This window comes from Aquarana catesbeiana, linkage group LG03 (assembly GCF_042186555.1).
Source record: "Aquarana catesbeiana isolate 2022-GZ linkage group LG03, ASM4218655v1, whole genome shotgun sequence".
Taxonomy (NCBI): domain Eukaryota; kingdom Metazoa; phylum Chordata; class Amphibia; order Anura; family Ranidae; genus Aquarana; species Aquarana catesbeiana.
This window is the reverse complement of record NC_133326.1, coordinates 573742346-573814434: the sequence shown is the minus strand read 5'-3', so window position 1 is coordinate 573814434 and position 72089 is coordinate 573742346. Positions and strand designations below refer to the sequence as shown.

Here is a 72089-nt window from a genome sequence, read left to right as displayed (position 1 = left end):
AGGACGGCAGATCCCTACACTTGAAACAAACACACCGCCACCTACCCCGATGCAGCCACTGTGTACAGTTTCTCTGATATGGTATCCAAGCAAAATGGCAGCTGCACACCAAGTAAAAATTATGCAATCAACTTTAATGTTCAGATCTCGGAAAAACTCCAATTTGTGACGTGTTTCAATCCAAAGAGCCTAATCATACATCCATCGTTGTACAGAGAGAATTCCTTGTTTATGAGTGCTGTTCCTTGACAACCTGGAATGGATCAGTATCCTTCAGAAACATTTAATGGTATGTGTTGTACATGCCTCGTTCTGCTTCAGACATTGCTGGCCAGCTAGATGCTTTTAGGATTTCCCTGACTGGATATTTCCACAAGATAATGGCTGCTGCAAATTAAAAAGGGACTATAAATATTATAGATCATAAACAACTACATACTAGAAAGGTGCTATCCCTAATGGCTCACTTGGATATAAGTTTGCTTCTAGAACCTTTTGCTAAGAATGATTACCATGCAAGCTTAGTTGACAGAAAAGTAATTACTACACATCTGTGCAGATTCCTTTTCTGTTCAGGTCGGAAAGTGATACAAATCGTTATCTGTCATCAGCACAAATAGAATGACTGCCATGTAAATGGTTTACCGCATGTTTTGTAAGATTTCGATGTGCATTTGATCTGCACATTTTATCTGAAGTGAGCAAGTGCTGTGTTGCTTAAACTTATCACTGCACACTTTAGCAGATTCCAGAGTGAACTGCTAGCAAGCAGCTAAAAAACGGCTAAAAAATACCTCCTAGTCTTGTGACCCAGGCACCCCTATCAGACAGCATAGCCAGGCCCTAGGCTTCTCTCCTGGACTTCCAGGTTGGGCCTAAAACAACTTCCCATTTACATGTGATATATATCTATAGATATACAGTATCTCACAAAACTGAGTACACCCCTTACATTTTTGTAAATATTTTATTATATCTTTTCATATGACAACACTGAAGAAATGACACTTTGCTACAATGTAAAGTAGTGAGTGTACAGCTACATTTGCTGTCCCCTCAAAATAATGCAACACACAGCCATTAATGTCTAAACCGCTGGAAACAAAAATGAGTACACCCCTAAGTGAAAATGTCCAAATTGGGCCCAATTATCCATTTTCCCTCCCTGGGGTCATGTGACTCGTTATTGTTACAAGGTCTCAGGTGTAAATGGAGAGCAAGTGTGTTAGATTTGGTGTTATCGTTCTCAATCTCTCATACTGGTCACTGGAAGTTCAACATGGCTCCTCATGGCAAAGAACTCTCTGAGGATCTGAAAAAAAGAATTGTTGCCCTACATAAAGATGGCCTAGGCAATAAGAAGATTGCCAAGACCCTGAAACTTAGCTGCAGCATAGTGGCCAAGACCATATTGCGGTTTAACAGGACAGGTTCCACTCAGAACAGGCCTCGCCATGGACGACCAAAGAAGTTGAGTGCACGTGCTCAGCGTCATATCCAGAGGTTGTCTTTGGGGAAAAGATGTATGAGTGCTGCCAGCATTAATGCAGAGGTTGAAGGGGTGGGGGTCAGCCTGTCAGTGCTCAGACCATACACCACACACTGTATCAAATTGGTGTGCATGGCTGTCATCCCACAAGGAAGCCTCTTCTAAAGATGATACACAAGAAAGCCCACAAACAGTTTTCTGAAGACAAGCAGACTAAGGACATGGATTACTGGAACCATGTCCTGTGGTCTGATGAGACCAAGATAAGCTTATTTGGTTCAGATGGTGTCAAGCATGTGTGGCGTCAACCAGGTGAGGAGTACAAAGACAAGTGTGTCTTGCCTACAGTCAAGCATGGTGGTGGGAGTGTCATGGTCTGGGGCTGCATGAGTGCTGCCGTAACTGGGGAGCTACAGTTCATTGAGGGAACCATGAATGCCAACATGTACTGTGACATACTGAAGCAGAGCATGATTCTCTCCCTTTGGAGACTGGGCTGCAGGGCAGTATTCCAACATGATAACGACCCCAAACACACCTCCAAGACGAACACTGCCTTGCTAAAGAAGCTGAGGGTAAAGGTGATGGACTGGCCAAGCATGTCTCCAGACCTAAACCCTATTGAGCATCTGTGGGGCATCCTTAAACCAGTGGCAACCTATGAAGCTCTGGTGAACTCCATGCCCAAGAGGGTTAAGGCAGTGCTGGAAAATAATGGTGGCCACACAAAATATTCACACTTTGGACCCTATTTGGACATTTTCATTTAGGGGTGTACTCACTTTTGTTGCCAGCAGTTTAGCCATTAATGGCTGTGTGTTGAGTTTTTGAGGGGATAGCAAATTTACACTGTTATACAAGCTGTACACTCACTACTTTACATTGAAGCAATGTGTCATTTCTTCAGTGTTGTCACATGAAAAGATATAATAAAATATTTACAAAAATGTGAGGGGTGTAATCACTTTTGTGAGATACTGTATATGTATACAGGACCGGTCCCAGGCGGGTGCACGGGGTGCAGTGCACCCAGGCGCCACAGAGGTGGGGGGGCTGAAGCGCCAGAGTGCTCCCCTCCCTCCTCCTCCTCCCCTCCGTGTCCAGAAGTAGCTCTGTCCGCAGCAGCTCACCGCCGCCGCTGTGCTTTACATTGCTAGAGCCTGTCCCCCCTCCCTCCTCCTCCTGTCAGAGGAGAGCAGCCGCCGGAGATCGGAGCGGCTGGTCTCTGTGTTAACAGAGACCAGCCGCGCAGTGACTTCGCTGGGGGGAGGGGGGGCGGCCCGTGCCTGCAGCCTGACACAGGTTCTCTCTCTCCTCCGCTGTCTCTCACTCCCGAGTCCCGCCTAAGCTGCTGCCTGCAGCCTGTCTCGATCTTTTCTTCACCCGGGCAGCGCGGCTGCACACTGTCCTCTCTAGCTGCTGCCCGGGTGTTAATGTGTCTATCTGTACTGATAGAGGGAGGTTTGTCCCTGGGGCGGTCTGTACTAATGGGGGGGTTGTCCTGGGGGGGCGGTCTGTACTAATGGGGGGTTGTCCTGGGGGGGGCGGTCTGTACTAATGGGGGGTTGTCCTGGGGGGCGGTCTGTACTAATGGGGGGTTGTCCTGGGGGGCTGTACTAATGGGGGGGTTGTCCTTGGGGGTCTGTACTAATGGGGGGGTTGTCCTTGGGGGTCTGTACTAATGGGGGGGTTGTCCTGGGGGGTCTGTACTAATGGGGGGGGTTGTCCTGGGGGTCTGTACTAATGGGGGGGGTTGTCCTGGGGGTCTGTACTAATGGGGGGGGTTGTCCTGGGGGTCTGTACTAATGGGGGGGTTGTCCTGGGGGTCTGTACTAATGGGGGGGTTGTCCTGGGGGTCTGTACTAATGGGGGGGTTGTCCTGGGGGGTCTGTACTAATGGGGGGGTTGTCCTGGGGGGTCTGTACTAATGGGGGGGTTGTCCTGGGGGTCTGTACTAATGGGGGGGTTGTCCTGGGGGGTCTGTACTAATGGAGGGGGAGTTGTCTTGGGGGGGTCTGTACTAATGGAGGGGGAGTTGTCTTGGGGGGGTCTGTACTAATGGAGGGGGGATTTGTCCTGGGGGGTCTGTACTAATGGAGGGGGGATTTGTCCTGGGGGGTCTGTACTAATGGAGGGGGGGGTTGTCCTGGGGGGTCTGTACTAATGGAGGGGGGTTGTTCTGGGGGGTCTGTACTAATGGAGGGGGGGTGTTTGTCCGGGGGGTCTGTACTAATGGAGGGGGGGGTCCTGGGGGGGGTCTGTACTAATGGAGGGGGGTTTGTCCTGGTGGGGGGTCTGTACTAATGAAGGGGGGATTTGTCCTGTGGGGGTCTGTACTAGTGGAGGGGGGGTTCTCCTGGGGGGTCTGTACTAATGGAGGGGGGGTTTGTCCTGGGGGGGTCTGTACTAATGGAGGGGGGGTTTGTCCTGGGGGGGTCTGTACTAATGGAGGGGGGTTTGTCCTGGGGGGTCTGTACTAATGAAGGGGTGATTTGTCCTGTGGGGGTCTGTACTAGTGGAGGGGGGTTCTCCTAGGGGGTCTGTACTAATGGAGGGGGTTTGTCCTGGGGGTCTGTACTAATGGAGGGGGGTTGTCCTGGGGGGGTCTGTACTAATGAAGGGGGGCTTTGTCCTGGGGGGGATCTGTACTAATGGAGGGGGGGTTGTCCTGGTGGGGGTCTACTAATGGAGGGGGGTGGTTTGTCCTGGGGGGGTCTATACTGATGAAGGGGGGTCTGTACTGAGAGAGGGGTTTATACTTAGTGGGGGTCTATACTTAGTGGAGGGAGGTCTGTACTGAGGGGCGACTAAAGTTGGTGGAAGGAGGGTGACACCATGTTATACCGCACCTGGCGACACCAACCCTAGTGACGTCACTGCAGCTGCAGGCTCTTCTTTCGCCCCTTCCCCTCCCTCTCCCTCTCCTCCGCACGTGCACTGCTATACTAGTGAGCGGCGCTGGCCAGCACAGCCTCCCACTATGTTTCTTCCCCCGCCTTCATATCAGCCAGGGAAAAATAGAATAGAAAAAGGAGAAGAGGATTGTGGGACATGTAGTCCCGAGGACTGGCAGCCCCACTGTAACACGGAAACTGCAGTCCACACAGCAGGCTCAGCTGAATGGGAGAGAGAGAGATACAGGAGCCTGGGAAAGCTTTCAGGGAAGTGCACCCAGGACTCCAGAGGGAGAGGGCAGTGCTCAGGGAACACCATCAGAGAGGAAACCCCGCTGCCCTGTGCCACCAGAGGGAAAGCCACACAGCCTGGTGCCATCCCTGGCGGAGAAAGGAATGGAGAATACAGATCTGGGTGCTACCCAGCGGAGTCACCATGGGCAATTCAGAGTGAGCTTACTCCTGATCAGAGGAACCATCGCTGGGTCAGGTGAGAGGGCCAATCGGCCATTATCTACTAATGTCCATAGGAACTGCAGTCTCTGACCATCTCCTGTATTATATCTGCAGTCTCTGATCATCTCCTGTACTATGTCTGCAGTCTCTGACCATCTCCTGTATTATATCTGCAGTCTCTGATCATCTCCTGTATCATGTCTGCAGTCTCTGACCATCTCCTGTATCATGTCTGCAGTCTCTGATCATCTCCTGTACTATGTCTGCAGTCTCTGATCATCTCCTGTACTATGTCTGCAGTCTCTGATCATCTCCTGTACTATGTCTGCAGTCTCTGACCATGTCCTGTATTATATCTGCAGTCTCTGACCTTCTCTTGTACCATGTCTGCAGTCTCTGACCTTCTCTTGTATCATATCTGCAGTCTCTGATCATCTCTTGTACCATGTCTGCAGTCTCTGACCACCTCCTGTACTATGTCTGCAGTCTCTGACTGTCTCTTGTATCATGTCTACAGTCTCTGACCATGTCCTCTACTATGTCTGCAGTCTCTGATCATCGGAAATAAAAGGTGGTATAGGGCGCACAGGACTAGCGTAGTCCAAATGATGTCTCTATTAAGGATCGTCAGTCCAAAAATGAACGGGAGAAGTGTAGGTAGGAAGGGATGAAAGGATGGTGATCTTCAGCAAAAAGGGCTGCAACTTTAAAAGACTTGAAGCAGGGTCTAAAATGACATAAAAACAAACAAAGGCGCCTCTAAGTGCAGAAGATAAACAATTTTAATACCCCAACTGGGTTAAAAACACTTACAAAATAGAAGTAAAAAACAGGCACATCGTGGGTAAGGCTGCATTGGAAGAGGTCACGATCAGAGGAAGCCTTCAGGAGGATGGATGTAGTCACTGTCAGCAGCGATGTAAAACACAGGGAACAGCTGTGAAGCCGGCGTCGTCAGCGTGTGAGGGCTGCGAACCCGGAAGTGATGTCATCCGCTGGGTGGCTCTGTGACCAGCCTGAACCGCAAACGAAAGGCCAGAGAGGGGATGTGATGTCATCAGTGAGGGACGCGTTTCAGAACCGTCATTCGTTCCTTTCTCAACCTCGGATTGCACTGATGGCTGGGGAGGATATATACAAGCACACTGGCAGTGGATTGGCCGGGGGGCGGGGACAACTAGATTAAATAAGCACACTGGCAGTGGATTGGCCGGGGGGCGGGGACAACAAGGTTAAATAACAATAGGTCTAGTAAATACATGTGAATATAGACACACACCTGCAATAACATGCTGAGAAACAAAAGAACAACAATGGAAGAAAATAAAATCAAGGATGGTGATGTTGAAGATTAAAAACGATCTGTATAACAATCCAAGTGCCCAATGTGTGGGTCTGACAGATCATAGGAAATGTTGCACATAATAAATTGTCCGCAAATGGGTAACAAGAAAAGAGGGGGGGGGGAGAAAAGGGAAAAAGGGGGACCATGCATAACATTAGTCATATTAAAATAAAAATGTATAAAAATATATATAAATACCATAGATTCGAATGAAGGAAAGTATGTGAAAATAAAAAATCTATGTAAAAAATATATATATAAAAAAATATATATATATAAATTGGTAATAATAAACCATCTTATTATTATTAAAAGTGGGGGAGGAGGGGAAAAGATTGGATAAGTGTGGTAAAAAGATGTATTATCAAGGTATGGCATTAACTTCGGTAAAAAATGTATAGTCAAAGTATGGCACTAACTTCGAAGTCTTCATTTAACCCTCCAGGGGCTAAGACATTTAATAAAAATATCCAATACATTTCTCTATGGCATAGTCGTCGGTAGCGTTCAGCTGGGGGGAGATCTTTTGACATTGCCTCAATAACCCATACTCTGAGGCCGCTGGTGGACTTATCATGGACGTGTAGATAATGTTTGGGGACACTGTGATTATCTAGTCACAGTGTCTCTGATCATCTCCTGTACCATGTCTGCAGTCTCTGATCATCTCCTGTACCATGTCTACAGTCTCTGATCATCTCCTGTATTATGTCTACAGTCTCTGATCATCTCCTGTACCATGTCTGCAGTCTCTGATCATCTCCTGTACCATGTCTGCAGTCTCTGATCATCTCCTGTACTATGTCTGCAGTCTCTTATCATCTCCTGTACCATGTCTACAGTCTCTGATCATTTCCTGTACCATGTCTGCAGTCTCTTATCATCTCCTGTACCATGTCTACAGTCTCTGATCATTTCCTGTACCATGTCTGCAGTCTCTGATCATCTCCTGTACCATGTCTGCAATCTCTGATCATCTCCTGTACCATGTCTGCAGTCTCTGATCATCTCCTGTACCATGTCTGCAGTCTCTGATCATCTCCTGTACTATGTCTACAGTCTCTGATCATCTCCTGTACCATGTCTGCAGTCTCTGATCATCTCCTGTACCATGTCTGCAGTCTCTGATCATCTCCTGTACCATGTCTGCAGTCTCTGATCATCTCCTGTACCATGTCTGCAGTCTCTGACCAACTCCTGTACCATGTCTGCAGTCTCTGACCATCTCCTGTACTATGTCTGCAGTCTCTGACTGTCTCTTGTATCATGTCTGCAGTCTCTGATCATCTCCTGTACTATGTCTACAGTCTCTGATCATCTCCTGTACTATGTCTACAGTCTCTGATCATCTCCTGTACCATGTCTGCAGTCTCTGATCATCTCCTGTACCATGTCTGCAGTCTCTGATCATCTCCTGTATCATGTCTGCAGTCTCTGACCAACTCCTGTACCATGTCTGCAGTCTCTGACCATCTCCTGTACCATGTGTGCAGTCTCTGACTGTCTCTTGTATCATGTCTACAGTCTCTGACTGTCTCTTGTATCATGTCTGCAGTCTCTGATCATCTCCTGTACTATGTCTGCAGTCTCTGACCATCTCTTGTATCATGTCTGCAATCTCTGACCAGCTTCTGTACCATGTCTGCAGTCTCTGATCATCTCCTGTACTATGTCTGCGGTCTCTGATCACCTCCTGTACCATGTCTGCAGTCTCCGATCATCTCCTGTACCATGTCTGCAGTCTCTGATCATCTCCTGTACCATGTCTGCAGTCTCTGATCATCTCCTGTACCATGTCTGCAGTCTCTGGCCAACTCCTGTACCATGTCTGCAGTCTCTGACCATCTCCTGTACTATGTCTGCAGTCTCTGATCATCTCCTGTACTATGTCTGCAGTCTCTGATCATCTCCTGTACTATGTCTACAGTCTCTGATCATCTCCTGTACCATGTCTGCAGTCTCTGATCATCTCCTGTACCATGTCTGCAGTCTCTGATCATCTCCTGTACTATGTCTGCAGTCTCTGACCATCTCCTGCACTATGTCTGCAGTCTCTGACCAACTCCTGTACCATGTCTGCAGTCTCTGACTGTCTCTTGTATCATGTCTACAGTCTCTGACTGTCTCTTGTATCATGTCTGCAGTCTCTGATCATCTCCTGTACTATGTCTGCAGTCTCTGACCATCTCTTGTATCATGTCTGCAATCTCTGACCAGCTTCTGTACCATGTCTGCAGTGTCTGACTGTCTCTTGTATCATGTCTGCAGTCTCTGACCATCTATTCTATCTTGTCTGTAGTCTCCGACCATCTCCTGTATTATGTTTGCAGTTTCTGACCATCTCTTGTATCATGTCTGCAGTCTCTGATCATCTCCTGTACTATGTCTGCAGTCTCTGACCATCTCCTGTACTATGTCTGCAGTCTCTGATCACCTCCTGTACCATGTCTGCAGTCTCCGATCATCTCCTGTACCATGTCTGCAGTCTCTGATCATCTCCTGTACCATGTCTGCAGTCTCTGATCATCTCCTGTACCATGTCTGCAGTCTCTGGCCAACTCCTGTACCATGTCTGCAGTCTCTGACCATCTCCTGTACTATGTCTGCAGTCTCTGATCATCTCCTGTACTATGTCTGCAGTCTCTGATCATCTCCTGTACTATGTCTACAGTCTCTGATCATCTCCTGTACCATGTCTGCAGTCTCTGATCATCTCCTGTACCATGTCTGCAGTCTCTGATCATCTCCTGTACTATGTCTGCAGTCTCTGACCATCTCCTGCACTATGTCTGCAGTCTCTGACCAACTCCTGTACCATGTCTGCAGTCTCTGACTGTCTCTTGTATCATGTCTACAGTCTCTGACTGTCTCTTGTATCATGTCTGCAGTCTCTGATCATCTCCTGTACTATGTCTGCAGTCTCTGACCATCTCTTGTATCATGTCTGCAATCTCTGACCAGCTTCTGTACCATGTCTGCAGTGTCTGACTGTCTCTTGTATCATGTCTGCAGTCTCTGACCATCTATTCTATCTTGTCTGTAGTCTCCGACCATCTCCTGTACTATGTCTGCAGTCTCTGACCATCTCCTGCACTATGTCTGCAGTCTCTGACCAACTCCTGTACCATGTCTGCAGTCTCTGACTGTCTCTTGTATCATGTCTACAGTCTCTGACTGTCTCTTGTATCATGTCTGCAGTCTCTGATCATCTCCTGTACTATGTCTGCAGTCTCTGACCATCTCTTGTATCATGTCTGCAATCTCTGACCAGCTTCTGTACCATGTCTGCAGTGTCTGACTGTCTCTTGTATCATGTCTGCAGTCTCTGACCATCTATTCTATCTTGTCTGTAGTCTCCGACCATCTCCTGTATTATGTTTGCAGTTTCTGACCATCTCTTGTATCATGTCTGCAGTCTCTGATCATCTCCTGTACTATGTCTGCAGTCTCTGACCATCTCCTGTACTATGTCTGCAGCCTCTGATCATCTCCTGTACCATGTCTGCAGTCTCTGACTGTCTCTTGTATCATGTCTACAGTCTCTGATCATCTCCTGTACTATGTCTGCAGTCTCCGACCATCTCCTGTACTATGTCTGCAGTCTCTGACCATCTCCTGTACTATGTCTGCAGTCTCTGATCATCTCCTGTACTATGTCTGCAGTCTCTGATCATCTCCTGTACCATGTCTGCAGTCTCTGATCATCTCCTGTACCATGTCTGCAGTCTCTGACCAACTCCTGTACCATGTCTACAGTCTCTGTCCAGCTCTTGTATCATGTCTGCAGTCTCTGACCGTATCCTGTATTATGTCTGGGGACTCTTTCTAACAGAAGCCCTCTCTGTGTGGATCAGAGAGACTCCCCTCCAGGTCTCATTAGTGTTCTCTCTTCCTGTATTTTCTTTATTGTTAAGAGATCATGGGAGGATTTCAGGGTAACAAAGACTTCTTAGGGGAGCAGCTCTGTGTTTGAGTCGTTGCCATAGAATCATTTGTAAAGGGGTGGAGTTGGTAAGATGACCACACCCACATGGGGCGCCAGAAATATTTCTGCACCCAGGCGCCGGTGACCCTAGGATCGGCCCTGTATGTATATATAGTTTCAGTTTTGTATACTGTTTACTGTTGCACTTGATGGTGTTGGTATTTTGGCACTGAATTGTGAGTCTTTATCTGAGGAAGATATACACAAGAGGGGAATAAACTTGTTACTTTTTATAAGACCTAGATCTCTCTCCAGACTACACTGCAAATAAACTAGTCTGATGCAGGATCTGTTGACGCCTGTGATCGGACTGGTAAAATAATAGTAGGACACTGATGAACATGTGAGTATGTTTTCCACAGGAGACTGACAGCACTGTGCAAAGCAATTGTGATTGGCTCACAGTACCGCCCTTCCCTCTCTCAGTCCGATCGCTGTTGTATGGAGGATGATATCAAAACAGGTTAATGTACTTATTCTATGTGAAAATACATTAAAGTGATTGTAAACCCTCACATATACCCAGTGAAGTGACTGGCCTCAGGTGATGCACAGAGATGAAACAAATCCCCCTACATACGTTGTACCTGTTTATCTACGGCCGTTTTTCCCCTACATCCATTCAAAGTGCATTTACACAGGATCACTAAGCTCTGAAAAACAGGGGAGGGAGAGCTGAAGTTATATTAGTGAGGAGAGCTCTAAGAGCTGATTGGAGGGAAGGGACACCCCCCCTTCACACAGCACACAGCAACAGAGCTGAGGCTGTCAATCATAGGCTGTGCCCTCCCCTGTCACCATTTTTCTCTTCGTCAGGAAAACTTGTCATTTCATATTTCATGTCCAGGGTCTACAACCACTTTCATGTTTTTTAATTCATACAGAAATTAAATTGCTTTGAGTTTTTATATCTGCCCGGACATCTGAATCAAGTAAAACATTTTTTGTTAATTGCTATAATCTAATTGGGAATTTATTTATATGGAAAATATAAAGTTTTATATAGATTAGAACAGCAGTTGTGGCAGAAAAGTCATTGTTCACTTTTCTGGAATATAACAGACCCAGGCAGACCAGGAAAGTAGTGACAATGTAATGTCGAGACGAGTGGTGCTGACAAGGACAGATCTTATGTAGCACTACCCACGTAGGAGTCGCTAGTGTCACGGTTCCCCACTGCTGCACAGCCAGTCACACAGCATTTTCTTCATGCACCCCAACGCAGGAATCATTCCTTGGCTTGTTTTAGATGTTTTATCGTTGATAACTTGTATGGGGTAGGAATATATGGAATGCCCAACTTGAAAAATGTCCAGAGCTATGAACAAAAGGGACAATTCCCCCCTATTTACAAAACGTCCACTTTTCCTTCCTTCTGCACAAACTTTGTTCTCTCAGCAAAGCACCTGCTGCTCACTCTTGGGGGGAACTAACAGTTTTGTGTTAGCTCAGCAAAGGCCTATTACAGGCAGGAACTCTCAGTCCCTTGACAAAGTAGTGCAGTGAGCAAACATCATGACATTCCTTCTGCTTTCCTTGTGGCCATTGATCCCAGCTCCACTAGCTTGCAGAAATTGCTAGCCCACCTGGCTGCCACCAGTCCTCCTGACTGACTTGCTGCTTCAGTCCTGCCCAACTGGCACACTTCCATGGAGATTCCCCCAGGGCAAGGATGAAGACTAAATCCACTGCTGTCTTTAGAGAGCACTGTTACAGCCTATTAGAGCTGACAGTCTCTCCCCTTGAGTTGTCCCTGCTCAGTGCTGATCTCTACTCACTGTCTGTCTTTTGCTCTGTCCCGCTGCCTCTCCTAAAGGTTCTCCTTCAGTTGCCTCCTGTGGTAGGATCCTTCTAGGCCAGCTATTTCGAGCCTCCAGCCCGAGGTATCACCCCTCCCTGGCAGGGCGTTCCCTCAAGGGCCACCAACAGCCTTTTCTCAGAACTCCATCTTCCACCCGACTCCCCTGCTGGAATGGCCCATGTCTATTTATGGGGTTGTCTTTGCCCCCTGCCAGCCCACATCTGGGGATTGGCTGAGGCTCCATAAATATTTATGGCAGCTCCTCCAAACCCCCGCCCTCTAGTTCTAGAAGGTTCTCCAACCTTCCAGACACCAAGGGGAGGCACCAGAGAGCTGCCATGATGAGTCATCCAGCCCTGGGCCTCTAGTAACCCTGACCCAATTCAGTTACTCAGGTTATTCCTGGCCAGAATATGCTTTTTCCTATTCTACCACTAGTAGCACACACTAGAGGGTGCTACACTTAGAACAGCAACAGATCATGGGAGTGACAATTAGGGATTATATCAATTACCCTATTGTCACTTCACTTTTGCAGTGAAATTACTAATTTCTCCTTCTAAAATTCAAAGAAATTAGCCTTCACCGTTTAACATTTCAAGGTAAAAAAAAGAAACACAAACATGTTACTCTTTAAAGCTAGAAGTGGTTGGTGTTCCTAGCTATGACCCCTGGCACTATATGAAACCATGTGATCATGTCAGGGCTGACATGATGATCACCTAGCTTTGTTGGTAAGTAAAAAGTTAGGGTTAGCAATAGAGTTAGTGCTAGGGTTATGGTTATGGGTTAGGGCAGCGGCGCTTCCCTAATGTGTGTCCAGTGCACATGATCTCCTAGGGTCATGGGGCGCAATGTGCACTCTTGCACATGTAGCAGGGGGCCGCTCTGTCACCCACGGCCCCGCACCTCCTGCCATCCCCACCGGCGGCCGCCAGAATGGACACTGACACAGGCACTCTTTGAAGCAGAGCACGCCTGTCAGTCCCAGCAAGGGGATTTCACCCCCTCCCTCTTGTCTACCTTGTGTGGCGAGCAGTGCTCGCAGACAGGCATCCACCCACTCTGCTCTCATCCCTGTCTCTCTATTGGTGGGGAGAGAGAGACAATCATCAAGGAGCAGCAGCAGAGGACTGTGGGACATGAAGTCCCATCACAAAGCGACCCCACTGACTCTTAAAGTGGCAGGACTACAAAGCCCAGCCTGCACTGCAAAGAGAGGGGAGAATTATGGGAGAGACTATAAAATGGACTGCAGAACAGGCCCAAGCCCTCTTGCTTCCTGGGATCCATCTTGTGTGTACCATCTTGTCCCTGTGTGAGAGGACTGCAGCCTTACAGCTCCAGCCCAGCGGGTCAGGCATCTCATGCTACCTGAGGGGCACCTCTGCAGAATCGCTGAAAGCATTGGAGTCAGATGTCTCACTGACTCAGCAGACCGATTGCCATCTCTGCTGGCATGCAGTGAAGAAGAATCGTTTGATCGTTCACCTGGAGGTTACTGAACATTCTCAGGATTGGTGAGGGGGCACTTGCCCAAAAGCAGACTGTTATAAGCCATTAATACCACCCTTTGAACGTGGTGCTCAGACACCCGTTATCTGGATTGGTTAAAGGATTGCTACAAGTCAGAACCAGCTGCTTTCCCTTAAAGTGGATGTAAACCGTCACATATACTCAGTGACGTTAACAGCCTCAGATGATACACAGGGATAAAACACATCTCCATACCTAAGTTTTACATGTATATCTGCTGTCTTCATATATACTGTTTAGAAAGTGCACATCCTCTTCGAATTTTCTCTTCCTGAAGGAGTGGATTATTGCTAGACACTGTGAGACAGCTGATTGGAGGAAAGGCACACATCTCCTTCCCACACATGCGATGCACACTGCGGAGCGTCCCTTCCTCCCAGGGCTGAACGTGGTTGTGACGGCGCTGGGCCTTGGCACCTCCTGCCATTCACGGCACCCGTGCGTGTGATGTTGGGGGCAGTCCGGTGGCGGCGCACGTTTATTTATGGGCAGCTGCCCTGGTTGGGCCTGGTCACACGGGGCTCCTGCTCACACTAGCTTTCATGTCCCTCCTGGACCAGGTCTCTTTTCTCCCCTTCTCCAGCACCAGGTAATTTTTGTACAGTTTGCAGTCACTTTGGTTGTCGTTAATATACATGGCAACTCTTCGCCATGGGTGTTCCCACTCACACCTGTTCATTCACCCCCCACTAGTCCCCTTTTTTCCCCCTCCCCCTGTATACATTAGTCCCACCACATGACACAGACCTCACTGTCATCACACCCCCTTTTACACCAATGTTGCACTACATTTTACACCCCCTTTTACACCAATGTTGCACTACAGCTCCTGACACTGATGCCTTTGGGTGGTCCGTGGTCCTTGACATTACGCCTCCAGCTGCATATATAGTTGTAAGTGATCTATTGGGGGGTCTCTATTTTCATTCTCCTCCCCTCTATCGATACTAGATTATTTATCTAGTTGTTCATCTCCCATTTGCATATACACCACGTGCTTGCTCCTGATGAGTGGCACCCCCATGTTGAGGGCATGCGGCCTGGTACGGTTCGGGGGAGGGGGGGGGCGCTCGCTCATCCTGACCTGCCAGGCTGTGTGCTCGGGTCTGGTGTGGATCTTGGGGGGACTTCAACACCGTTTTTTCGGTGTGGGGGTTCTCCTGAAAATCCATACCTGACTGGAGAGCTTGGTATGCTCTTGGAGGGGGAACCCATGCCAGTGTTTTTTAAATTTGGCGTGGAGTTCCCCTTCAAGATCCTCAGAGCACAAGTCGCATGCCAAAGTTGGGTCAGTTCAGTGATGATCAATGGGCTGAAGTAGGATCAAAGTCAGACCAAAGTAGCGCACGGAGAATTTTCAAAGTCAGACCGACTTGTGTCGGACCAGTTAAGACGGCTCCCATAGGGAAACATTGATTTTCACATGTCATGCGACATGAGCTCCCAATGTCGGAGCGTTTGTCGTACCAGTGTGAACTCGGCCTAAGATGAGGATCTGACTTTATTCCAACTTCAATGATATTGAATGGGCTCAAAACGGACCAAAGTAGTGCAGGAACCTTTTTCAAAGTCGGCCTGACTTGTGTCGGAGCAGTTAAGACAAACAAAGACTTGGGGGGCACACCCTAAAAATGCAGCTATAAGACCATACAAACAGAACAGAAGATTACAGCGCACACATAAAAAAATGACATTAAATCCTGTAAGGCTATTTAAAACACCTGAACATATTCAGCAAATAAGCCAAATTATGGGGATTTGGTCACACCATAAGGCCATATGGTGCTTAAGCCCACTACTGCATCAAAGTACCCCATTATCAGTGGGTCCTACACTATTCATAGAGTGAAAGCTCCTGCTTCTCATCCATGGGAGAAATACACTCCTCTTTATGGGAGAACTAAGAGGACTCCTCCTATAACACAGGTGGACACTAATTAGGGGTAATGGCTGGGGGGATGGGGTGCTCTAGCCCAAGGGATCTGGTCAGTTAAGAGGGCTCTCATAGGGAACCATTGATTTTTACACATCATGCAATGTGTGCTCCCAAAGTCGGAATGTATGTCACATCACAGTGTGAACCAAGCCTCATCCCTTTAAAACCGAACACATATTATTTACACTGGTTCTGAGGCTGATTAAGGTGGTAATTAAACTCACTTGGTGCCTTATCTGCATTAAATTAGCCTCAGAACCTGTGTAATTCATATGCATTTAGGTTTAAAGGGATGAGGTGGCAACCCTAGCTACAACCTCCATCACCCCCTCTCCACACCATAGGGGGAGGTGTTCTGTAGCTCTCAGAGATGCACTGGGTAATGTTGTAATATTAACATTATACTAAACCCACAACAGTAAAATCAGTCTGCATATACAGTAAAGCATGCTTGTTATACTCACTGTGGAACCTAGGGGGTTAATCCTTTGCATTGTGTATAAAGGCTTTTTGATCCTGTTTCTCTGACCCTCCTCTTCTTCCACTGTCTCCAAAAAAAACCTGATATTTACAGAGCCGGGGACGGGCTGCACATGCTCAGTTTGGTGTGTATTGCTAGAGAGTAAGGATGAGCTCAGGCGTGTTTGCAAATAGCTCGTGCAGAGCCTGCCAGAAAGTCGGCACTGCACAGCGCTAATCAAAGGTAGTGAGACATTTCCCGATCTCTGCAGCCGCGCATCGGGAAATGTCTCACTGCTTTTGATTAGCGATCCGCAGTGCCGAATTCCTGTCGGGCTCTGCACGAGCTGTTTGTGAACACGCCTGAGCTCATCCTTACTAGAGAGTTTTTTTTTTTTCTTGGGAGGGTACATGTGATCAGCACAGGGTCAATCAGCACTGTCCAGACAGAGGATCAGTGCAGTATGAAAACTCCTCCTACAAGGTATACTAGGAGCTGATAGAAGTCACAAGACTGCTATATACTGCTAATGAGAAAATGTATTTATCAGTTTATATTTACTAAAATAATTGCTTTTCCATATTCAGTGTACTGTGGGAGACCAGATATATTGAATGCAGGGTCCTGGGTTTAGTAACACTTTAATCACTTGCCGACCGGCTCACGCCGATATACGTCGGCAAAGTGGCACTGCTGCGCAAATCATCGTACCTGTATGGCGGCTCCTTTAAGAGCCCTAGCAGGCACGTGCATGATCGCAGGAACAAGAGCCAGAACGGGGATTTGTTCTGACAGGGGAGGAGAGACAGATCGTCTGTTCCTACTAAGTAGGAACAATGATGTATATCCTCCTCTAGTCAGTCCCATCCCCTCACAGTTAGAAAAACACACTAGGAAACACATTTAACCCCTTGATCGCCCCCTAATGTTAACACCTTCCCTGCCAATGACATTTACACAGTAATCAGTGCATTTTTATAGCTCAGATCACTGTATAAATGTCAGGGGTCCCAAAAAAATGTCAAAAGTGTCCGATCTGTCCACCGCAATGTCGCAGTCCTGATAAAAATTGCTGATCGCTGCCATTACTAGTAAAAAAAAATAATAATAAAAATGCCACAAATCTATTCCCTATTTTGTAGACGATATAACTTTTGCGCAAACCAAACAATATACGCTTATTGCGATTTTTTTTTACCAAAAACATGTAGAATAATACATATCGGCCTAAACTGATGAAGACATTTGTTTTAAAAACATTTTTGGGGGGATATTTATTATAGCAAAAAGTAAAAAATATTGTTTTTTTTTTTCAAAATTTTTTTCTTTTTTTTGTTTATAGCGCAAAAATTAAAAAACGCAGAGGTGATCAAATACTACCAAAATAAGGCTCTATTTGTGAGGAAAAAAGGAAATCAATTTTGTTTGTGTACAGTGTCGCACGACCGCGCAATTGTCAGTTAAATCGACGCAGTGTGTATCACAAAAAATGGCCTGGTCAGGAAGGGGGTAAATCCTTCTGGAGCTGAAGTGATTGATGTATGAGATTTCAGTACAGCATTGTCAGCTCACTACAGGGGCTCCCTGGATTTTTTAACACAATCCGAGTTTTATTTCTTGCACTTATTTAACAGAGACAACAAAGTCCAAACTAACAGACCTCAAGGGAGAAAATCATTCATCGTCATAGTGTATTTATTTAGTAACCACTTTGTGCAAAACGACGTACCCATACGTTTGTGTTTTTGACACTAAATACCGGGGTTATGGCAGCAGCAGGTATTTTTGGGAACGCCGTTCGCTTCTCTTTAAGATAAAAGTGGTCTCCGCGGCGGATTCGCTGCAAAATCACTTTTATCGGTGGTGGGAGAGGTGCCCACCCCCCTCCCGCAATGCTCTGGTCGTCTCCACCGCTTACCGGACCCACCAGTAGCGGCGGAGACAATCGCGCCTTACCCGTGGATGCCTGGCTGCCAAGTGAGGGGAAGATGGCCGCCGCTCCGCTCCATAGCATGGGAGGGCGGAAGCGACCTCTGACGTCACTTCCGCCCATAGCTCTTAAAAGAGATTTTTTTTTTTCAAGTGACATTTTTTTTTTCTTTATTGCATTTTAGTGTAAATATGAGATCTGAGGACTTTTTGACTCCAGATCTCATATTTAATAGGTCCTGTCATGCTTTTTTTCTATTACAAGGGATGTTTACATTCCTTGTAATAGGAATAAAAGTGACCCAAACCTTTTTTTTAAAAAAAAGACAGTGTCAGAATAAAAAATAAAAAGTAAAATAAATAAGTGATTTTAATTTATTTTTAAAGCGCCCCGTCTCGACGAGCTTGCACGCAGAAGCAAACGCATACGTGAGTAGCGCCCGCATATGAAAATGGTGCTCAAACCACACATGTGAGGTATTGCTGTGATCAGTAGAGCGAGAACAATAATGCTAGTCCTAGACCTCCTCTGTAACTTAAAACTAGTAACCTGTAGAAATTATAAACTTCACCTATGGAGATTTTTAAGGGTAAGTGTCAAAAAGAGGTTCTGTCCTTAAGTGGGTAAACTAGGATTACAAACAATGTACTGAATTGAGAGCAGAACTCTTCATTTACAACTTCAATTTTTAGAGGCTGACAAAGGAACTATGTGAAGCTTGGAATCTGATTGGCTCCTGTCAAGGAAGTCAGGACGTCACACATTCCAGCGGAACGCGAGGGGCTGCGCACGCGCGCTCCTTTCCCGGCATCATCAATGAAACCTCTGGATGATGTCAGCTCCTTCGCCATTGGGCGGTAGGATTTCGCGCATGCTCACTGTGGAATTCCTTGCCGTGAATGGGGAGTCGCTCCTGGCAACAAGTCCCTCCCCTTCTCTGGCCGTTAGCGGAGGAGCATGCGCGCTGACCCTTATCTGTGGCTGCGAGAAGCGGTTTCCCGCCCGGGTCGTTTAGCCGGCTGAAGTGGTGATGTGTAGGTCGTGACAGGTAGGCGGGGAAGAGGTCTTAGTCTCGTAGTAGTCATGTGGGTGACGGGAAGATAGACCCGAGCCTCGCTTGTGTGCGGTGTGGAAGTGGCGGGAGATTGTAGGCCTCACCTGTGTCACTGGGGTGGGTGACCGCATGTGCTGTGGTTATTCAGTCAGTGGGCCCCCGGTATGATATGTGCTCTAACTAGATTGTCACTGTGTACTGTAATTCTATAGGCAATGCTCATTGTGTATGTCAGTGCCTATATAATAAAAGCAGACCTTGTACACGGTGACTAGTGCTTATATAATTACAGGAAACGCTTTATGTGGTGCTCTGTGCCTGTATAATTAGAGCACACCCTTTACAGGGTGATTAGTGCCTAAATATTGAGAAGTAATCTGTGATGGTGACTAATGCCTGTATATGGAGAGCAGACACTTTACACTGACCAGTGACTGTTTAATAAAAGCAAACATTGTACAACAGTGACTGATAAAATGTCTGCTTGTTATACAGGTGTTGATCACTGTATATAGAGTGTGCTGTCCGGCATACAGGCACCGTTTCCTGCGCTACGGTGTGTGCTGTCCGGCATACAGGCACCGTTTCCTGCGCTACGGTGTGTGCTGTCCGGCATACAGGCGCCGTTTCCTGCGCTACGGTGTGTGCTGTCCGGCATACAGGCGCCGTTTCCTGCGCTACGGTGTGTGCTGTCAGGCATACAGGCGCCGTTTCCTGCGCTACGGTGTGTGCTGTCAGGCATACAGGCGCCGTTTCCTGCGCTACGGTGTGTGCTGTCAGGCATACAGGCGCCGTTTCCTGCGCTACGGTGTGTGCTGTCCGGCATACAGGCGCCGTTTCCTGCGCTACGGTGTGTGCTGTCCGGCATACAGGCGCCGTTTCCTGCGCTACGGTGTGTGCTGTCCGGCATACAGGCGCCGTTTCCTGCGCTACGGTGTGTGCTGTCCGGCATACAGGCGCCGTTTCCTGCGCTACGGTGTGTGCTGTCCGGCATACAGGCGCCGTTTCCTGCGCTACGGTGTGTGCTGTCCGGCATACAGGCGCCGTTTCCTGCGCTACGGTGTGTGCTGTCCGGCATACAGGCGCCGTTTCCTGCGCTACGGTGTGTGCTGTCCGGCATACAGGCGCCGTTTCCTGCGCTACGGTGTGTGCTGTCCGGCATACAGGCGCCGTTTCCTGCGCTACGGTGTGTGCTGTCCGGCATACAGGCGCCGTTTCCTGCGCTACGGTGTGTGCTGTCCGGCATACAGGCGCCGTTTCCTGCGCTACGGTGTGTGCTGTCCTGCATTGTAGTTTTACTGCACAGAACTGCGTTATTTACGTGATTCTACTTTTTCTGGGTAGTGGGAATAAGTGCACCTCACAGTAAACACTGGTTAGGCACACAGTTGACCCTTTTTTTTTTTGCGCCAGATGTTACCCACTTCCTGCCCAGTGTCATTATTAGTGACCGTGCATTTTATTAGCATTGATCACTGTTAGAGGCAGTCCCCACCCAGTGTCAGTTTGCCCGTCAGTCCCGCTATAAGTCGCTGATTGCCGCCATCACTGGTTTAAAAAAAAAAAATACATTTTGGCCTATTTTTATGAAGAAATTGTACTTTTTCTTAATTTTTTTACTTTGCTATTAAAAAAAAAATTCCACTTTCTCTAGTCATCTTCCAGGACGGCACACCGGAGAGATGAGAGGCTCCTCCCTACAGGAAACACAATCAATCGACAGCTGTTTTAGTCCCCACCCTTCCCCTTGATCCTCAGTTTTTGATTGTGTTTCTCCCTACACAGCGAAACCGTTTGTTTTTTTTTCCAAATGACCCGAAGCCTGGGGCTGGTGGTCCCCCCCTGGGACCCGGACCAAATGCCTGGGGAAGGCCTACGGCCACATCACCCTGAAAGTGAAAGAGGGCGCCGCCTGCCCGATCTCGTATGATCTCGGAGGCAAAGCAGGGTCGGGCCTGGTTAGTACCTGATGGGCCTCTGGGTCTGGCCGGATATATTTATCCTTCCTGGGGGGTTCCCCTATCCTTTCCTCAGGGGGGGCAGCAGAAACTGGAAGAGCCCCCCTGAGAGCTGAAGGCCCCTGGGTACAGTGGTGTCCCCAGAACTTCAGGGGCCTTTTTCCTGTCTCCCCCCCTTACCTGTCCGGGTGTCCGTTCAGACAGGGGTGCTGGCTGTCAGTTCTTTCCAGGGCCCCCGACTCCTGGGCCCCTGGTAGCTCGCGTGGGCTGCTGGGGAGGGCGCCGCCTGAACGACCCGCGTTCTTACCCAGGAGGGAAGGCTGAGAGTCAGCAGGAGCAGGCGCCCACATCCTCCTTTCGAGGAGGCACCAGTTCACTACAGTGGATGTCTGCCTAAACCACCTCAGAATGGAATGAGGAACGTACGGCATTGCCCCCCCAAGTGTATATACTGACTGGCAGGACACAGCCTAACCTTGCAGCTCCCTACGGGGACAGCAGTTGGGGGGGCACTTTGGCGGCTATCCTCCTTGCGTGTGGACCATAAGGATGGAAAAGCAAGCCCGGTGGCTGTGGAAAAAGGGGAAGACTACAAGGGTGAGTACTTTCCTTTACCTTGGGAATTTAGCTGCAAAATCCCCAATCCCAGCCAGATGGTTTCTGGGCATTTGAGATAATCTCCCCTGGGGTCTAGATTCAAATAGCCCAGAAGCTTCTGCTAAAAACACCAGCTACAGCTCCCTCTTACATCAGAGATGCTGTATGGTGGACAAGTGGTGCAGAGGAGCGAGTGTGCCTAAACCACCTCAGATGGGAAAGAGGTAGGTAAGGCATTTCTTCCCCTTCCCCCTGTATTTACTAAGTGGTGCAGTGCAGGACCTGGGTTCTGCATAACAAAATAGCCCAGAAGCTACTGCTAAAAACACCAGCTACAGCTCCCTCTTACATCAGAGATGCTGTATGGTGGACAAGTGGTGCAGAGGAGCGAGTGTGCCTAAACTACCTCAGATGGGAAAGAGGTAGGTAAGGCATTTCTTCCCCTTCCCCCTGTATTTACTGAGTGGTGCAGTGCAGGACCTGGGGTCTGCATAACAAAATAGCCCAGAAGCTACTGCTAAAGACCACCAGCCACAGCTCCCTCTTACAGCAGAGACACTGTGGTTATCACAACAGTAGGTTTCCAGACTCTCCCTACATGTCCGGTTGTGGGACATTTAGTAGGGATGAATAGAGCGAAGGGGGGGAGGACCTGGTAGATACAAAGAGTTCCTTACAGGCCAGGTATACCACTGAACAATTTATGGATTGTGCAATGGTTGAAGGATTCAGGAGTAAGCTCTCCTGGTCAGCAGGTGCACTAGGTTATATGGCCCTATTAGCCCAGCTGCTAGGAATCTGAAGTCATAAGCTCCAACCTCCCACTCCACCTTTACATTGTGGTTATATTGAAGTGCAGGAGGTAAGAAAAACCTTTTTGTTGGTTTGGGCTACAGTCAACTCAGTGACAGATCTAAAGGCGATTTACCATAAATCGCTTCCTATATCCTTTAATTAAAGGGGTTGTAAAGTTATTTATTTATTTATTTTTTTTTTAAATAACAAACATGTTATACTTACCTTCACTGTGCAGCTCGTTCTGCACAGAGTGGCCCCGAACCTGGTCTTCTGGGGTCCCTCGGCGGCTGTTTCAGCTCCTCCCCGCAAGCATTTACCACCTTCATGCGAGCTCTCTCGCACGGTGGTGAGTGCTTGCGGGCGCGCTCCCATGATACAGCCGGCGGATATAGCCGCTCGCTGTATCACTCGGCCCCGCCCCCCGGCGCGCCGCGTCATCGGATGTGATTGACAGCAGCGCGAGCCAATGGCTGCGCTGCTTTCAATCCATCCACTGCAGCCAATCAGCGACCAGGCTGAGCTGCAATGAAGATGACGAGCAGCGAAGATTCGAGGCGTCAGGTAAGTAAAACGGGGGGGCTGGGGGTGGCGGTACTGTCAAAAGTTTTTTCACCTTAATGCATAGAATGCATTAAGGTGAAAAATTTTTTACCTTTACAACCCCTTTAAGGTTTTTCTGTGCAAACATATGCAAGAGCTAGATAGATACATGATTGCTTGTTTAAGGCCTGCAGGTGGCTATTTTCCTCCAGGCTAAATTGGTGATCACCTTGTCTAGAGGCTGTCCTAAATTGGTCTCTAGGGCTGGGCTCATTGAGACTTTAGTTTCTGATCAGCCCCACCTGTGTGTGAGCTGGCCAGCGTTTGCTCAGTCCACGGAGGTAAGGTAGGACAACAGCTACTATAGTAAGGTGTCTAACCATTTTTAGAATTGTTCCTTCACTAGGGGTGAAGTGTTAGTATCTACAGCCCAGGCTATGCCTAGGGATCAAATTGCTTTGTTTGGTTATTTCATAAAGGGATACACCATGACTCCTCCTTGGTTGCACACCAGTAGACCTCAGTAGTGAAGGTTTGTCCTTGCTGGGATGTTTTGTGGCACAGCAGAAATGCACATTGAGATTTGTGACATCTCTGCTCATAAGGGGTATATTGCTGTACATCAGAAATGCACTGCACTGAAGCTTTGTTGTTGTCTGTTATATACTAAAGGTACTGCCTCATTTGGCTACAGATCAGAAAAATACAACAGGGAAGGTGGTCTGTACTTTCTGGTCTTGTGACGCATGGCGGAAATGCACATCATTGAGTCTTATGACATCTCTGCTCATAATTGTTATATTGCTGCACATCAGACATACTCAAAATTGAGTTCTGTCTGGGGTTTTTTATGACCTGTATTACTGCCTTATTGGTTGCTTATTAGAAAGGCAGTAGTGAAGATTGATGGTCCTGAATTGTTGGGAAATACAAATTGAACCTGTGCTAGGGGTAGTACTGGTACTGCCTTTGGTAATCGGTGCAGCCCCGCAAAGTGGCGTCAGGCTGACAGTACTATTAACGGCAAGGGTTGCCGATTTTAGGCATGCGATTTGACATGTTAAGTCGCATGCCAAATCCCTTCAATATGGATGTGCTATCTCTATTCAGATTGTTATATTGTTGCACATCAGATATATACAAGATTGAAGGTTGTCTGTCCTTTTTTATGTCTTACATTTACTTCCTTATTGGCTGCATATCAGAAGGGACACAGCAGTGAGGTTGCTTGTCCTTTTCTGATTTGTTTTTGCTGCCTTAGCAGGGAGACACATTGAGGATGGTGGCGTATCTGCTCAGTATTGGTATATTACTACACATCAGACATACACAAAGATTGTAGATTGTTTGTGTCCTGTATGTTCTATATTTACTGCCTTATCGGCTGCATATCAGAAAGGCACAGCAGTGAGGGGTGTCTTTTCTGTTTCTCATTGTTCTACCTTGCTGCTTCTTAGGGATAAACAGCAGGGGGTTGTTGGCTGCACGCCTCCAGGGAGATACAGCATTGGGGACCCCTCGCTTGTTTAACCTGAAAGTTGCAAGTTACCTGCGACCTGTGTAATCTTGAGGTCTGTGGATCCAGAAAGCAGGGTCTGCTTGGTGGCGCTACGACCTGGAGTTGCACAGACCCAAATGGTTCCCATTGGAAGCCATAGTGTATGACTTTTCTCTTGCGTTTTTTGCGGTTGCAGGTTGGGTCGCACAGGTGTAGGTGTGGGAGCCCTAAGTTTCCCTTCTGGTTGAGGTTTTGCTACACACAAGAATAGACATCTTGGAGTTTATTGCCTTACTTTGCAATACACCAGAAAGATCGCAGCTAGGAAGGCTGTCTGTTTTTGTGTGGCTGCACAGCAGAAATACTCAACATTGAAGCTTGTTGGTGCTTTGTTTCAGATTCCCTTCCCTTACTGCACTTCGGAAAAACACAATGCTGCAGGTTGCTTGGGTCCTTTCCGTGTTGGTTCTATGTGACTGCACTACAGAACTGCATAACAGAAAAGATATTGTCTTGTTATGTTGGTTTAGCTAGCCAGCGCCATATTGATCTTATAACTGTATTTGGTGGTTCATCAGAAATACGCAACATAGAAGTTTGGGTCTTTCTGTCTTATATTTATGGCCCTGTTTTGCTGTACATCAGTAAAACTCCACCGTAAACAGGACTCCCGTCCTTTATGTATATATATCAGTTATGACCTAGCTAGCTGCACTTCAGAAACACGCAGCATTTAGGGTCGGTTCACACTGAGGCAGCACGACTCACAGCGCGACTGCCTCAGGCGACTCAGCGGTGACTTGCGAAACGACTTCTGTATAGAAGTCAATGCAAGTCACCCCCAAAGTCGTACAGGAACTTTTTTTCTAAGTCGGAGCGACTTGCATCGCGCCGATTTAGAACGGCTCCATTGCACAGAACAGGACGCTACTTGTCAGGTGACTAGGTCGCCTGACAAGTCGTCCCAGTGTGAACCAAGGCTAAGGGTTTGCGTGTGTCTTAATGTTTTTACAGATTGGCTGCACATCAGAAAACCAAACTGTGAGGACTGTTTGTCTACATTGAAGTTCAGATTTGGGTCTCTCCCATATTTGATATGTTGGTTTAGCTAGCCACACTCAGATACACATTATTGCCTATTCTTGTGTCCTTTCTGTCTAAATCTATTGTGCTGGGTCCACAATCTATGATCTTTTTTAATTTGTGATATTAATAATGCATGTATCACCTTTTGTATTTCAGCCCTCTTTTCCGTGGAGGGGCCTGGAGTTCTGGCTGCAGACGTCACATGTCAGAAAGCCTCAGCCCCTTACATTCAGGGATGCTGGAACCATTTCCTAGGGTTGAAGCCCAGTAGGGTTATAGGACACTGGAGGAAGGCGATAAAGAATCACCCTGCTTAGTAAGAACTTGGGAAGTTCTGTTCAGAGGAGTATTATGACCTGAAGATGAAGTATAAAGATGTCCACCCGACCGAATAGGTTATGGCTCGGTGCATGGCCTTCATCTCACCCTTCTAGCAGAACTAGATGTAGCAGTATAAGTGTTATACTCCTGCTATGAACTTTATTCTCCTGAAGTAGGCACTCAGGCGTAAGTAAAGCCACAGAGTGGGCATGCCTTAAACCCAGGGATCAAGCCTCGGTTAATCTATTACCCTTAACTAGGCTTCCCTTTAGTCTTTGCTGATGTAAAGATAAAAATGAACAAAAAAGGTTGTCTGTTAGGGGCCCACCTTTTTTTGCAGTTTTAATTCCCTGAACAGGGTAGTGTTAAGACAGGCCCTCTTGGTGATCAATTAGTGTCCTTGTCTTACAACACAGGTCTCTGATTAATCTTTAAGGGTTCTAAGTAGCACCTACAGGCACAATAGGCCATGGTTGTTAGATGTGTGAGACAGGCAACATTGATAACCTACAAGTTTAACATGTTTTCTGATTCCATCTTTAAGAGCCCACTCCACCTATGTCCTGCATCCGAAGCAGAGAAGGCAGGGACATCGGTGGAGTAGACCTGCAGACCAGCTGCATGATTCAGCTATAATACCTTCATCAAGCATACGGAGTGGAGGTAAAACTCACTGCAGAACCAAGGTTCGCCAACAGGGTCTTGCAGTGGTCCCACCCTAAGGTAGGCCTGAGGTACTTGATTATCCTCTCAGGTGTGCCGTCCTGGAAGATGACTAGAGAAAATTGACAGTTACTTACCGATAACTGTTTTTCTAGGATATCTTCCAGGACGGCAGGCCTACTTCCCGCCCGTTGGAGGGAAAATGGTAGAACACTAGAAGGTGAGTACCTATGAGGAATGATTTCCCTTGTGAACCAGGTTCAGGAGTTACTTCTCTACAAACTGAGGATCAAGGGGAAGGGTGGGGACTTAAAACAGCTGTCGATTGATTGTGTTTCCTGTAGGGAGGAGCCTCTCATCTCTCCGGTGTGCCGTCCTGGAAGATATCCTAGAAAAACAGTTATCGGTAAGTAACTGTCAATTTTTTATGTTTTTTTGTTTATAGTGCAAAAATTAAAAAAAAAAGTGGTGATCAAATGCCACCAAAGGAAAGCGCTATTTGTGGGGAAAAAAAATTATAAAAATTGTGTTCGCATACAGCGTTTGCATGACCGCGCAATTGGCAGTTAAATTAGCGCAGCACCGTATAGCAAAAAAAAAAACGGTATGATCATGAAGGGGGTAACTCTTCCAGAGCTGAAATGGTTATACAGGAGCTGGCCACTGTGTACAGTGTCTGCTCGCACTATACAGGCATTGGTCGACCCTGTACAGAGTATGCAGTCCTTTTATTAAAAGCGCTGGTCACAAAGCAAATGTGTGCTCCCATTATACAGACACTGGTTGTACTGTACAGTGCCTGCTGTAATGCAGGCAGTAGTCACTGTTTACATCAGGGGTGGACAAAGTTATTATGGAGTACAGGACCCAGCAGAATTTTTGAAGAGCCAGTTTCATTGACATAAACTTGATAGATCCAGTTTACGGTCTCTGACCTTGCTGTGTGGACGTTGGTCATTATGTAGACCATGGCTATGATGTACTAACTTTAGGATGCTTATATAACCCCTGCTTTTATTAAAGCTGTCATGCACAATGACTGGTCTCATTTTACTATGCCTGATTACATTAGATTTGTTTCATTTTTCAGGCTGATAACATGTACCAGTACAGAAAGCACCTGCTGATCCTGCTGGAAGTGCAGTGTCCTCTTCACTTCCTCTGAGCTGACTCTTATCTTCCTTCTGTAAGTTAGGGTGGCCAAAGACGGGTTGAAAATTGGCTGGTTCAGCAGGAACCGGGTCAAATTTCAATCTGTCTATGGGCAGGCTGGTTGTACTGAAGTCAATCCATTGTGCATCTTCAGGACAACCAGCTCTGCTGCTGGGGAAACCTCCCACTGTCAGAATACAATACTGCGTTGATGAGGGAATTGAGCAATGTTCTTTTGTTCTTTCCTTCAACTTGCATCTGAGCCTGTGAGGAGTGAGAGAGCTACTACGCTCATGCACATTGCTGGATCCAGATTGGCCTCAGGTAAGTATACATGGGGGCTGGGGGGAGCAGCCTTTTTTTTACTTAATGCAGAGAATGCACTAAGGTAAAAAGCCTTTGGAGCCACTTTAACCACTTCAGCCCCTGAAGATTTTACCCCCTTTCCTGACCAGAGCACTTTTTACAATTTGGCACTGCGTCGCTTTAACTGACAATTGCGCGGTCATGCAGTGCTGTACCCAAACAAAATGCAATCAGAGACTGCAGGCACAGTACAGGAGCTGGTCAGAGACTGCAGGCATGATACAAGAGATCAATGCAGCCTCACCAGTGCCCACCAATTGCAGCCTACCCGTGCCTCGTTGGTTCCTCCTTCACGGTGCGCCTGTAATGTGGTGGGCACAACGTGAAGGGACGTCACGTACCGCCAAAAATGGAGCTGTGCTGAACCTCCACTAAATGGCAGTGTGTAATGAGGGGGTGGGGTTATGCAGTCCTCGCTTACCCTCACTGGCCACAGGCAGCGGAGGCCAACTGAAACTTCCAATGCCTGGGTCCCCCCCACCACCACAAATTCCCAGATCACACCTCTCATATAGTATATGGTATACCCCCCCACCCTGATTACACACACCCAGATACCCCTCCCTGATTGTAACCCACCCTGATCACACCTCCCGGGATACCATTATCCTCATTATACCACTCTACACACTGCAGAGCACTCAATCTCTATGAGAAGGGGGGAGCTGAGAGAGAGAGAGGGGGGGGGGGGGGCTGAGAGAGAGGCTGGTGGACAGAGAAAAGGGGACTGACAGAGCTGGGGTGGGGAGAGAGAGGGGCTGACGGGGGGGGGGGGGGGCGGCACTCCTATCCAATCCCTCCTCTGTGCCCACACACACACACACACACACACACACACACACACACACACACACACACACACACACACACATCCATCCCTATCTGTAGGCAGGCCTGTGTCAGTGTATGATGCCCAGTGGCTTTTTGATCCGGGAGGTGCTCTGCTGCTCCTTCAAGCAGCTACCTGCCAGTTTGTGCCTCCAGCTCGTCCTTGTCCTCCAGGCCTCACTGCTGATGCTGGAGCAGAGAGGAGGTTGGAGGAGACAGAGTCCAGGCTTTGGGACTCTGGGGATGCTTCTGAGCGCCGCTTCAGGGGTCAAGGCTGTGAAGCTCTGCTCTTCTCCTGGGCTCCCAGCTGCCCTTGATGTTCACGTTCCACGCGGATGCAGCCTCCTTCTGCGGGGCCACCCACTCACCTTGTGGTGATGCCTGCGCCACGCTCCCGCCACCCACCTGACATTGCAACCGGGCTGCTGCAAGGATTTTTGACACCTTAAGCACTATGGCACATGGAAGGCAGGAAGGATCACTATGGTACAAGGAAAGACCACTATGGCACATGGAAGGCTGGAAGACTGGCACATTAGGGAGTAGAGAGATCATTCACCCCGGGCTCCAATGCTGCATTGTCTTCAGGCAGCGACATAAGACAGGAGCACTGGCTGCTTTGAAATCTCCAGCTCACAACCCCTTCCAGGCACAGATTGGCTGCAGAAAGGGGTTGTGGGTGGGCATAAAAGGGGGGGGGGGGGGACATGGGGAGGAGGTGGGACAGACCTAGCCTACCTCTGCCTTGTACGGACTATACAGCAGGGTGGGGGATGTTTAGCAGGCGAGAAGGCGATGTGCACACTGCATCGGGTGAGTGGGCAGTGATGGTGCACACGTGAAACTGACAGTGCCCTGGCACTTCGGCGCCCTCTCCCCTGCGGAGCCTGGGTGCGGAACACCCCGTGCACCCACTTAGGATCGGCCCCATCACTGACTTTGATCATTTAAAAAAAGAAGAGACGGTAGATCTGTCATTTACCGGCTCTCCATCCTGACAGATCCGGGACGGGAGGAGCAGGGGAGACATGGAGGAGGACATGGGACAGGCAGGGTGATGCAAATGCTCGGTATCGCTATCAGTGCAATCCTAATGATTAAAGGATTTAAGTCCTAAAAGATCCCTTTCCTTAAAGGGCACATTTGCTAATCGCAAAACACACAGGTTGGTGGAACTAGCATGAGGGTGGGTTAGTCTTTTTAGGAGTCAAGGTTTGTATAATAATCTGCTGGTTCCCTGGCTTCTACGGTGCTTTGCAAGGTATATACCATTGCATATATGCCGATAAGCCATACAACCACTGACAGGTAAAGTGAATAACATTGATTATCTCGTTACAGTGGGATATAGTAGGCAGCAAGTGAACATATTGTCCCAGAAGTTGATCTGATGAAAGTAGAAAAATGGGTAAGTGTAAGGATTTGAGCAACTTTAAGGGCCAAATTGTAATGGCTAGACTACTGGCTCAGGGCAACTCCAAAACTGCAGCTCTTGTGGAATGTTCCTGGTCTGCAGGGGTCAGGACCTACCAAAAGTGGTCCAAAGAAGGAATGAAAATGGCGACGGGCTCAAAGTCGTTGTAAGGGCACATGGTTTTTTACCTTTATGCAGGACGGTAAAAACCCTGTGTGCAGCAGCCCCCACTGATTATTTGAGCCCCCTCTCGATCCAGCGATGTCCACGAGAGCCTTGCCTCCTCTGGGACTCGCACTCCTGATTGGCTTTTGGCAGCCGCGGGAGCCATTGACTCTAGTTGCTGTCAATCACAGCCAGTGAGCCAATCAGAAGAACACATGGAAATGTGCCTGCTTGGGTGCCCCCCAGAGCAAGTTGTGGCAGGAAGGAGGAGCCAGGAGTGCTGGCGTGGGATCCAAAAAGAGGGGGAGCCGGGCTGCTCTGTGGAAAACCATTGCACAGAGCAGTTAAATATAACATGTTTTGGTGGGGGACAACAAAAAAGCAAGACTTTAATATTGCTTTTGATGCACGTGTAGAGCGAAGGCTTGCCCATGTAGTCTAATCCAATAGAAGAGCTACTTTAGCTCAGATTGCTGAAAAAGTTAATGCTGGTTGTGATAGATGACAGAACACACTGTGCATCACAGCTTGTTGCGCGTGGGGCTGCGTCAGACTGCGCATGCTAACCCGTGTTCACAGCATGGCCACCTGGGGATCAGAACTGGACCACTGAGCAATGAAAGAAAGTGGCCTGGTCTGATGGATGCAAGAATGGTTTGGGAAATGCAATTTCTAGGTGTTAACTTGGCCTTCAGATCTCCATCCAATCGAGCATCTGTGGGATGTGCTGGAAAAACAAGTTTAATCCGTGGAGACTCCACCTTGCAGTTTGCAGAACTTAAAGCCCATCTCCAAGCAAAATTTTTTTTTTTTTTTTTTTTTTTTTCTTCTCCATTCAGTGGGGCTGTGCCTGCCTAGGTCAGTTGCTTGTTTTTTGTAAGGGTGAGCACAAAGCTTATACCTGCCTGATCTGCCGATTCCCCGGATAATCGAGTTCCCCCACGGTCCGGCTGTGGCCTTTTCCTGTGTATGGAGCATTCTCTGGGGTGCAGATGTTTGCAAACAGTCCACTTTTAAGACCACTGGAACGCGGGGGTGCTGGACCAGTCTCGTGCGGGAAGGATCAGCGGATCAGTTAAGTAAATCTCTGTTGTCTTCACTCCTAGAATAAAACGGGCAGTTAACTCTGGCTTGGATGCAGATACCACAGCATACTTTCAGAGGTCTAGTGGAGTCCATGCCTTGACTGGTTATGGTCGGTGGTCATAATCTTATGGCTGATTAGTGTATACAGCTCTAGATTCCTGCTCCTGCATTATCTGGGGATCTATAGCCTCTGTCTGCAGGGGGCAGGGTTGGTAGTGCTAGTCCTGATTATTTACAAAGCTAATTAAAATTACCCCTGACTGGGATTCACCCCTGTTGGACTACAGAACACCTTGTCTTTATAGAGGAGCTGTTCTGTAGTAAAGCAGTGGAGAACTGGGTAGGACTTGCACTGCTTGGGATTTTTGGTGCAGCAGTGAAGGTGTTGGCTCACTCCTGGATTTCTGCCAGTATCTACTAGTATTTTTCTGCCTTTGCAGCTGCAGGATATACTCTGTGTAATTTTTCTCAAACATACACTTTAATTGTGTTCAGCAGAATTGCATATGGAAGTGTTTGTGAAGGTTTTATTTTTGCTGTGTATGTAAAAAAAAAAAAAACTTATTTTAGAACCATCCTTATTGCAGGCAAAATGGCAAAAAGAGTAGCTGACAAGGAGCTGACTGACCGCAATTGGGATCAAGAGGAGGAGGCGGAGGATGTAAGTGAGCTTTTTACGTGGGGCTAGTTGTGGTTTTTAGGGCTTTTCCATGATTTTGCTCTTAATCAACATTTCAAGGATCTTTGTGAAAGAGTGCCTCCCATTCCAGGCAGAGTATTTATTTATTCTAAAGCACTGGGGGGGGGGGGTTGTGTTCTCAATTACCTATAAAGTGGAATTGAACTCAAAGGCCTCATGTACACTGGACATGTTTTCGGCTGCTTCTAGGAGCATCTGATGTGTTTTTTTTTTTTTTTTTTTTTTTCTTTTTGCTGCCTTATCTTGGCTTATGTGTCAGTGCACACATAGGCGTTTAGAGGCAGAAAAATACCCACAGCCAGTGCATCCAGGAGCAGCAGAGTTGGCAGAAAAAGCATTTGCAAACGTGTGTAAACACTTAACACTAGATGTGTTTAGCAATTGAGTGTTAATTAATTTCACTGGCCAGAATAAATTATTAACATCCAATCGCTTGACACATGTAAACGCGTTACACACTTTTTTTTTTTTTTTCTGTCAAAATGCTGCTGCCAGGAGAAAAGGCTTCTAGGAGAGTTTGCAAAACATCCTGTGTGCATGAGGACAAAAGTGAAGATCTGCTGTGTTATAGAGAACATTTTGACATGTTAATTGTGTCTATGCAGTGCCCTGAAAGATGTACTTTTTGTTTGGACATGGTCTTGTACAGATCCAGAAAGTGTACTGTTATTTTTTTATATCTGTAGTGTAAGGTCCAAAGTACTGCTGCCACTTGACTTCTAGTCTTGGCAGATTTGGAGTGGAATTTGTTGATGTCACTACTGTTCTGCTCACTGTTTTCTTTGCTAGAGACCATGACATGAGGAAGCAAAGCCCTACCTCTAACAAGATTTCTGCCTCCACACAGGCACTTTGCCGAACAAGGCATGTTAAGCCAGGAATGCGGAAAAAGATTGTCTAAGGAGATCACAGGCAATACCGGTGACTAGTTATTTGTCCTGTGTCTGCCTTTTTTGTGGAAAACTTCAAGAGTTCAATTCTTTTACATCACACTTTTTCCCTTTCCATAGAATTTTTATAACTAAAACAAACAGGTGCTAATCAATAAGAATATTCACAATGTAAAAATGCACATGACAAAAATTTAGGGGCATAAAGTCCACTCCTACAAAAACAAGTGTTTTAGAAAAGAAAATTACTCATAATGTTAAAAATATATGATTCAGTTCATAAAAGGTGCATAAAAAGTGATCATTTTATATGCACAACTGGCAAACCTTTATACAAAAGGTGACAACTTCTGTGCTCTTCAAGAGGGAATTGGGTGAACCAAATATAAGGGAACTTCAGTGCTCTTCAAAACGCAGACCTTAATATCCCATCACCACAGATTCATTTCTTGCCAGATAGCAGTAGTTTCAAGCATGGAATAATAATCCTACCATGCTCCAACAGACTGGGCTGTAAAAACAAACCAAATTCCCGATAGCAGCGGTATTAGACACTGGATAATGATCCCATCAGGCTCCAATACCTTAACCACTTCCTGCCCGGCCTATAGCAAAATGGGTGTCATATGATGCCCTGCAGGATAACAGCCGCGGCGTGCCCGTAGAGGCGCGCATCGCGGCGATCGGTGGTGCGGTGTGTCAGTCTGACACCGTTGGAGGCTCTCTACTACGTGATCAGCTGTGTCCAATCCTGACGGGGGGGGGGGTCTGCACTGATTGTTTATCAGCACAGCCCCCACCGCAGATGCCCACACTAGACCACCAGGGAAGGGGACATGTGGATGGCCAGGTATGTACCCCATGGCCATCCCCATGTGCAAATTAATGCCCAATCTGTGCCCACAAATGGGCACTGGCACCATTATGTAACAATTGACATCAACAATGCCACCCATCAGTGCCCATCTGTGCCACCTATCAATTCAGCCTATGAGTGCCACCTCATTGGTGCTGCCTTATCAGTGCCTGGTATTGAAGAAGAAAACTTATTTACAACAAAATATTTACAAAAAAACAAACTTTTTTTTTTTTTTTTTTTTTTTTTTTTTTTTTTTTTTTTCAAAATTTTCTGTTTTTTTTTTTTCTTGCACAAAACATAAAAATCGCAGATACCAAATACCACCAAAAGAAAGCTCTATTTGTGGGTACAAAATGATAAAAAAATTGTTTGGGTACAGTGTTGCTTGACCACGCAATTGTCATTCAAATTGCAGTAGCGCTGAAAATTGGCTTGGGCAGGAAGGTGTCTAAGTGCCTGGTATTGAAGTGGTTAAGCTGTAAAAGTGGACCCGGCTTTTACATGGACACAGGAATTGCGGTATCTTTGGAAGAGCTCTTTTACAGCCCAGTCTGTTGGAGCATGGTGGGATTATTATCTAATGCTTGAAACTACTGCTGTGGTAAGAAGTGAATATATGTGGTGATGGGATATTAAAGTCTTTGTGTTTTGAAGAGCACTGAAGTTCCCTTATGTTTGGTTCACCCAATTTCCTTGAAGAGCACGGAAGTTTTCACATACTTGGTTCTCTCAGTTCCCTTTTTGTATAGGGGGTTTGCCAGTTGGACATTTTGTATGCACATCTTTTTCATAACTGAATCGTATATTTTTCACTGAGTCATAATTTTATTTTTTTTTTATGCCCCTAAATTTGTCATGTGAATATTCTTATAGATTGCGCACCTGTTTCTTTTAATTATCTATTATGGTAGAGGTTTGGACCTTTTTTAGGTTGCAGCTTCCCTTCACCAGGAAAGTAGGATAAGTGCGGGATTTTAACCCCTTTTTTTGACAATAGACTTTTTATGCTTGAGGTCCTTTATTATGTCTGCTTTGGGCAAATCAGTGTAGAATTCAGGCGCCAGCTTTATTTTTTATTTTTTTAAGAGCATTTTGATCTTGGCTCTTACAGGGTTTCTCTAGTCTTGTAAACTGCATGACATCTGCTTACCCTGATGAAATTGTATTTTCTCTCCCTTTACTGTATAGGCAGGAACGTTCTCTGTAGCAACTCGAGATGTTCTGAAGAACAGGGAAATTAAGAAAGCAAAGAGAAGGAACCCTGGAAGTGATGTAAGTCTACTATTCCTCTTTATATGGCTGAAGTTTGTGGACACCTGATCATCACACCGACATCCTATTCCAAAACCCCAACAATTAATATGGAGTTGTACCCTTTGTGGCTATAACAGCCTCTACACTTCTGGGAAGGCTTTCTACAAGATTTGAGAATTTGTGCTTATTCAGCCAAAAGAGCTTTTGTGAGATCAGGTACTGAAGGTGAACAAAAAGACCTGGCTCACAACCAGCATTTCAATTCTTCCCAAGTATGTTAATTTAAGCTTCAGGTCAGGGCTCCATATGGACCAAACTGGTCTTTTTTGGAGCTGTCTTTGTGCACAGGGGAACAGTCATGCTGGAAAAGGGCCTTCCCTCAAACTGTTGTCACAAGCTTGGAAGTGCACAATTGTCTAAATAGTTTTTGTATACTGTAACCACTTAAGGACCGAGCCTCTTTCTGAGATTTGTTGTTTACAAGTTAAAAACTTTTTTTGCTAGAAAATTACTTGGAACCCCCAAACATTATACTTTTTTTTTTTTTTTTTTTTTCTAACACCCTAGAGAATAAAATGGCAGTCGTTGCAATACTTTCTGTCACACCGTATTTGGTGGTCTTAACTAGCGCACTTTTTTTGGAAAAATACACTTGTCTTATTTTTTTTAATTTAAAAAAAAAAAAAAAAAAAACAGTAAAGTTAACCCATTTTTTTTACTTTTTTTTTTTTTTTTTTTTTTTTTTAAATATTGTGAAAGATAATGTTACGCCGAATAAATTTTATACCCAACATGTCACGCTTTAAAATTGCACCCGCTCGTGGAATGGCGACAAACTTTTACCCTTAAAAATCCCCATCGGCGACGTTTGAAAAATTATACAGGTTGCATGTTTTAAGTTACAGAGAAGGTTTAGGGCTAGAATTATTGCTTTCGCTCCACCAATCGCGGCTATACCTCATGTGTGGTTTGAACAGTTTTCATATGCGGGCGCTACTCACGTATGTGTTCGCTTCTGCACGCGAGCTCGTCAGGACGGGGCGCGTTGAAATTTTTTTTTTTTTTTTTTTTACACTGTTTTAAAAAAAAAAAAAAAAAAAGTGTCACTTTTATTCCTATTACAAGGAATGTAAACATCCCTTGTAATAGAAAAAAAAAGCATGACAGGGCCTCTTAAATATGAGATCTGGGGTCAAAAAGACCTCAGATCTCATATTTACACTAAAATGCAATAAAAAAAAAAAAAAAAATTGTCATTTAAAAAAAAAAAATGGCCCTTTTAAGAGCTATTGGCAGAAGTAACGTTTTTGACGTCTCTTCCGCCCTGCAATGATATGGAGATGGGTGTTGGCCATCTTCCCCTCACTCGTCTCCATGTCGGGCCACAGGAAGGATCCAATCACCTCTGTCGCTGTCGATGGCTCCGGTAAGCGGCGGAGGGCACCGGATCACAGCGGGAGGGGGGGCCCCCTCTCCTGCCGCCGATAAGTGATCTTGCGGTGAATCCGCTGCAGAGACCACTTTTATCTTAAACCGGACCGCTCACTGAAGAAGATACCGGGGTTATGGCAGCTAGCTGCTGCCATAACAATGATATCCTCCTTCAAAGTACCGACGTATAACAACGGTGGGAGGTCCGGAAGTGGTTAATAGTAAGCTCTACTAGAAAATTTGGAGGGATTGATCATATAACGTATCTGTCCTTAGTTTTGTCATTGGTGTGAACAAACGGCAGAGTTTTTTTTTTTTTTTTGTTTTTTTTTTTTTTTTTTTTTCCATAAGCATTTTTTTTCATGTTTTAGTACTGGCCCGAATGATGGCTCCTTCTCAGCGCTATAAATTAAAAAAAAAAAAAAAAAGCCAGCAATTACATTTAAAAGCTGACAGTGACAGTTCATCTGTTTTTCATCCATCTGACGGATGAAACATGGACATCAATGCATTCCTATGTAAACGATGATATCCAGTTTCATCCACTTCCGTCAACATCTGTGGGGTTTTTTTTTTTTTTTTTTTTTTTTTTTTTTTTAAGGATGAAAGCCCTGTTTCTCCAAGCGTCTTCCAGGACAGCCCATGAGACCTTGGGCTCCTACTAGGACAGGAAACACGCCACCCCACCAGATAAAAGGGTGGTCCTCCAGGCCCATGTCAGTTATTTGTGTTTCCTCCGGACGGGGGGGGTAACATGTTCCTGGAACCTGCTCCCATAGGCCTTATAAGCAGGTGCTTTGGCTATTTTCTGGGGCATATCTCTTACCTCTTCTTCTGCCAGAAGCAGCACACCGCTGGGGAGGTTGGCTGTGCTGCTGTTCCCTGTCCTCAGTGCCTGGAGAGGGCCAGGTCCAGTGTGAGGTCAGGCCCCCTAGCGCAGTGCATTCCCTCCCCCCTTTGTAGTAGTGGGTGTAAGGGGACACATTTCCTCCCTCCTGCACGTGGTCTTACGGAGTGATTGGGTGGCTTTAATTACATTGTGGGTCATTTATTTTGTCTTGCAGACCAAGACTCAGGACATGGCCCAAGCGCAGCCACTTAACCACGCGAGACAGATTCTGTCTCGCGTGTGTATCTCTCTCAACAACAACAAGGAGGGAGGAGAAAGAGAGAGATACACAAGAATAAGTACAAACAACAGACGAACAAAAATAGAAGGTGTAAGTAAATAGAACAAACAAACACGAGAAACATTAGCAGAGAAACCAATCAGAAAACAGAAGTAGCAACCACAAATCGCTACTCCACACCAATCGCCCCCCAACCGCAGTGATACCTACCCCCCCCCCGGAGCCCCCGGTCACCCCACGCCCCACACCCTCGCCCCAGCCACCCGCGTCGCAATCCGTCACGCACTCCCCCAAACCAGCGAGACAGATGCTATCTATACTACCCTTGAGTTAAAAGAGGAAGAGGTTCACTTATCCAAACATGATCTTATGTATAAAGGATTGCATAAGAGAAAATCGAGTTTTTCCAGTTCATAGTTTTTGGTTTATACTATTAAACTGGAATGGGGGATAATCCTGAGAGAAAACCATTCTTCTCTAGTAACCTAAGAAGGAAGTTTCCTTTTGATGAGGACACTGTGCAGCCATGGAATAAGAATCCCAAGTTAGACGCACCTCTTTCAAAGGTTTCAAAAAACTCAGACCTAGCGTTCAATGATATGGGCACGCTTAAGGATCCGATGGACAAGAGGGGGGATTTCCTTCTCCACAGAGCCTGGGACTTTAAAGTCTTTTCCTCTCCTATTTCAGGCACTGGGTTTTTTGGCAGATTCTTCCGTTGAGTCGGTAAGAATGTCGGCCAGGACTTCGGCTCTAGTGAACTCGGCCAGGAGAAGCCTTTGGCTTAAGACCTGGTCAGGGGACTCTGCCTCCAAGTTGCGCCTTTGTGGCCTTCCTTTAACTGGCGATCATTTATTTGGCCCAGGTCTACAGGAGGCACTGGAACGCACGGCTGATAAGAAAAAGGCGTTTCCAGAGAAAAAGAGAATTCCGACAGCCAGAAAAATTTTTTCGTGGTCAAAGCAGGCAATGGAGTCCTAGAGAAAAGGACAGCAGTCCGAAAAAGCATTGGACTGGGCACAAAGGCAGAGGCAAAGGGGGAGTGCTGTTTAACCCTCCTCAACAGCCCGCCAAGCCACAGTGACTTGTGTTCCCCGGTGGGAGGGAGATTGAGGGCCTTCATCCCACAGTGGGCAGCAGTCACTCTGAGCCCCTTCATCCTGGACCTAGTGACCAACGGGTACAGGCTGGAGTTTGTTCACCAACCACCAGAACGCTTGGTCACATTTCCTCCAAGATCGGGAGAAAGCGAGGGCTCTGGGTCTCCAGATCGGAGACTTATTAGATCAAAAGTCCTGATTCCTGTTCCTCAGTCGGAGCAGGGCAAGGGATTCTATCCCCATGTATTTGTGGTCAGAAAGCCGTCAGGAAAGTTTCGACTTAACCTGAATCTCCGGACCTTAAACAAGTCCATCAGATACAAGCATTTCCGTATGGAGACGGTTTTTACAATCAAAAACCTACTATACCCAAACTGCTTTATGGCCACGTTGGACTTGAGGGATGCCTATCTTCACATCCCTATCCATCCAGCCTTCCAAAAGTTTTTGAGATTGGCAGTGAAGACGGGTATGGGGACCCGACATTTTTAATTTCAAGCCCTCCCTTTCGGTCTTTCCTCAGCCCCACACATCTTTACGAAGGTGTTGGGGGAAGCGCTGGCTCCACTAAGGTTAAAGGCAATAACTGTTATCCCTTGGACGACCTCCTGATAGTGGCAAAATCATACCAAAGGCTGTTGGAGGATCTCCAGGCTGTACAGGACTTCTTACAGTCCCTAGGCTGGCTGATAAACAAAAAAAAATCGTCCTTGATTCCGGCCCAGAAAGTAACTTATCTGGGTTACGATTTTTGCTCAGTGAACCAAGAGTTTTTCTCCTCAGGAGAAGATTACCAAGGTGTTCCAGTCTATGTCAGCGTTGCAGACCAACCAGTCGGTCTCTCTGAGACAGGTGTCGAGGGCAGTGGGTCTTATGACCTCATGTTTTCCAGCAGTACCATGGGCGAGACTCCGCCAGCACCCATTACAAATGTTTCTTAAACTGGGACGGGGACGTAAGGTCCCTGGAGTCAAGGATCCGGCTTCCCGACAGGATAAAAAGAAGCCTGTGGTGGTGGAGAGCTGGTCAGCACCTAGCAGGAGGTTTCCCATTTCCCGAAGGATTACCACGGATGCGAGTTCCTGGGGATGGGGGGCCCACCTAAGCAATGCAGTAGCACAGGGAGAGTGGTCCCTAGAAGAGAGCTGCTTGCAGTCCAGAGAGCCCTGCAGTCTTTTCAGATAGAGATCAGGGGTCACAACCTCCAAATTCTGACGGACAGTATCGCGACAGTCGCGTATATCAACAAGCAGGGAGGCACGAGAAGCCGGAGGCTTCAGTCCATTGCCCAGGAGATCCTTTCATGGGCAGAGGGGAGTCTAGCTTCTATTTCCGAAGTCTTTGCAGACCTCACCAAGAGATGGGGTTATCCCGTAGCGGATTTGTTCACAAACCCAAAACAACCGCAAGACGGGAGATATTCTTTTCCATGAACCCGGCAGACCAAGCCTTGGGGATCGATGCTCTGGCAAACCCGTGGCCTCAGGCCTATGTTATGCCTTCCGCCAATCAGACTGATTCCAGAAGTCCTCCGAAAGTTTCTGCTGGAAGAGACAGATCTGATTCTAATTGCCCCATTTTGGCCCAAGAGGTCATGGTTTTCCCTGCTACAGTCTCTGCTTTCAGAGCCTCCGCGGAGTCTTCCGAAAAGGGAAGACCTATTATTGCACGGTCCAGTATCACACCTCAGGTGGTTTACTTAAACTTGATGGCCTGGTATCTGAAGAAAAGATACTGAGCGCCCAAGGGTTCTCTGACAAAGTAGTCAGGACTCTCGTTAATTGCAGGAAGCCGGTTACTAGAGCCATATATTCCAAAGTTTGGAAAAGGTTTAACTCATGGTTATCTGAAAATGAAATATTAACTCATGATATTCCGTCTATTTTGGAATTTTTCCAGAGGGTGTCGACAAAGGTCTTTCTGTTAGTACCTTTAAAGGTACAGGCGGCAGCTATTGGTGTGTTCCTCCAGTTTTCTCTCCTGGAAAATCCCACTATAGCCAGATTTTTCAAATCTATCTCTAGGGCCAGACCAGTAGTGGTGAGAAGTTGTCCAACGTGGGACCTGTCCCAAGTACTTCAAACTCTGGTAGAATTTCCGTTTGAGCCTCTGGGAAGTATGTCAGTTAAGTTACTCACATTAAAAACTGTGTTCCTTATAGCTGTTACCTCAGCTCGTAGGGTAAGTGAGTTGCAGGCCCTATCAGTAAGGGAGCCCTTCCTCACGATTTTTGAGGATCGAGTTGATTTGCAAACCGATCCAGGTTTTTTTGCCCAAGGTGGCAAGTACATTCCACCGATCTCAGGACATTGTATTGCCAACCTTTTGTAGTTCGCCACAGGGCGACTTAGAAAGAAAATTTAGTTTTTTCTAGATGTAAGAAGGATTCTCTTAGCCTACGTTGAGGTCACCAAGACCTTTAGGAAAACTGATGCCTTATTTGTCCTCTTTTTCTGGAGTTCACAAGGGGAATAGTGCATCTAAAGCCACATTGGCTAGATGGATAAAGCAAGCCATCTTGGAAGCTTACAAAATTAGGGAGGTTCCTACACCTTTTGTTACTGCGCACTCAACTAGAGCCTTGTGTACATCTTGGGCTGAGAGGGCTGGTGCCTCACCGGAACAAATTTGCAGGGCTGCCACTTGGTCCAGTTACTCGACCTTCATTAAACATTATCGCCTGGATCTCCTATCAGCTCACGAGCAGGCGTTGGTCGTAAGGTCCTTCAGGCAGTTGTCCCTCCCTAGACTGGTAAGTTCTGGATCATCGTCTCATGGGCTGTCCTGGAAGACGCTTGGAGAAAAGCTGAGTTAGACTTACCGGTAACTCCTTTTCTGAGAGTCTTCCAGGACAGCCGGATTCCCACCCAGTATTGTCTGAAGTTATGTGTATTCTGCATATGTTTTGCAGGGTCCTACGGTTCTTGAGAAGACTGACATGGGTCCTGGGAGGACTGCCCTTTTATCTGGTTTCCTTTCCTGGTAGGAGGAGCCCAAGGTCTCATGGGCTGTCCTGGAAGACTCTCAGAAAAGGAGTTACCAGTAAGTCTAACTCAGCTTTTTTCATCCATTAAAAAATGGATCGGAAGAAAAACGGATGTGAACGAACGATCCTTTGTTGCATCTGTTTTTGCATTCATTGGCAACCAGCCACTGTGGGGGGTGTTTGTGGTGGATAAAGGCAGGAAAAGCAGTATACATAGTGAGGGGGGCAGTCTGTACAAATGGGCTCCCTCGCTTGCTGCTGCTGATTGTCATTTTCGGCTTTTTAAAATAATTGTAATTGTTTTTTCTTTTTTCTTTTTCTATTCTTAATAGTGCAGAGCAGAAGCTGTCATTCAAACCCGCCACTAAATTAAACAAAGGGGGTGTGGTCACAGGTGATGTCACTGGGTGACCCCGTCCATTTGTTTAATTTAGTGGCATCCCTGAATTACTGTGTGTGTGTGTGTGTGTGTGTGTGTGTGTGTGTGTGTGTGTGTGTGTTTTATATTCCTCACCCCGATATCTTTCTGACAATTGGTCAATGGGAGGGATTCCGGACGTAGATCTGTTTGCGTCCAGGTTCGACAAAAAGATCAACTTTTGTTTCAAGAACAAAAGATCCACTAGCGCGCAGAAGAGATGCCTTGGTATTCCTGTGGAATCAGTTTTCACTGATTTATAAAGAAGGGGGGAACTAATGTGCAAACCACAGGGGAGAAAACTAATAAATATAACCTAACAAAGTAGCTGCCAACATCAAGGGTGTTCTCACACTGAATAAAGATAGTAAAAGAAAGGTAATGTGGTGCTTACTAAAAACAAAATAATGAAAACGTTTCAATCATTAAAAACAATAATAATCTTTGGAAGTTCCAAAGGGATAAATCCAAAATTATGTAGCGTCCTTAAATTAATCTCTCATCAAAATTGTATAGCCAAAGATTAGCAAACCAATGCTATAACAATTAATGAATAATCACCCTCCAAGCAATAATGTCCACAAAGATATAACTAGCCGCTTTTAGACAAAATCCAATTCAATATTGCTTCCAGGCCATAGCAATAAAATAATATGAGTAAAAATCACAAATATGGCATCAAGAGCATATAAGAAAAAATGCAAAAGATAAATGTCTGTGTACAGAAATAATTCTATATAAAAAAATGAATGTACTAAAAAAATATTTCAAAAAAGCAAGTATAATAAGATCACTTGCTAAAAATACACTGAAATCCTAAAAAATAAAAATTAATAGAAAATCTAAGTGCAAATAAGCAATCCGTGCAAAGTAGCAATTAATAAAGATCCAAGTGCAAAATAAACAATCTGTGCAAAATTGGCAATAATAAAAACAATGCAACAATAACTAATTATGCAAACACACCACAGATGTGCAAAGAGGCAATAATGTGCAAAAAAGGCAGGAGCTAATGCTGCCTACACACGAGCGAATATTTTTTCGACGGAATGAACTCCAAAGGACTTTTCGACGGAGTTCTAACGAAACAGACTTGCCTACACACGATCACACCAAAGTCCGACTGATTCGAACGTGATGACGTATGACTGGACTGGAATAAGGAAGTACATAGCCAGTAGCCAAAAGCTGCCCTTGCATCGTTTTTGGTCCGTCGGACTAGCATACAGACGAACTGATTTTTCGATAGGACTTGAGTCCGTCGGAAAGATTTGAAACGTGTTCTATTTCTAAAGGCCGTCAGATTTTTCAACAGAAAAGATCCGATGAAGCCCACGCATGATCGAATTGTCAGACGGATTTGTTCCGTCGGACCTTTGCTGTCAAAGTCTGGTCGTGTATACATGGCATAACAGTACATAAGTGTCCAAGATCTTCCAACGAAGTGTTCAAGAAAAAAATATGATGATCATCAGATGAACATTCATGAAAAGGAATCAAATAAATCCACAAATTGTGAAAAAAAACAAAACAAATTGGAAAATTGTGAGGATCGCTGTATAAATGTGAATGGTCCCAAAATAGCGCCAAAAGTGAACGATCTGTCCGCCATAATGTCGCAGTCATGATAAAAATTGCTGATCGCTGCCATTACTGGTAAAAAAAAAAAAAAAAAATTATAAAAATGCCATAAAACTATCCCCTATTTTGTAGATGCTATAACTTTTGCGCAAACCGAGAGAGAGAGAGAATCGCCTATGCTCCTGGGATATGATGACCCCTCATTTCCCATGAGCCTGTGGGCAGTAATGTGCTCTAAAATCGTGTAATTTCCTGATGCTGTCATAACGGGGTGGGACCTTCCTCCGTCGCCGACCGTTGTTATGGCAACGTTACAATCGGCCCTACGGCTGCTGTTTGAATTGCGCGGGATCGAGAGGTGTATGCTGGTCACCCAGCATGCATACTCCAGGAAGAGAAGGCCATTGGGCTTCACATGCCCACATTAATAATGGAAACGGCCACAAATGGAGGATTCCTATATTACAGTAAGGTGGTTTTTTTTTTTTTTTTGAAGAATCTGTTAAGAACATTGTATAATCTTATTTTAATTACCTTGTAAATAATACTATGATTAAAAAAAAAAAATTATCTCCGTTTTAAGGAAGACATTGTTTAAGTATGGCCAGCATATAATACATTACAGTTCTGCCTGAAAATTGGAAAAACAGTCTTTAACCGCTGGCTGTCCATATGACGTCCTCTGCTTTCAGTGGTGATATCCGAATGATGCCTGCAGCTACAGGCATTCTTCAAATATCAATCTTTTCCGCCAGTGATTCCCTTCACTGTAAGAACAATCATAGCGACAGTTCGGTTGCTTGATCGTTCTTACAGGCAGCAGGAGGGGTGTCCCCACCACCCTCCGTTGCTTTTCCTGGGTCGCCTGTACAATCGGCGAACCGTCGAAGGAATCCTCCGCCGGCGGAAGTTAGCCTTAGAGATTTCCAAGAGAAAGATGGTCATCGGCAATCTGATTCTCGGAGGCCTGGGCGCGACGTCCGACAAAGCCAGGGACTCGGCAGGAAAGACTGGGATCGTGAAATTTCTTTTGATCTCAGCGTTTTCAGCCTGGCGGAGAGATGTGGGGTTTTATAGACCCCACATCTCTCCATAAAGAGGACCTGTCACACACCATACCTATTACAAGGGATGTTTACATTCCTTGTAATAGGAACAAAGGTGATAAAAACAAAAAAAACAAAAAAAAAAAACTTTTTTTAAAGGGGAAAGTGTAGAAATTTTAATAAAATAAACAATAAAAAAATTAAAGTGAGCTCGCGTGCAGAAGCAAATGCATGCGTAGGTAGCGCCTGCATATGTAAACGTTCAAACCACACATATGAGGTATCACCACGAACGTTAGAGTGGGCGCAATAATTCTAGCACTAGACCTCTGTAACTCTAAACCTATAACCTGTAAAAAAAAAAAAAAAAATGTGTGCAATTTTAGAGCGTTTCAGGTGAGGTATCTATTTACTCAGCGTATCATCATCTTTCACATTCTGCAAAAAAATTGGGCTAACTTTTTACTGTGTTTAGTTGCTTAAATGTTTTAAGATTGCGATTGGCAAAGAATTGCAATCACATTTCTTAACTATTTAATCGTGCAGCGTGTGTGAGATTATATATTTTTTTTGCACAGCAGTTTTTCAAACACAATTTTTGCATTTTACTGCACATCATATACTAGCCAAATTTTATTTTTTATTTTTTTGATAAAATATAAAAGATTTTACGCTAAGTAAATGGATACCTAACATTGCGTCCGACACTTGAATATCACCAAACCACAGTACCTAAAATTCTCCATAGGCGCCGCTTTAAATGCCTTTTACAAATTACCATTCTAGAAATCAACCACAGGTCTGGTGCTAGAATTTATTGCTCACAAATGCAGTCACCATTTACATATGCGTGCGGACCTAAGTATACGTTCACATTTGTGTGTAATGAGGGTACTTTAAAAAAAAATGATTTTATCCAGACTTTTCCTCTGTCTTCCTCTGTCTTCCTCTGTCTTCCTCTGTCTTCCTCTGTCTTCCTCTGTCTTCCTCTGTCTTCCTCTGTCTTCCTCTGTCTTCCTCTGTCTTCCTCTGTCTTCCTCTGTCTTCCTCTGTCTTCCTCGTCGCCATTTTCTTTTATTGCTATCACGAGGGATGAACAACATCCTTTGTGACAGATCCTCTTTATAGAGAGATCTGAGGTCTATTAGACCCCAAATTTCTCCTTCAATCTCCAGTGCAGCCAATCAAACACATCAGTCTGATCAGCTGCTTTCCTGGCCTGCAGCTCTTTGATTCTGGGAGGCACAGATGATGTGAGAATGCACTTCAACGTATTGCAGGAGTGCATTCTTACAGAGCATTTTTGAGCATCCAGCTCTTGATGCTCAGTGATGTCACCCACACCTCCCACAAGCAGGGCTAAGTTAGGTTTGTGTTTAATATTTTTACTTCAGCTGACAGATAATACACATATGACATTGCTGGTTGATAATCAAGAGGATACTAAATATTACAGAAATTGAACATATATTTAAATATTGATTTGCAATAAGTGTGAAAATTCCAGCTCTGAAGATCAGTTTGTCTGAGGACTGTCATCAATAGAATTTCTTCTGTATGAACAGTCTTATCTCAAATGTTCTGCTTAGACTGCAGATATCTTCACACTGCTGTCATATGACTAAGTCCCATGAGGGATTCCGGTAGCTTGCTCTGTTCCATTAAATGCCATTTCCTTCCCATTTAGTCTGAAAAAGGAGGAGCTTTCAAAGGCTTTCAAGGATTGGTACCATCTGGAGCATCATTTACTGGATTTGGAAGTGTAGCTAAACCAATTCAAGGTCTGACCAATGGAAATGGTGGCACATCCCTGTTTGGCAATTCAAAGCCCACAATTGAAAGCAAACCTGTTTTTGGTAAGTGTTTGGGACTTTTTTTTTGGGTGGGGGGGTTTCTAATATTCTCTTCATGGAAAGATTGGTGTGTTTGCATTCCTCTTCTTATTCCCCCCCCCCCCCCCCCCCCCCCCCATAAAGTCATGTTACTGTGCCTACTTGGGTCAATTAAAATTTTTTTTTTTTGCAGAGAGCTTGGAAACGAGCATTTTCAAAATGAGCTCAACAGTGGTTGCTCCTGTATTAACTTCATAAAGTGGAACTTTAGTCAGAAAATTTAAAGGGGTTTTAAAGGCAGAAGATATATTCGTAAAATCATACATTCATAAAATCGTACATTTGTAAATTAGAAAATTCAGAAATTTGTAAATTCTAAGTTTGAAAATCCAAAAACCCGAAAATTCAAAAATCTGAAATAGTAACTAAGTTTTAAATTATAGGTATTGTAATTTCCTTTCAAATTTGACTGTCAGTGAACGTAACGAATACGAATTTATCCGAAGTTACAAATTATCCAAAACAAATGCTGCATCTAAACAAATGGAACGGAACAAATTAATAATAAATAATAATAATAAAACGTTGTTATTATTATTTATTATTATTTATTCATTACGTTCCATTCCGTTTTTTCGGATCATTCATAACTTTGGATAAATTTGTATGTGTTACGTTCACTAACAGCCAAATTTGAAAGGAAATTACAATACCTATAATTTAAAAGTTACTAGTAATTACTAATAGTTAAGTTATTAGTTAACTATTATTTCAGATTTACTAATGTACGAATGTACATTCGTAAATTGCGAATGTACGAATGCCCGAATTTACGAATGTCCAACTTTAACGATTTTTTTCCGAATATTCGTAAATTCGATAAACGGGTTTTCGTTAATTCGGATATTCCCGAATTGACGAATTTGTCGAAATTCGTTAAAAAATGAATTCGGAACGAAACGAATTGCACATGCCTAATATGTGTTGTGTTGTGTTATGTTTTCTGTTATGTGTTGTGTTATGTTTGCTGTTATGTGTTGTGTTTGCTGTTATGTGTTGTGTTATGTTTGCTGTTATCCTTATATGTGTGCAGCAGCCACCCCAACACCCCCTAACTTACCTGAGGTCCATCTGTCCAGAAATGTCCGCCAGTCTCCACCAGACACAGCAGCGGTGCCATTGGCTGTCGCTGCTGTCAATCAGTCAGCTAGCCATTCAGGGGAGAGAGGGGGGCCAGGTCTGGTCACAGGGAGCTGTGACTCTGCTTGGGTTCCCGCATAGCAAAGCTGCTTGCTGTGGAGGCGCTGAACAGGAGGGATGGGCCCGGAAGACAGAAAAGGGACCCAAGAAGAGGAGGATCTGGGCTGCTCTGTGAAAATCCACTGCAACAGAGCAGCTAAGTATAACATAATTAGGCAGTTACGATGTAAACTAAATTAAATAGAAGCGCTAAACAGTGTAATAAACCCAGTGACAAGTGATGGTGATCAACACTAATGCCTAAATAAACAACTAATAATAATAAAGTTTGTGCAAAAATAGTCCATAAATGAGACTGGATTGTCTCGAAAGGAAAGCTGAATATTTCCTTGCGTGCACTCAGTTTTTCCACTCCCCTTTTTGGTTGAAAACTCACCAAATCACGATGCCTTGCACTCTCATGCTTGGCAAAATCGCATCAACCCTTACAGGGTTAGATATCCACCAATAATCCAGACGTGACACCTGATATCATGGACTCTCCATATATAATTAAATAAAGTGCTCCAATAGTGCAGTATTGTTGTAAAAAGTTTATTCTATTAAAACTGCTTCAAACATTGCACTCACATAAGCTCAGATCAATGCAGCCTACATTGACGTATTAGCGTTGATCGCTATCCAAAGGTTGGACTCGTGTCTTTTTTCATCCTCCCCTACTATTTAACTATGTAATTATATCACTGGGTTTATTTAAAATTGTGCTCATAAGTTTATGTACCCTGGCAGAATTTGATTTCTTGGCCATTTTTCAGAGAATATGATTACACAAAAAACATTTCCTTCACTTGTGGTTAGTGATTGGCAGAAGCCATTTATTAATCAACCGTGTTTACTCTTTTTAAATCATAATCCTAAAAAAACTACCCAAATGACCCTGATCAAAAGTTTACATACCCTGGTGATTTTGGCCTGGTAACATGCACACAAGTTGACACAAAGGGGTTTGAATGGCTATTAAAGCTGTTGTATACCCACACATCAAAAAAAAAAAAAACCCTGCAAGGCAAAGGCATAATGAGGTAGTATGCACCCCAATTTGGAACATCGCTTTAACTGGGCAGGATTGATTTCTAATTGTGATCCATTTAATTCTGCCCAGCAGCGGCACAGCTAGCTTTCACAACAGGCTTGGTATGAAGGAGTATCCTTGACTAATGCTGTGGTCTGTGAGGTGGGACTTGGGAGGTTTTGGACTTTTTTTTTCCTTTAGACCCCTTTCACACTGAGGCGTTTTCATGCGCTTTTGGACTCAAAATAGCGCCTGAAAAACGGATCCCCTGCAGTCTGTGTGAAAGCCCGAGTGCTTTCACACTGAGGCGATGCACTGGCAGGACGTTAAAAAAAAAAAAAAAAAACTCCTGCTAGCAGGATCTTTGGAACGGTGTATACACCGCTCCTAAAATGCCCCTGCCCATTTAAATGAATGGCCAGTGCCGGCAAAGCACTGCTGCTGTGGCACATTGCGGGTCGTCTTAACCCTTTTTTGGCTGCCAGCGGGGGGTTAAAAGCGCCCTGCTAGCGGCTGAAAACCTCCTCAAAAACTATGGTAAAGCGGCGCTTTACCGCTGACGCCTCGGTGTGAAAGCAGTCTTAGGTGTGACTGGGTGGGATAGAATGCTAATTGGGATGTATTCCATCCCACCCACCATCAGAGCTGTGAATTAAGTTGCATCTGCAGAATCTGAGACTACAAAGAGGAGTATTACAGACAGGTCACTATAGGAAGTGGCTGTGGAAGGGGACAGTATCAGCAGGATATACAGTGTGTCACATGGTACAAAGCCACAACTAAACCCAGAATATCAGGGGATCTGCAGACAACGGAGCAACATGGCACAGAGGTATGATCCATGTTGGTGTTGATCATTCCATTCAGTTCTAGTGAAAAAGGTGGAATTCAGCTTTAATGTTACAAGTATAGTGTCTTATATTCTCTCCCTGATTCTATTTCCTTTCTGCCTAAACAGGGGCAGCTCTATGACCTTCAGCACTGTATCTTCTGCAGCCTTTCCCTCTAGCTGAGCCAAGACATACAATCAAAGCTGGAGTTGCCCGCATTTTAATTACAGAAAGTGACTTTTTTTTTTTTTTTTTTTTGACTAAAGCCTCGTACACGTGATTCAATTGTTGGCCAACAGAGCATCATACTTTTGTCAAAAGAGCGTGTGCCAGGATCTTGTCTTGCATACTAACGGCACACAATTGTTGGCCAGCAAACCCGAACGTAGTGATGTACAACATGGAATTTCAGCTCTGAGCGACACCCTTTGGGCACCTTCTGCTAATGTGTTTGGTGAGCATTGATTCTGTACTTTGGACTTTTGTGTGACGGACTTTTGTACAGACGATGCGAAAATCTAACAGACCGTTGTCCGCCGAAAATGTTACTAGCCTGCCATCCAACATTTGTTGGCCGAAAGTTGGACAACAATTGTCTGAAGAAGCGTATGAACGGTCTGATTTTTCCTTCTCGTCATGCAATCTCCTGCCAACAATCGGATCGTGTACGAGGCTTTGGGCTGGCCATAGATGTCGTTTCTTTTTTCAGGAAAGAAAAAAAAAACTGACCCCATTCACACATTTTGAGTTGGATGGGTGAATTCTCCCCTCTTTGTATTGTGACAGCTGGGAGACATCCCTGCCATCAGAATACACTGACCAGCGCTACAGTCTTTTACCTGACTGAGGTTGGGTTCACATTATTGCAACTTGAATGCAGGTTTCCACGCATACAATTTACATGTCAGACTGTGACCGGCTCTCAATGCAGCTGGTTCACACAGTTCCGGGATGGCTGCTGAGCGAATTGCACCAGAGTCCTGTGCGTCGTCTGGTCCGAATTCAGCCAATCATTCGGCCCGAAATCGGACCTGAAACGGTGAACAGGGACGCACCAGACCCCTGCTGTGAGCCGTTCCACGTGTAGTGTGAACTCAGACTCCCAGGATGTTGCTAAGTGAGCCCTACTTGTTACTGCTCACCTCCACCATCACAGGAGTGAGTTCTTTCTCAGATTCAATCCCCCTCACATGCTCTTCTGGTACAATAGTTCTGAGCTCATTCCTGTTGATGGTGGAGATGAGCAGTAACAACTAGTCCTGGGAGTATTTCAGTCAAGCTTCGTGGGGGTATGTAAATAGCCTTTACCTAGCAAGGGCAATATTCAACTTTAGTCATAGCTGCAGTTTGTTTTTATGTAGAGGCCCTTTATCTGCATAGGCAGTTTTTTTGGTAAAGATGAACTAACAATTTAATTGTTGTTGCACTGTTGTGGGTAAATTTCCGCTTTAAACCCCTCCTTACTGTTTTACCTGCCAAAGTGAAACTGATTTCCTGTGCTGTAAACAAATTTGCTATAACACACTGGTGTGACACTTATCTCTCAGAACAGTACCTGTATACCTGCTGTTCTCCTATGACAGGTTTAGTCTTCTTTTTATTTTATTTCTTTTTTTTTGAGCAAGCTTTTACCTGTTACACAAATTAGATCATTGCTTTCAACTAGAACTAATTTTTGACTTTTTTTGTTTGTTTTTTTTTTTGCTCCAGGGTCTCTCTTTGCAAATGGCCCACCAACATCCTTGTCCTCGACGATAGACGTATCCACCACCGCAAAAACGAATGGTGAAACTCCTTCATCTACCTCTAGTCCTACCCCAAGCAAGCCTGGCAGCTCCACTGAATACAACAAACAGTTAATGTCCCTGAATTGCGCTGTACGGGACTGGATAGTAAAACATGTGAATGCCACACCTCTGTGTGATTTGACCCCAATTTTTAGAGACTACGAGAAACATTTGGCTAGTATTGAACAGAAGTACGGAACCGGCATGGACAGCGGATCTGAGAGCGACAGCACTTCCAAATCAACCCCCTCTATTCCCACCCTTGTTTCTTCAAATACAGAGGCCAAGCCAACCTTCTCTTTTACCAGTAAAGAGAATTCTGAGCAGCCAGCAAAGTCTAAAACGGAGACGAAAGCTGAATCGGCTTCCCTTTTTTCCTTCGGCCAAAAGTCTGACACTGCAAATTTCAGTTCATTCGGCTCTGGGTCAGCCGCTACGTTTTCTTTTAAAGTAGGAGCTGCCAGTCTGTTAACTAAGGATACGAGTAAGAGCAGTGCGGGGACGCCATCATTTTCCTTCCAGTCAGGGACAAGCACCAAGAGTGAGGAATCTGGTAAGGAGTACTATATAGCTAGTGTTCTCAACACCAGTCTTAACATGTTATGTTTTTTCTGGGCTTACTTTAAAGCTGACCAAGCATCAAAAAAAAGATATATATATAGATAGAGAGATTATATATATATATTTTATATATTATAGAGAGAGAGAGAGAAAATAATTTGCAGCATACATGGTAAGCAATGTGTTAACACTTCAAGGTATTTATTATTCTCAGATCATAGTACATCACTCCTGTCTTCATCTGCTTTTCTGCAAAAGAACAGTCCCTTCTTAGTTTTGGTTATAGTCCAGGCTCACAATCTACGTCCTGATCTGGGATGCAGGCATGTGACAGTTATATAAATCCTAGTGCAGTGCTTGGCTGTAATCACAAGATGCCTTTTACCTTGTAACTTACTACAAAGTTAGTGTGAGACAGAATGATTACTAGGGGAGAGGAGATTGAAACTGCTGCCTCCTGCCTGCAGCAGACATGACTTTATCTCGGCCTAAACACAATCCGTTTACGGGAGTTGGATTGCGTTTAAATCCTAAAAGGTACAGCACTCTTGCTTTTAATTGGAACAGGCTTGTGTAAAGTTACTTTTGGTTCTTGCAATGGGGTGTTCAAAACGAGCCAGTTGAACATTTCTATGGCCATTAAATAGTGGATCCACGCAAAGGTGCTCCACTTTTATAGATTGACTTTTCTGCACAATGACTTATGTTGTAGGTACTTAAGGTGGGTGATCTGGCTGTCATAGGTTGCGTGTCATACTTTAGCATATACTTTTATTTCCCGCTGCAGTATTCTTAAACTAGATTAACCGCTTCAGCCCCAGAAGAATTTACCCCCTTCCTGACCAGAGCACTTTTTGCGATTCGGCACTGCGTCACTTTAACTGACAATTGCGCGGTCGTGCGACGTGGCTCCCAAACAAAATTGATGTCCCTTTTTTTTTCCCCACAAGTAGCTTTCTTTTGGTGATATTTGATCACCTCTGCAGTTTTTTTTATTTTTGTGCGCTATAAACAAAAAGCGACAGTTTTGAAAAGGCATGATTTTTTTTACTTTTTGCTATAATAAATATCCTCAAAATATTAAAAAAAATTTTTTTTCTTCTACATGTTTTTGGTAAAAAAAAAAAAAAATCGTAATAAGCGTTTGATTGGTTTGTGCAAAAGTTTTAGCATCTACAAAATAGGGGATAGTTTTATGGCATTTTTATTTATTTATTTTCTTACTAGTAATGGCGGTGATTTTTTTTTTTTTTTCTTTTATATATCGTGACTGCGACATTATGGCGGACTCATCGGACATTTTTGGGACCATTGTCATTTATACAGCAATCGGTGCTATACAAATGCGCCGATTCCTGTGTAAATGGCAGTGAAGAGGTTAACCACTAGGGGTCAGTGTAGGGGTTAAGTATGTCCTGGGAAGTGTTTCTAACTGGGCGGGGCGTGGCTACGTGGCAGAACGGGGAGATGCTTGTTTACATTAGTATCTCCCGTTCTTCCTCTCTGTGAGGCGATCGCGGGTATGCCCACGGCGATCGAGTGCACGGGACCCGCAACCCGACTTGCGGAGCTTCCGGCCAGCGCGCACACAATGGCACGACGCCAAATTTAAAGGGACGTACGGGTACGCCCATTTGCCCAGCCGTGCCATTCTGCTGACGTACATCGGAGTGCGCCGGTTGGGAACCGGTTAAAGGAGAAGTACAGCCAAAGCTCATGATCCACAGGAGTGTAGTTCGTTCTGCACTCCTGTGACCCGTTTTCAGCAGACAGCGGGTTGAGGTCACAGAGCCTGGGCAAGATGGCAACAATTAAGTCGGGATCCGCCCATATGCCTGAACTGGCACCCAGCTTAGCCTCTCAGCGAGTCACTGAGAACCTAAACCGGCCACTCCCGCCCCTCCACAGCATAGCTCTCCAGTAAGCGAGGGGGAGCAGAGCGCGCTGACTGACAGTCACCAGCTCTTTCCTCAGGGAGCCCTGAGAACCAAGCGATTGGTGATGGTATTTGATCGCTCGGCTCTCAGTTTTTGAGCTGGCGGAGGACAGATGCATCCACCTAGGTAAGTATAATTCTGCAAAGAAAACAAACCCCATACATCTATTTTGGCAATTTTTTTTTTTTTTTTTTGAGATGTTTGCAAAATACAAATAACAGAATAGGGAAAGTATACGTCTTCAATAAATGCAGTAAAATAAACATCACATAAAAGGTAAAGAAAAGAGCAATTACAACGGTAAGTTTCAGTAAACCTTGGACTACCTAGCAGTCCATATTTCCCATGCCATCTCAAATCTGTCACAACCAAGGGAATTTATGGCCAACGTGTGTTCGAAGGTGTAGTTCTGCTGAACCATGGCTTTAAGATCGGAGATGTTGGAGTCTGTGGACTTCCATTTGTGGAGAATTGGGTAGCGAGCGACTAGCAGACGTGAGTGACTACTGCTTTAAAGGCACTTGGGTAGGTATCTGTACCAATATGTAGAATTGCTAGGGTTGGGGAGAGAGATAATCCCAGTGAGGCAGGCAATGAGTTTGAAGACTTGATTCCAATGGTTAGTCAGGGTTGGACATTCCCAGAGAATATGTAGTAGGTGGCCTACTTTTCCGAAGTTTCGCCAGCAAAGGGGGGAATTAATGGGAAAATCTTGCAAGTCTGTAGGGAGTGTAATACCATCTATTGATTATCTTAAGCATCCTCTCCCAGTGATTGAAGCACAGTGTTGCTTTTTGAATTTCTCGAAGTACAGATAGCCATTGAGTGGAATCAAATTAAGATTGCAGGTCTTTTTCCCACCCCATACTTTTAAATTGCATTTCTTTTAAGATGCTGATGTTGTTTTTTTTTTTGTTTTTTTTTTGTTTTTTTTTGTTTTGTTTTGTTTTGTTTTTTTTTTTTTTGGTAATGCGAATAGAATACATTTTGCTTTCTAAACTTAACAGGTGGTGGAGAGGAAGAAGAGGCAGAAGAGCCACCAAAAGTAGTTGTACAAGAAATAAAAGAAGAGGATGCCTTCTATTCCAAGAAGTGAGTTGACTTACCATTCCGTGACTTGTTCTTCGTTCAGTGATTCTGCAGAAGGGCAGTAATGTGCAATCATCCCCACAGCCAAATGTTCATTTTAAAAGTGCTAGCATATAGGTTATGGGGATCAGGGCCAAAAAGCCACCCGCACTTCGCTCTGGTTCAGCAGAGACTTTTTGGTCAGTGTCCCCATAACCTGGCAGGTTATAGTTTGTTGTTGCTCCCCAAACCTTACTCCCTAGAAACAATGGTGCCCATGCACTGCACTGTTGATGGCCAACAAGCCTAAAACTGGTGTATGCAGTTTGGAATAAAGGCCATTATAATATTGGGCTGTATACTTGGTTTAAACCAACCGTCCTGGATGTATAGTTGGTTCAAAGAAACCAATTTATATGCATTTCTCCACCCACTGCCTTAAGATGAGGGATAACTGTCTTATTTTTGGCATGTGTGTTGATTTTAAGAGACATGCCTGACATGGGCACTTCCTAACCAGCGGTGGACCTGGATAGCAGACGCAAGTGAAAAAAAAAAGTAAACTCATGCAGGCTGTTTTGGGAGGTGGTTTGTTCTGACCAGAGTTTGGATTTAAGCACAAATATATCAAGATGGCTACACTTTGCTAGTTCAGAATCCTGTGTTAAGACTTTTAAAGAGCCCTTTCTGCTCCATATTACTGGTCATTGAGGCCTTTCATTGCAGCAAGGGCTAGTTGTGTGGTTTCAGAAGGTAGGATCAGTATTTCCAAGAGAATGGAGACTGGGCATGTCTCTGAGCTGCATTTTTTTTGTCTTGTATGCATGCTGTGTGTCCTGCCTAATACAGCCCAGGGATTGTGTTTAATTGCTTCTATGTCAGTGCAGGTAAATGTATCGGTGAGACTTGCCAGCGCTTTATCATTTGTGCTACTGCCTAAGCAGGCATTTAGCAAGTAGGCTAATTGAAAATGTGTGGCATAAACCTATCCACTACAGACAGAAGCTACATATATACAATGTTTTCTGTTTTGTCCAGTGGTTAGTACTGAGTTTTCCATGGTGATGTGTACTGCAGTGCCTGCAACAGTGGTTATTTTGCTGTATCTTGGTATATTGTGGCATTGTACATTAACGATCACTGTACATTGGACTTTTTGCTTTTATAATTAACAGGCAGAGGGGTTGGTCTTCGATAAGTTTATTTTTTGTTTTTTGTTTTTTCTTCATCAGGTGCAAGCTCTTCTATAAGAAAGACAATGAATTTAAAGAGAAGGGTGTTGGAACACTTCACCTAAAACCAGTAAAAGATCAGAAAACCCAGCTGCTGGTTCGTGCTGATACAAACCTTGGTGGGTAACCTTAAGCTTCATTTATGCATTTTTGTCAGCCAAGATGCCGATTTAAGGCTCCATCTGCATGTCACAGTGGGATATGTTGTGCATTACCAAGACAAATAAAGTGGTTCTAAAGGTAAGGTTTTTTTTTTTTTTTCCTTACCTTAATTCAGTCTATGCATTAAGGTAAAAAACCTTCTCTGTGCAGGTGCCCATTGCACAGAGCAGGTAAGTATAATGTTTAAGGGAAAAAAAAAATCCTTTAGAATCACTTTAACCACTTGCCAACCACTCTATAGCCAAATGACGGCTACAGCACAGCCAGCTAGTTTTGAGAGGCAGTCATGACTTCCTCCAGTGATCGTGGGCGGCGCTCTTTGTGATCAGTGTCTGAAGGACACTGCTGATCACTGCGGCAATCGGCGGCTCTGAGGAGAACATAACTGGCTTCTCTAAAAGGGACATGGGCACTGATTATCAGTGCAGTACAGATGAAAATTTTGTTTGGGTACAGTGTTGCATGATGGCGCAATTGTCATTCAAAGTGCAACAGCGTTGAAAGCTGAAAATTTGGCCAGGGAAGGAAGGGAATAGAAGTACCCAGTAAGCAAGTGGTTAAAGACACTGTCATTTTTGTCCATTTATGTCTTCACTCCAGGAACTGGGACAGTTTTTTTGACTTGATCTCCCTTTTTCCCTTTCACAATGAAAAAGCCTTTTAAAAAGTTTATTTTTCTAAATTTTGGAAAATCAGAACTATTCCAATGATGCCATCAAATTCACTGACTATGTGGGTAGGCATAGGAGCAGTGCTCTAGGCTGTTTTAATCAATCAATGGCTGTGGGTGGGTTACGATCAGGAACTGTATAATCCTACCTGCCCACAGAATGAACAGTGACAAACCTACTCCTCCTGGAGATTACAGATAGGAGAAACAGCCATGAGCAATTTCCTCTTGTATAGAAAACAGTGGTGCCCGGTCACACAAACTGGAAAGAAGAAATTGATCATGAAGGGACCTGCTTAAGGGGAACTGGGTAAAAAGACCGAAAAAATAAAAGGGAGAGCAATTTGGGCAATAAGGATGTACCTTACTAATAACATTTTATTCTTCCTGGCTGGAGTTCAGGTTGAAGGGAAAAAGGTAATGGGTTCTATTTTTAAAGAACAAGCTCCCACCATTTTAATGCTCGCCTTCCCCATTCCCTCTCCATTGGAGTTTGATGCCCAAACCATCACTGGAGTGCATGTAGATAGATGGCTGTTGTATCGTAGTGCTACTGATCTCCTGCAAAGTGTGAAAAAAATGTATTTAAAAAAAATTACAGTAGTTTAAAGTGCTTTTTGCAATTTAAATATATATTTAATATTCAGTTGGGCTTTACATCTACTGTAGGCCTTTCTGGAGGTGGGGGAGACCTAAAAAACAAGCATGTTCTGTTGTTGGGAACAATATGAATGAATAAATGTCGTCTTGTTTACTCTAGGCCACATCCTACTGAACATTTTGGTGCAGCCTTCCATGCCCTGCTCTAGAACAGGAAAAAACAATGTGATGATTGTTTGTGTTCCTAACCCTCCCGTCGATGAGAAGAACCCCACCGTCCCCGCGACCATGCTGATCAGAGTGAAAACCACAGCAGATGCTGATGAGCTGCACAAACTTCTCCTGGAGAAGAAGGGAACCTAAACATCCAGCCCTTCACAAAATGACCTTCTTTGCCAATCTGCTGCTCAATATTGAACTCAAAAGGTCACCATGTATTATCATTTCTGTTGACCCTCATAACTTCATAAGAGTGTTTTTCATAAGTTTTTGTTGAGAATGGAGTCAATTGGTAATAAAAGCTTTAAGGAAAGTTTGGTACATAGAATGGAAGGTGAAGAATTCCTGACACAGATACGAGTGATCTTATTGTCACAGTCAAAGCCTTAGCTGGTCTTCATTCGAGATCCTTCATTGTTTACAGTGTGATGATTGGGGCCTTAATTAGCATTCCTTTTTCTTTAGCTCCAGGTTTCCTAATTATTACTCAGTTACAAGCCACCATTGTAGGATTAGCAGAGTCTTCAAGCAGTCTGTGCTTTGTTGGAAAAGTATCATCTCTGTACCTCTGCAGCACTGCTCTTTCTGTACTGAAATCTACTCTGTCCCTTTTAGATCAGATCATTTACAGACTGATCCAGTCACAATGTGGTCCTTTACAACATGGCAGTTGGAACCCATAAAGCAGAATCTTCAGTTGGGGCCATTACATCCAGCATTTAGGGCGGGTTCACACTGCTGTGGCATGAGATTGCATGTGATTTGCACTGCAAATTGCATGCGATGTTCGTGTGATGCCATTTCAGCCATACAGATAGTATGGCTGAAATCGCTTTGCATTCGGACTAAACTCGCACAGGACCCTTTTTTTGGTCCACACCAGAATTGGATCGCATGGGTGTGATTACCCATGGGATCCGATTCATGTCCGAACTGTCAGTTCGCAGTGCGATATGTGAGCTGGAATGGGGGGGTGCCATTAACCATGTATTGACACTCCCCGAAGTTCGCATATCGCAGTGTGAGTCGGGTGCGATACGGGAACCCGCTGTGGATTCGCAGGGTTCCCGCATCACACGAGTGTAAACCGAGCCTTATATTTTGTATGTTTATGGCCTGGATGATATACTGGCATTTCATAGGTTCTGTGGGGTCTCACTGGTGACTATTCCCTGTTGGTGATTTCAGCTCTGCTGCTACTTGTAACCGCAATCTACCTGCTGTAAGCCTATATTCAGGACACTTGCAGCAAGTAATATAACCTCTGTACAGAAGAAAACATTAACATAGCTGCTTAACTCCCCAATAGTCTGATAACACCCCAAAGGAAAACAAATGGATTTCTGTGATATAATCACTCTTGCACACTGCACACTGTTCAATACTAGATGAGCTCTGTCAGTAGTGGGTGGTTGTTTGGCACTAGGTTATTAAATTTCAAGAAATCAACATTTGCAGAGGGAAAACCTATAAGGAAATTTGTGTGGCGGACTGCAGGGGAACAGTACAAAAGGATATCTTATAATTCCAGCTTTACAACAGTTATACTAGTGGTCTGGGTCTGCTCTAAATACCGGTTTACTTTAAAGCAGAATATTGGGCAGGTGGCTAAAGACACAGCTGAAATAGATATGTACATTTTTACCTGCCGGGGTTTGTAATTATGTTTTGGATTTGTGATTTGCACACCAGATATCTTGCATAACCAGGAATAATAACCCCTCTCCACTTCCAGGCAAGCTAATTGGATGACAGATCCTAACAAGAGGAATCAAATAATCTGGAATTTGGGTTTTAAAGAGAACACCACCTCTATCGTATTCAGTGGCAATGTATATTCACCCATCTGTGCTGCCTTGCTGTTTCCAACACTCCATCAAAAGGCCTGCTGTAGGGAAACTGGGTATGGGGGAGCTTGGCCCTGAATAACCAAATCGCCAGACTGAACACTATTTCACTGGAGTGGCTGGTAAGCGTGCACACTGCTGGTGCTTACTTGGGGTACATTTCTGCAGCAAAGGGTGAGTGAGTATACCTTGCGGGGGGGGGGTTTCCCCCAGACTTCAGGTTCTAATGACATGGATATTTGGTTGTTTTTTGAGCCGGTTACACTATTGGGCCTCATTTAGTATAAACAATAACTTTTGAATTGTTCCAACTACTTCATTTTGAAATGTTTGTTTTTAGGAAGGGCTAAGGAATATTTCAAAGTTCTGTGCTGTTAGCACATAGGCAGGATACACAGTTTCTGCTGCCTGCAAGGACTAACTGAATGCAAACTGTTATCCTGGTTGTCATGGGATGAAAAGGAAGTGAACTTTGCACAAATCTCATCTGCGGTTGTCTGAGACAGAATGTCCCTGAAGAATTAAAATAGCTTCTACCTGTTTGGACTGCTGGGTAGATGGGCCTGTCTGGAGTGACAACTCAAACTGGCATTCCAGCATCTGTCCACAGCTGCTACATTTGAAGTCTCTTAAGTGACAGGTTTTCTTCTTAAATATCTCTAAACCCCCCTGTCACATTGGGGGCCTGTAACTCAAGAGACTTCAAATGAAGCAGTGACTATAGCAGCTGTGGCCAGATGCTGGAATATCAATTTGAGTTGTTACTCCAGACAGGCCCATCTACCCAGCAGTTCAAACACACATGCTAGTGCAGTTGCTGAAATCTTTTAGGATAAATTCTTAGTTGAAAGTTATTCTACTGGCAAAATAAGGCTGGGTGTGGTAATGAGCTTCCAAGATATTCCTTTAGAAGTGCAAATTCCTCTTGAAAACCTTGTGCTGCTAGAGGCCAGAGGTCGCCTGGGATGCCATAGAAACGGGCTGTCGGTAATGGAGCACCAAGCTCTGTGTGGATTTTTTTTTGGCCAGTAAGAGGAGGGCAATAAAAGCATTGCTATGGTGGCAAGAAAAATATATTTTTGGTATAACTGAAAATTATCCTTTTTAAAAAAAATAAACATTTTGATAGCAATAGAAAATCATGATTTGCTGCAGAGTGAAAAGGAAAAGTATTTTTCAATCACAAGACATTATGAGAAAATTGAAAGCTGTTATTGGTGACTTCTTTTGGAAAATGCTAGTTACTTGGCGGCTGTGCTGACTTTCTAGAAGGGCAATATGTTAGGTCACTGAGACAAGCATACAGCCAGCAAAGTCTGAACATTTTATTGGCTTACTATTCAGTGAAAGAATCAAAGCTATTGATCTTTAGGCCTGCTGAAGGTATCTGACACTTTTTGGTATTTCATATACCTGTTCCACCATGTGTTGTGGAGAAAAATCTTCATGATGAGGATGCAAACAATAAAAAGCTGAGAGGTTCTAGCTCTTCCTTAAAGCTGGATTCTAGGCAAACAGCCAAATGGACAGAAGAATTCCATATATGAGCCGCTTTACCTGCTAATGACCTGTTTCTGCCTATCCAGTTTTGTCTGGCAGGGCAGAAAACATGACTATAATCTGCTGTAGTTGAGCAACACTTGTCTTGCCACTCCCACAGCCTGTTACTGGACTGTGAACATAGAAGGAACACACCGATGAGCTCATCTGTCACTCAACTCTCCTCCCTGTATTTGCATGTTTCTTGTTAGCACATGAGTACTGCAGCATGATTGATTGGATCCTGTGCTGCTTCTGCCTTTCCCAGTCTTGGCTCTGTACTGGGGCTATAAAGAAGTTTATACCAAGCACCATTCAGGCACTTGCACTTCTTGTATTTTAAATTACATGTAATGATGTTTTAAAGTGGATCTAAAGCCACAGATACACTCCTCCTTTTCTGCAGTCTTTGACCGGCGTGGGTCGATGAAACTCCTGTGCATGTCTCGGTACACTGGTACCGTATCAAATTGTAGAGGACTGCGATCAGGCAGGTAGGGTTAGTTTATTGCAGAAAAGGCATTGCAAGTTTGTTCTGCAGTAAATAGTCTACCTACTCCCAAGATTTTTAAATCCTGACTTTAGTTCTGCTTTAATGATTACAGAGCTATAGGGTTTTTTTTTTTTTTTTTTTTTTTTTTAGATCTGCCTTGCGTCCATATCAAATTTACTTTGATCGTGATTTCTAGCCTTTCCTCAATCTGAATCTAAACCGTTTTGCTGGAGTTCTGCTTCATGTCCTATCTGCTGTACCCCCAAGGCACTTGTGTAGAATTGCTGTTTTGTGTTCTGAATGGTTGGACTACAAAATTGTCTTACAATGTTATTTCTGCACTTTACAATAAATAATCCTGTGAATCATGCTGTAGAATAATCTATTCCCATAATGATTTGCAAAGACTGTTTCCTTCTCGTATGATCACTGTACATTTGACTGATTGGTTTGTGTGGATACTTGACAAAATTGTCTGAGAGCGTTGAAAAGGAATAAAGTAAAGTATGTTACTTTTGAAAGAGCCGTTTCCTGTCTTTCTTCGTAAATTATTACATCTGCTCTTCACTGCAGCATACTATGGCTAAATCGGTAGAATAAGGATCCTCATTTTCCAAATTATTTCTTTATGATACACTTTGTCCTGGGGAGTATCTTCATCTCTATTGAGATTGTGTTATGCTGCAACCTTCAGGTGATTGGACACTGGCAAAAAGACAGGAAATCCCCCACCTTTAGTCTTACTTTTTTTTTTTTTTTTTTTTTTTTTTTTTTTTTTTTGTCTTTAGAAATGGTTATGTCTGCAGTTGGCTACATTTTCCATGGCTCCATCTGAAAGTAAAAGACTAGCTTTTTCCATTCCCATTTTTCTGACTTTTCTATGTTCTGAGGAATGGTACCCAAACCCAGTGGGCACACAGGGACTGCCTTTTTTTTATTGTTGCAGGTTGGCACTGAACTGACACAATGATTTTCGAACCGGTAGGGTGCAAGAAGGCACTGTTATCTCCCCCCATGCCGCTGAGTTAGGGCCTGTTGCAGTTTTTTGTCGGTCTGCAATCTCCTCCAGTCTCTATAGGTGTACAAAGGAGGGGGATGGTACCTTACCACCTGCCACAGGCCGCCGCCGTGCCGGTCGGGTAGGTACATTGTTACTGTCACTTTCTTTCCCTTTGGTTCCCTGGTGTGTCCGTGCTCGCTGCCCGCCCGTTTTCTGCTGTTTTCGCCACAGATGGTGTCTTCAGAACAAGCCTCTTCTCATGGAGGATCTGCGGGGTGTACCAAGATGGTGCTGGGTTATGCATTTCTGGTTCCGGATGGCGGCCATTTTCCCGGAGCCTGTCTTCGGGAAGACGCAGAGCGGGACACTTGTGACTTCTGGGGGCGGGAGTTTTTGAAAAAAAAAGGTATATGTAATGTGTGTGTGTGTGTGTGTGTGTGTGTATGTATAATTTTTTTTTTTTTTAAAGTAAAAATATATTTTTATATAGAGTGTCTCCCTCCCTATTGGTTTTGTATACCTGGAATGGAGGACATCTACAGCAGTGGCATGTGCAGGTATATCCACCAACCTGCATGGGGTCAACTGAGGGTGGGGCCGGAGCTTAAGCAGGAAGCAGTTAAAAAGGCCCCTCTAAGCAGAGGATCCTGGTGGCTGACCATGTCTGACGCTTCTCCACCCTGCCCTGCAGATCCTGCGAGCCAGGACAGCTCCAAGGTAAGCCAGAATACTCCAGAGTCACCTCTGTCTTAACCTTACTATAAAACTGCCTACTTACAGTCCGCTTTTAACCGCCTACCTCACGGGACCTTTTTTGCTATGCTTGATTTCAGGCAAAGACCCCTAAGGAAAGGGAAAGGCAAAACGTGCTTCATGCAGCCACCAGCTTTCCCCCGAATTTGTATAGTCAAAATGGTGGCCAGAGAATTGGAGGGGTATTTGAAAGATCTGCTCAGTTTTTTCAAGAAAGAAATTCAGAGCACCATGGCGCCACTTCGTTCAGTTATTGAAAAATTGGAAGCGCCATCAAGTGTCAGTCAGACCAGTATCCTGTCTACCAGCGGGACATGCGTTCCTTCAGGTAACAGGGAACTGACAGAGCAAGAAGAGGATTTGGATGAATCTGAACAATCTGAATCAAGGGATGGGCTTTGCTCAGACTCTGATGAGGAAGATGACACTGCAGAGGGCAACCTATTTCCCCTCTGAGGATACGGATAGTCTTAAAGCCATAGCTCACACGCTAGGCATTTAAAGAACCAAAAAAAATGCAGAGCTCACAATACATGACAAGATGTACAAAGGGCTATAACCCAGAACATTCTCTGTACACCAAACCCTCAAAGACAGTCAAAGAATGGGAAGACCCAGAGAAAAAAAAACTCTTTATACCAGCCACAGTCAAACGCAGATACCCGTTTGCAGAGACAGATACCAAAATGTGGGCTAAATGCCCCAAAGTGGATGCCTCTCTGGCAAGTCACAAATAAATCTGACTTAGCCTTTGACGACACAGGTACCTAAAGAGGGCCTGGGAAGCAGGGGCAAGACTTTATTAATCTGGTTAACCCAGCTTCAAGAATTACTGGAGAATTACACACCTAGGGAAGAATTAATAAAAACCATCCCTACACTAACCAGAGCGGCAGCTTTTCTAGCTGATGCCTCAGCTGAAACTGTCAGGATATCTTCAAGGGCCACAGCACTACTCGACTCAGCCCGAAGAGCCCTGTGGGAGGTGATATCTCTAGAAACAGTCCTAGACAGGACCGCAGCAAAGAACAAGGGCTTTCCCCAAACCAAAAAGAAACAAGGGAAGGTGCCCTTTCATCAATTTAAAAAATTCAACAAGCTGGGAGCAAAAAAGCGCTGGGGACAGCAAAACAAAAAAGGCAAGGGTGAATTCATCCTCAAGCCTCCTAACACAGAACAAAAAACAATGACTGTCACCAGTTGGGGGGGCAGACTTGCAGCTTTTTCCCACCAATGGGAGGAAGCAACAAAAAACAAGTTCATTTTGCGCACCATAACCGATGGCTACGCAATAGAATTCTCCACCTGTCCCCCAACCAAGTACCTAGCAACCATACTGCCAAGGGACAATGATTGAGCAAAGGCCTTTATAGAATCCCTGCAGAACCTACTGGATCAGAAGGTGATTCGCCATGTACCTCAAGAAGAGGAACAAAGGGGCTTTTACTTCCATATCTTTGCAAAAAAGAAAACGTCGGGCAAGCTAAGACTTATACTAAACCTCAAACCACTCAACCGAGGGATAAAATACAAGAAATTCACAATGGAGTCTTTTTACTCGATCAGGAACATCCTACCACAGGAGACATTCATGGCAACACTAGACCTACAGGATGCCTACTTACATGTCCCCATAAGGGAGGATCATCAAAAATTCCTGAGGTTCGCAATACAAGGACCAACAACTACTTTACACCTACAATATGCAGCTCTGCCTTTCGGCATCTCTTCGGCACCAAGAATCTTCTCAAAGATAATGGTGGAAGATTTAAAAGGTCTAAGACAACAAGGTATTGGCATAATACCGTACTTGGATGACCTACTGTTCTTTGCGGACTCGGCAGAAATCCTAGAGAACAATCTGCGCACAAGTATGTCCTATCTGCAAAACCTGGGATGGATAGTGAATGCAGAAAAATCTCAAATGACCCGAAGCCAGAGAGTGGTATATTTGGGATATGTGCTGGACTCCAGACTAACAAAAACTTTCCTAACGGAACAAAAGAACGAAAAAAATCACACAGGCTATAACCTCCCTAAGAGGGACCAATGCCATAACAATCAGACAAGGAATGACCATACTAGGACTGATGACGTCTTCCATTCCAGCCATCACCTGGGCACAGATTCACATGAGACCTCTACAGAACTGCATACTGTCTCAGTGGGATGGCAGCCACTCATCCCTAGACAAGTCCATTCCTGTTCCAACCACAGTCAAGCAAACACTCCAATGGTGGCTCAATCCACTTCGATACATTGCAGGGCGCAGATGGGCTCAATCCGATCCAATCAGGATCACCACCGATGCCAGCGCCCTAGGCTGGGGGGCACACATGAAGGGGCTCTGCTCACAAGGAAAATGGACCACCAAATGGTCCCAAGCCTCCTCAAATTTGAGAGAGCTAAAGGCTGTGGGGGAAGCATTAAAAGCGTTCAAGCCAGCGATCTAGGGGAGAGATGTAAAGGTGCAATCAGTCAACGCCACGACTGTGGCATACCTAAAGCAAGGCAAGGCAAGGTGGGACGAAGTCCCGAAATTTGATGAGCCTGACGGAGAGAATTGAACATAAAGTCAATATCAGGTATTCATATGAGAGGAACAGATAATACGTTGGCAGACTTCCTGAGCCGGAAGACCATAAAACAGACAGAGTGGTCACTGAACCAAACAACCTTCACACAAATCACTCAAAAATGGGGAGTACCCGAGGTAGATCTATTCGCCTCCAAAGCAAATGCAAAATCACCAATATTCTCTCTGGACCCTGCAGATGACAACAGCGGAGTAGATGGCAATTGTGTTATGCATTCCCTCCAACTGCTATAATTCCAAGGGTGATTCAAAAAATAAAGGCAGAGAAAGCAACGGTGATACTAATAGCACCACACTGGTGCTATTGGTTCAGCCACTTGAAAAACCTCAGCATACAATCTAAGCTGACACTGATGGACCGGCTGGATCTCCTGTCACAGTCAACCACCCGATTCACAGAATCCTGAAGCTTTCGGCTTGGTTACTGAAAGGGTAAGACTTCAGAACAAAGGGCTGTCAGACAAAGTGATCAATACCATCTTAAACAGCAGGAAGCCTCCTGGAACAGAAACCAACCGATTTCCAACAGAGGGATAATCCCAACAATTCTGAATTTCCTACAAGATGGAGCAGACAAAAATATCTCTCCAGGCACATTGAAGGTACAAGTTGCAGCACTCTCCTCGGTCATGGACACCAGACTAGCAGAGGATCCGCTGATAACGCGATTTCTAATATCGCTTAAAAGAGCTAGACCAGCCAAAATGAATAGAACTCCAACTTGGAATATGGCCACAGTACTTAAAGGTTTTCTTTCCCCTCCATATGAACTGATGGAAAATAGCTCAGACAAAAACTTCACTTTAAAGACTGCACTCCTTCTGGCCCTGGTATCAGCCAGAAGAGTGAGCGAAATCAAAGCTCTGTCTATAATGGAACCATACTGCCTAATACATTTAGACAAAATAATTCTCTCTCCAGATCCGGCCTTTCTCTCTCTCTATATAAATATTTTTTTAAACTCCTTTTCAGTATCGGTTTTTGGCCTAGTGCATCCTTGATCTCTGGTTTTGGCACCAAAATTTCCTTTCGGTGCACCCCTAATTGTCATGCTGGGATACCCATCCATGACCCATTTTGAATGCCCTTGGTGAGGGAAGGAGGTTCTTGCTCAAAATTTGACGGTACATGGCCCCGTCCATTGTCCCTTTGATGCAGTGAAGTTGTCCTGTCCCCTTTAGTAGAAAAACATCCCAAAAGCATAATCTTTCCACCTCCCCATGTTTGATGGTGTGGATAGTGTTCTTGGGGTCATAAGCTGCATTCCTCCTCCAAACAGGTTGAGTTGATGCCAAAGAGCTTGATTTTTGTCTCATCTGACCACAACACTTTCATCCAGTTCTGAATCATTCAGATGTTCATTAGCGAACTTGAGATGGGCCTGTATGTGTGCTTTCTTGAGCAGGGGGACCTTGCAGGCACTGCAGGATTTCAGTCCTTCACGGCGTAGTGTTACCAATTGTTTTCTTGGTGATGATTGTCGCAGCTGCCTTGAGATCATTGAACAGATTCTCCTGTGTCATTCTGGGCTGATTCCTCACTGTTCTCATGATCATTGAAACTTCCCAAGGTGAGATCTTGCATGAAGACCGAGGGCGATTGACAGTTATTTTGTGTTTTGTTCCATTTGCGAATAATCGCACCAACTGTTACCCTCTCACCAAGCTGCTTGGCGTTGGTCTTGTAGCCCATTCCAGCCTTGTGTAGGTCTACAATCTTGTCCCTGACATCCTTGGACAGCTCTTTAGTCTTGACCATGGTGGAGAGATTGGAATCTGCTTGCTTCTGTGGACAGATGTCTTTTATACAGGTAATAAGCTTGAGAGTAGGAGCACTCCCTTTAAGAGAGTGCTCCTAATCTCACCTCGTTATCTGTGTCGATAAGATTTCTGGCTTCCAGGTGTCTTCTATAAAGGATCAAATACTGATTTACATACCCTGGCAGAATTTGATTTCTTGGCCATTTTTCAGAGAATATGAATAATGCCCCGTACACACGGTCGGATTTTCCGAAAATGTCCGATTGGAGCGTGTTGTCGGACATTCCGACCGTGTGTGGGCTCCATCGGACATTTTCTGACACACAAAGTTTGAGAGCAGGCTATAAAATTTTCCGACAACAAAATCCAATCGCGTCAATTCCGACCGTGTGTGGCCAGTTCCGACGCGCAAAGTGCCACGCATGCTCAGAAGAAATTTCGAGACGGAACAGCTCGGTCTGGTAAAATTAGCGTTCGCAATGGATACAACACTTTCGTCACGCTGCAATGTAAAAAATGGTTTAACACAGTGCGCTCTGTTCATCTTTATAATGTGAGAAGAATGAAGTAGGTTTGCTGCTCGTATTCACACAGACTTCTCACAAACTCCTTTCTTTATTATTTATCGGGATTCCCTCAATATATTTTGATTTGTCACATCTGACCAATTTTTTTTTGTTTGTTTTTAATTGTACAAAATTTTGTTTCAAGGCTTCCTCACCAACAAACTGTTTATTTTTAATGAAAACACACATAGGCAAATATAATTGAACCAAAAATTCCTTTATTAAGGGCTCAGAACCAAAGAGGGAGGCAACACTGGAGAAACAGCAGAAATTGGTGAAGCCTTTGGCCCCCAGGGCACACATCAATTATTTTACTGCAAAATTGGTGGCATGAGGAGTCCGTATCTAAGGGAGTGCAGTCTGGTCCAGAAGTCACAGAGATCCGGAAAGCAGCAGATAACATCTGTGTCCCCAGGCTGTGGTACTACAAGAGACTGCATCTTTTGTCAGACCAGACGGAACCCAGGGCCATCATTCTCTGGTCTTCCTTCCACGCTTTCTTCCACGCTGTGGCTGTGGTGGTGGAGTTGTGGCAGCAGGAGGAGGATGGTCCAACTCAATCACGTCGGTATTGGGTGTGATTTCGCCACTCACCCCCTTAGTTAGGACTTTATAAATAAGTTTCTCACACATGAGGCGTTGGCCCTTCTGTATGCCCTTCAGTTTCCCACTATCCGGGTGGGATTTCTGGTTATCACCTGTAGTCAATGTTATTTCCGGGGACACGGGGGAGGAGCGTGAGATGCCGGAACGTCCTGTCTGACGCATGTTTCTCCTCCCTCCCTCTCCCCTTGACACTCTTAGGGAGGTATCATATGACAGGGGAAGGTCACCGAGCGAGCTCTGCGCTCTGACATCACTTCCCTGTGTTGGTCTTGTGGAGGTCGGGCGGCGCTGACTGAGACTTCCTGTCTCTGTGTCTATTGGCCGTCAGCTCCGTCCGCCCCCGGTTGTTCCTCCCTCCCTCTCTTTTCGACACCCTCAGGGAGGTATCACGTGACAGGGGAAGGACGTAGAGCGAGCTCTGCTCTCTGACGTCACTTCCCTGTGTTTGTCTCGTGGAGGTCGGGCGGCGCTGACTGAGACTTCCCGTCTCTGCAGCTATTGGCCGTGTGCTCCGCCCGCCCCCAGAGACGCTGTCCCTGATTGGCACTGACTCCCCTATAGTTTTATACAGAGACAGAAGTGTCAGCAATGGGAGTACTGTGCGAGAAGGTTTAGTTTTGTACATTCCCTTTCAGTATTAAACGTTTTAATCAACCAGTATTGTATTATTCAATTGTTGATTAATGTGAGGTCTGTTTAATAACATCCAACAAGTTAATCACACACCATGAATGCAAATGAATGATGCTTCACACCTGCTATGTTCAGCTAGGTGTGATCAGGTGACCCCATTGACCCAATGGGGAAGGCCGTTTGACAGCACATACAATTTGCTTTCTTGAATGTTTTTCTCATAAATATAAGGCAACTTGGAGGGGATGCTGTATGCCCCAGTAGACGATCCATTGATCGAAACGCGTCGGTGGCTTTCAGCATCCTTCTTGTTGCCCATCTTTGTTTTTATACCCTGTGATCACATTTTATTGTTACCTGGTTTTTTTAGCAATAAAAATCCCACTTTGCTCATCTACACTATGTGGAGCCTGTTTATTTTTTCTCCACATATCAACTGAGAGATCAAACCAGCATCCACTTCAGTTTTTTACGTGACGCACTGTGCCCTCTGATTCGCACCTTGGCCATCCTTTGGGAGGATCCATCTGGCGGCCCCGGGAGATCCACAACAGAGTTTGACCCAGAAGGTTCGCAGAGCTGTGATGTCCGCTTTCAGGCCCTGAGAGGCAACCCGCTCGAGTGACTCCCTGTCGCTGACAAGGGAGTCCAGTGTATCTGGTAAGAGTTTCTTACACACCATCTTTACCCAGTCACATGTAGTTGTGGGATACAGCTTTGGGATGATCTGACGATTTACCTGTGTTTGAGCATTTGCCGTTTCACATCTACACATCATTTCCAGTGGGACAATCCACGCATATTTGGTTTTTTATTCACTCACTGGACTTCACTCATTTTTATTGAGAGACTTATAAGTTTTATTATTGCTGTGTTCACCATTTATGGACATTTGTTTTTACAGCTGTTTTCTTGATTGAAGACTTTTTGCACAATTTATGCGCTACATTTTACTTTTATATGATGGAAAGTATGGACCTTACCCCAACCCCAATGTCCAAAAGGCCAAGATAATGGCGAAAGTGGTCAAGAGTCTGCACTGGAATTTCGGGGTACGACGATCGAAAGATCAGCTCAGGAAACGGTGGTCGGACCTCAAATTAAGAGAACACGAGCAGTACAGAAAGATCCGGAGAGTGTTGCAAAAAAGTAAGTAGTTGTGCTGTGTTCCTATTCTTTTTATGTTTATTACGTTCGTGCTGCTCCATGTGCTTTTCTTAACTGTTATCCAGTTTAAAATGGCAACTTTCATGTTCATGGGCACATTATTCGTTCGTATCAAACATTTTTCTTTCGGCCTATAAAACACCATTGTTTTGGCCATATGCATTTGACCACATTTTTTAGGGCTACTTGTATGAAAATAATTTGGTTGTGTAGATGGGTTTGTTACTAGAATGAAATGCAAACTGGATTCTGTGTAAGGAGAGGACACTCAGCAGCAGTTTTCACATCTGGACACTGGAGCACTAGTGTGGGACACAAGAACACCCTTTTTATTAGGGGGCCCACACAGGTGTTCCAGTGTATACTATAGGGGGGTCTCCATCTGTGAAGCTTGTACAAAACAGGTAAAGTATTGAAGCTTGACAAAGGACACTAAAAATTCTACATCTTGGAACTCTGCCAAAACAGACAATTGTACCCCACTTCCAAGCAATGTTTCATATTTATAGTTCTGCCATCAAATATCTGTGTGCTAAGTATACCATTTTTTTTAACATAGGGGAGAAAAGACTCGGAGGACACCCCTCATCCAAGGAGACCAGAGACCCCCCACCTCTAGAAGAAGGGGAAATCCCCCAAAGACAAGAAGAGCAGGAGGAGGAAGACGTGGTGGAAATTGGCACCACAACAGGTGAGTGTCTGCCACCACAGGCTCAGATAAGAGATGGATGCCGGCATATTTATAATACATGTTTTTTTTTGGTTTCTATCTTTTTAGGTGATCGTGATGTTGTGGATCCAGGGCATTTCACCTCGGAAAGTGCACAGATCCTGATCGGGGAGATCATGGGGTGTAATGTTGCATTGGAAAACATCCAGAAAAACATAAATGATGTTATTCAAAAAAATAATAACATCATTGATGTTTTGGGGAGAGTTTAAAACCCCTCCAAATCCCTTTGTTTTATGGTGTACTACATTTTTTTCATTTTTTGTCTAATTGTAGAAAAGCCAAATTTTGAGGATGCACACAGTGTGTCAACATGTGCTATCTGCCATCACGGGAGATCAGTGGATGCGTTTTGGGGGTGCAACCCCTTCCTCAATAATAAAGTAGATGTGAGGAAGGGGTGGCTCCCCCAAAACACATCCCTTGATCCCCGTGATGGCAGGTAGCACATGTTGACATTCAGGTATTTGTGTGCA

General features: G+C 45.0%; 1 protein-coding gene across 2 annotated transcripts; it reads left to right on the top strand.

The window, feature by feature from the left end:
• Positions 1-18699: 18699 nt before the first annotated feature.
• NUP50 (nucleoporin 50) lies at positions 18700-58251 on the top strand. 2 transcript variants are annotated; one of them, XM_073621921.1, is made up of 9 exons: positions 18700-18880; positions 30035-30101; positions 31946-32019; positions 34996-35079; positions 46441-46609; positions 51398-52027; positions 54980-55064; positions 56273-56391; positions 57865-58251. In XM_073621921.1, the coding sequence occupies exons 2-9, from the start codon at positions 30098-30100 to the stop codon at positions 58065-58067; spliced, it is 1368 nt and encodes a 455-aa protein (XP_073478022.1). In that variant the 5' UTR covers positions 18700-18880; positions 30035-30097; the 3' UTR covers positions 58068-58251. The 2 variants fall into 2 exon arrangements, with proteins under 2 accessions (XP_073478022.1, XP_073478023.1); XM_073621922.1 differs by lacking the exon at positions 30035-30101.
• The last annotated feature ends 13838 nt before the right edge of the window (positions 58252-72089 follow it).

Bases quoted from the DNA above. Each gene is read 5' to 3' on its own strand.
- NUP50 (XM_073621921.1), top strand. The intron at 32,020-34,995 runs GTAAGTGAGCTT...TTTACTGTATAG, and splicing joins AAGAGGAGGAGGCGGAGGAT to GCAGGAACGTTCTCTGTAGC. The intron at 46,610-51,397 runs GTAAGTGTTTGG...TTTTTGCTCCAG, and splicing joins TGAAAGCAAACCTGTTTTTG to GGTCTCTCTTTGCAAATGGC.